Source organism: Magnolia sinica, chromosome 4 (genome assembly GCF_029962835.1).
Source record: "Magnolia sinica isolate HGM2019 chromosome 4, MsV1, whole genome shotgun sequence".
Lineage (NCBI taxonomy): Eukaryota > Viridiplantae > Streptophyta > Magnoliopsida > Magnoliales > Magnoliaceae > Magnolia > Magnolia sinica.
This window is the reverse complement of record NC_080576.1, coordinates 27,389,013-27,461,101: the sequence shown is the minus strand read 5'-3', so window position 1 is coordinate 27,461,101 and position 72,089 is coordinate 27,389,013. Positions and strand designations below refer to the sequence as shown.

The 72,089-nt window shown below is 38.5% G+C and overlaps 2 protein-coding genes across 7 annotated transcripts; one reads left to right on the top strand and one right to left on the bottom strand.

Annotated features, from left to right (window-relative positions):
- Nucleotides 1–16,496: 16,496 nt before the first annotated feature.
- Nucleotides 16,497–26,744, top strand: LOC131242875 (uncharacterized). Of its 5 annotated transcripts, none has more exons than XM_058241817.1 (13): nucleotides 16,497–16,598; nucleotides 17,638–17,688; nucleotides 18,616–18,886; nucleotides 18,970–19,044; nucleotides 19,152–19,210; nucleotides 19,316–19,451; nucleotides 21,156–21,255; nucleotides 21,478–21,544; nucleotides 22,583–22,681; nucleotides 23,472–23,561; nucleotides 24,733–24,887; nucleotides 25,607–25,708; nucleotides 26,329–26,744. In XM_058241817.1, exons 3-13 carry the CDS (start codon nucleotides 18,634–18,636, stop codon nucleotides 26,474–26,476), a joined length of 1,284 nt encoding a protein of 427 aa, XP_058097800.1. In that variant the 5' UTR covers nucleotides 16,497–16,598; nucleotides 17,638–17,688; nucleotides 18,616–18,633; the 3' UTR covers nucleotides 26,477–26,744. The 5 variants fall into 5 exon arrangements, with proteins under 5 accessions (XP_058097800.1, XP_058097803.1, XP_058097802.1 ...); XM_058241816.1 differs by lacking the exon at nucleotides 16,497–16,598 and adding an exon at nucleotides 16,607–16,871; XM_058241818.1 differs by lacking the exon at nucleotides 16,497–16,598 and adding an exon at nucleotides 16,608–16,871 and having other exon boundaries at nucleotides 21,159–21,255.
- A 9,637-nt stretch (nucleotides 26,745–36,381) lies between these two features.
- LOC131242874 (uncharacterized) lies at nucleotides 36,382–54,222 on the bottom strand. Of its 2 annotated transcripts, none has more exons than XM_058241815.1 (5): nucleotides 54,031–54,222; nucleotides 47,526–47,689; nucleotides 38,802–38,934; nucleotides 38,586–38,715; nucleotides 36,382–36,723 (listed from the first exon to the last, which is right to left on the bottom strand). In XM_058241815.1, coding segments are annotated over exons 2-5 (423 nt in total). In that variant the 5' UTR covers nucleotides 47,684–47,689; nucleotides 54,031–54,222; the 3' UTR covers nucleotides 36,382–36,721. The 2 variants fall into 2 exon arrangements, with proteins under 2 accessions (XP_058097798.1, XP_058097797.1); XM_058241814.1 differs by having other exon boundaries at nucleotides 38,601–38,715; nucleotides 54,031–54,219.
- Between the last annotated feature and the right edge of the window lie 17,867 nt (nucleotides 54,223–72,089).

Sequence of the window (72,089 nt, the reverse complement as noted above, 5' to 3'; positions counted from 1 at the left end):
TTACATGACTCTATACTCTCTTTCCTTATATAAATTTAAGAGTAAGAGTTTGACCCAAACTCAAATAGATTCTTGTGTAGGACCTAGTCTTTTGTGTAGGGTCAAATACACTGGACACGGGTGCGTACGTGTCAGTTTCTGTGAGAACCTCTGGTGAGAGTAAACGTAGGTCCTTAAACTATGACCGATGTTGTTAGTTAGTCGATAGAAAATCAACTAAAGTCTCTTACGTGATACTTCGATGTAGTGTACGTTAAGTTCTTGTGTAAAACCTAGATCCTTGTGTATGTTGTAAAGGTTAGATATGAACTTGTTAAAAACCTCTGATTGTGAATACTGGTACACTCAAAGAGAGTATGTACGCAGAAGTGGAGTAAAAAAACTAAACCATTATATATGCTTGTATTTGAGATTGTCAATTGAGCACATTTTTAATTATGCATATGTGATTGTTTCGTTGAATTATATGTATAGATGATTAGATGAATGCTAGGATTGGAATAGTTAGCACATCCCAAACACACATATACACTATTGATTATATATTAATTGCTTATTAATTCATACTTTGTAGTTTATGTGATTGAACCCATTTTGACTTAGAAGCCTTAGTGTTAAATTATCTTACTTAATTTAAATTGATATATTAATTGAAGTAAGTAATTATGTGTTAATTGGCATAAATTTTAATTGGTTAAGTAATCTTGTATTAATTAGCATAAATTTTAATTAGTTTTATTCACCCCATTCTCCCTTTAAAATATAGCCATTCATTCTCTAACTTCACTAAGCTTTCGCACGTATAGCTTGAATGGCCTACTATTACCTTGCCTAATTTCAATTAGGACAAGAGACAAAAAATAAGGTAGATTCAAAACTCAGAGTGGGCTACACGACAATAAAAGATAAGTAAAGAAATATCTACAGATTAAATCTACCTAGGATCCATGGCAATGCTTATATGTACATGTACCATTCATACCATTTATAAGGCCATTTACTCTTGGATGAGTTGAAAACATAAATATTAGCCTGATTCAAAACTTTCTCATTATCTCCTACCATGCAGCCTAATTGAAGTTTAGATCAACCTCATTTTTTATCCCATATTTTTAATATGATTTGACAAAATGGAAGGACATATTGGATTTCTCACAAATGTCATGGTCTACTTGACGTAGGGGAGGACGTGGGGTCGAGCACCGTCTTCCTCAAGAGGATAACTATTCCGAATCCACGAAACTTCTCTGGACTCCTCACAGAGACTTCTCGAATCCACGAGGAAAGAAAGCAGGGAATAGAAATAAATTCTAATAAATTCGAATTTGATTAATGAATAATTAAAAAAGAGTTCACAACCCTTTAAATAGGGGTACCAAGCAATGGGAAAGAAATCAGAATCAAATTACAACTAAAACTCCTAGAATTCGCGACTTATTATAAATAGTAAACTTACTATTTATAGACGGCCGTGATGTCTACTAGTGCGCAAGGTTTTCGGCCAAAAATAGTAAGTGTCCTATTTGGCTTCACCAAACCATTCTCCTAATTATTCTAAGCTCTTTTCACGTTGGGCGCAACTCCTAAAGCCCGACGGATGAAGAGTTATAATCAAACTAAAACTTACTATTTATAGTAAAAACGAAATTAAAATAGGGAAATGGCCGTCGATCAAGGGGATTTTCACAATTCTGGGCTACGCAACCTGGCATAGCATAGTTGGTTGGCTAAAGTAGCTCATTCTACCCTAAAATCATATATTTTACGTCAGATAACTCATTCCGGATTGCAAGATATGCCCGATCTAAGGTCCGACGGTCCAGATCACTTCTGTCGTCAACCGGGCCTTTTCTGATCCATCTTGGCCATGAAACAGTCCGCAACCCGCTCTACATCACTACCCCACTTGGCTTCTTGTTGGAAGTTCATGTGAAATTCATGTCCAACAATTCTTTTTATTCTTTTTCTTTTTTGTTAGCTTGTTAGTACACCCACTGTAAGATCAGACTTCACTGTAAGCCACCCCCAAAGGGAATTGTTGAAGACCTCAGTGTTGAAGTGAGGTATCTTTCGCTCAGTCTACCACTTGAGCTATGGACATGGGTGTTTATGTCCAACAATCCTAATTAAGCTTTGATTCATGATAATCAACTAGCTAAATTTTTTGGTTCATGCTACATCTCGGCTTAGAGTCAATTTCTATATACATTCCAAGTGCTGCTATGGATATGGGTGTTTATGTCCAACAATCCTAATTAAGCTTTGATTCATGATAATCAACTAGCTAAATTTTTTGGTTCATGCTACATCTAGGCTTAGAGTCAATTTGTATATTCATTCCAAGTGCTGTTGTATCATTCATCACACTCTGTCAGAGTATCAAAGCTACGCTCGGAACCAAAATAGCATTAATTACCACATGAGAATATAATAATAAGTTCCCTTTTCCTACGTTTATCAGCTAATCTTGCTTAGCAATCCCTAGCCAATGTTCATTGAATGTAAGTAGTAGTTATCTAATCATCCAATCATCACATCTAAATCCATTAATTTCTTTAATTAAATAAAATGCTAGTTCACTTCAAACTTTGGGACCCGATGTGGCCGTTTCTCTTTTTGGATTAAACAATTAGAAGCTTCGGATCTGACCATTTGGAAGCAAGCCAGAAAGAACTTTGATACTCGGGCAGAGGGTGCTGATATGCAGGCACTTAGAAAATTGCGTGAATTCAAAATTTCAAATTTATATGTCCCATTTTGGAGGCAGCGTGAACAAAATAATACGCTCATTTGGTTATATGACGATTAGATTGGTGGATATCTATTGGACCGTTAAAAATAAAAATATCCAACGGTCATATTTTAATAAGAAGTGGCTGCAAATCAGAGGTCTGGATTGTTCAACCAATCTAATTTGGGACTGCGACTTTGTGACAGTGACTTATATATAACTTGGCTAGATTTGAGTTTACATCTGCCACGCGTACAATTCTGAGCGCCTGTTTCTTGAGCCTGCTGCTGAGGGGAGCGGATTAGGTGCGTCGCGGCCTCACCCAAGGGCCGGGGATTGGGTACCAACCCCACCAGAACCGATCTAGAGACGGAGCGTCCTGAAAAGGGCTCTGTGAAGCCCACCGTGTTGTGTGTGCTTAATCCAATCCGTCCATATATTTTTAAAGATCATTTTATAAGATTATTTTGAGAAGGACCACACGACAGGAAACAGTAGGGATTGAATGACTACAGCTGAAAACCTTTTGGGGCCACAAAAGTTTTGGATCAAGCTGATATTTATGTTTTCTCTTCATCCAGGTCCATCTGATGTTATGAACAGGCTAGATGAAAAATAAACATCGCGGTCGGCCCCAGGAAGATTTCAACAGTGGAATCATTGTCACCACTGCTTCCAGTGGTGTGGTTGAGTCTTCGATCTGTTTCCTTTTTAGCCTAATGCTCTAAAATGATCTTTCAAAATGGATAGATGGCTTGGATTAAATACAGGCGTCGTGGTGGGCCTCACAGAACCCCTAACAGGATCGTCGGTCTCTCCGATAGGTCGTGCTGGGGGTATTACCACCCGCCACCTCACCCAAGACGGTGGGGCCCACTTTGATGTATGTACTGTATATCCATGCTCTCCATTCGCATTGCCAAATCATATCAGAGATCAGCCAAAATAAAAAGAAAAAAGAAGCGGATACCGAATTCAGGTGGACTATACTACAGGAAACACCGCAATTAACTACTAAAAATCTATTACAAGCTATAAAAGATTTGGATCGAACTGATATTTGTTTTTTTTTTTCCTTCATCCATGTTTATATAACCCCAGGTTAGGATGGGAAACAAACATTAGGAAAACATTACAGTGGGCCCTAGAAAGTCTTTAACGTTGAGGCGTCCAATCACCATTGTTTCCTATAGTAGGTCCACCCGAGATTTGGATGCAATTCATTTTTTAAATCATGCCCTAAAATGATTTTGAAAATATGGAGGGCGTGGATATGGAATACATACATCAAGGTGGGCCCCCCGGTAAGGGCTGCACCGTCTTGACTTTTGGCCGAGTCGGGGGGCCGCCCCACCGAGCGTGCTGCCGTCGAAGTATCAGCTATCCTTGCTTTATTGCGTGCGCTAAGTGCACACCGAGAGTCAGTGCGCACCATTTAACATTTGCGGGTGAGAATCTCAACACACATTTTTGAGAATTTACACATTCTAAAATTGCTTGCACACATTAAAGATAATGCGTGCACCGTCTCGCACTTTTCGTAGTGGTACTCACACGTGTCAATGTGGCGCACATGTAAAAGATCCAAGTCGCTCTTAAGGTGGGCCTCTCCTTGTAGAATCTGTGGATAAAAGATTGGACTGGCCTGCAGAGCTGGTGGTCACACATTATGCATTTATGCTGAGTCTGGACCACTGGATTTCTTTTAACCACCTATTCTTTTTTGACACATGTAACGCACCCAATGAGCGGACCAGCTTCTTTCCTTGTTTAAACCCAAGCAATACATGGCGAGTCCCTCCTGATGAGTGGCTTGGATCTCACACAAGTTTGCACACGCTGGAACGTGTGAGTAGCATGATCAGATATGCTGACATTTTCCACCAACATGTCACTTGCGTAGAGTATGGAAAAGATGGACGGCACCGTGATTATCAACTAATATGAAAATCAGGCGAATCCACTCATTGGGTGTGCCCCACCATTGTAGTATAATGACTAGTGGCATTGGCTGTCCACTGTTTTTCTTCTGGTGTCCTGGTGGGGAAGCAGATTGGGTGGTGATCCCATCCGTGGGTCCCACATAATCTATGTGTTTTATATCCATGCTGTTCATCCGTTTTTTCAGCTCAATTTAAGGACGTGAGCCAAAACCAGATTCCAAGCTGAAGTAGACCATACTATAGGAAACGGCAGGGATGATGACACCCACCATTGAAACCTTCCTAGGACCACCATAATGTTTATTTGCTTTCCAACGTGCAGATAACGTTAGACGGACCTGGTGGATGAAGGGAAAACATTATATCAGCTTGATCCAAAACTTTCGTGCCGTAAGAAGTTTTTAACGGTGGGCATTCAATTAACCCTGTTTCCTTTGGTGGGGTTCACTTGAGATTTGTTACTTTAAAATAAGCTGAAAGACTGAATGGACGGGAAACGGATTGGCTACTCCCCCTGCCACCATGCCCGTGGCTGGTGGTTGGTGCTCTGTGGGCCCCACCATGATGTATGTGTTTCATCCATTTTTACATATCGTTTTAGGGCTTGATGCAAAATAAATGAGAGGGATATAAATCTCAGGTGGACCACACCACAGGAAAACAATAGTAATTGAATATCCACCATTAAAATCCTTGTAAGGCTCACTGTACTGTTTATTTGACATCCAATCTGTTGATTAGGTCATGCATACCCAGATGAAGGCAAAAGACAAAGATCAGCTTGATCCAAAACTTTTATGGTCCCCAACAAGTTTTTAATGGTCTGCGTTTAATAAACGTTGTTCCCTGTAATGTAGTACACTTGAATTGGGGATATATCTCATTTTTGTCTCATAACATAAAATGATCTAGAAAAATCGATAGATGGCATGGATGAAACACATACATGATGGTGGGGCCCACAGAGCACCGACCACCAGCCATTGGCTGGTGGCAGGGGGAGTAGCCAATCCGTTTCCGAATGGACGGCGTGGATATTAAACACACACATCACAGTGGGCCTCGCAGCGCCCAACACCACCTAGCTGGGTGAATCTGGTTCACCGCCCAATCCTCTTCCGATGATCGCAACGTCTGATTTTCAGCAACCATAATCATGGTGCGGCCCATCTTTTCCTGGATTGGATGTTCTGATCATTTCTCATGATGTTAAAGACAAAGATCACAGCAAACATGAACTGAAAAAGGAAAAGAAAAGGAGGCAAAAAAAAAAAAAAAACAAAAGAGAGAGAGCTTTCTTGTGCGTGTGATTATCCCAATTCCCAAAGAATATCTGCAAGTGGCCAATAAAAGAGAGAATAGTGCGAATTGCGTAGGATGCCGTCCGCCCAAGGCGAGCAACGCTTTTCTCCTAAATCCGTGTGCATGCACACTGTTCTAACCGTCCAAATCCTGGGGCATCACCTCAAAATGGGGCTAGTTGGAAGATCCTGACACGAGAGTCATGGATGGTTATTGGTTGAATGTGGATCGTCCACCGTTTCTTTTGCAACCGTCGATCTTTTGTCCACCGAATTGGTCAGTTAGGATGATGTATACAGTTCGCTCAACTGTATACACGATTTTGTTCACGTGTACGGATTATTATACTCTGCAAGATACAATACCCTGCAAGCTAGCACGACCATCAACATGCATAAGGGGTTGCGTACTAGTAAACTTTGTCGGCCCCTCCGTGATGCGTGTGTCTTACCCACGCCGTCCATCTTTTTTTATGGCTAATTTTATGGCATGATTCGATAAATGAAGAGAAATTTATGACTGTAGACCCCACCTTTTATCCATTGGGTATTCTTGAAGCAATACAAACTTAACTTCCGAACTTAGACCTCCTTGTACGGCTAGCTAATTTGAGGACAAAAATACCCCTCCTCTCCTTTGCGTTGTTTTCAGTGCCGTTTCTTTTACCCCTTTCCACTGCATTGCTTTCACTGTTGCCGTTTTCACACCATTTCTTCACTCCGTTCCAATAAGGGCCTGTTTGGCTTGGTGAATCCCATGGGATTAGGAGGAATGGGATGTATTTTAAGGTAATGATGGTGGTGTTAGTGGATTGGAAAAAGATCTATGGGATTGCTATATCCCGGGACAAGTTCACTGGGTCTGTTTGGCATGCCCAGCATATCTTGGGATTTTACCTTCCAATCCGTCCAACTGAGGGATGAGATCAATTTTAAGCTAATGATGGTGATGTTAGTGGATTGTTTTAAGATCCATGGGATTGTTGATACCTGTCCTTTTAAACGTAAACCTATGGCTACGGATTATAACCGTAGCCATATGTACCGCTAATCCGTACTCATAGGTATCATGGTCCAGGGACCCAATCGACTGGGTTAGCTAGTTAGGACTCGGACCCGGACCCTGTCGACCGGGTCAATTGTCTTGCCCACTTGTTTTTTAAATTTATCTCATTTTTTGTCTTATATCATAATGAGAGTAGCCAATTCATTTTTTTAGATTTGTCTCATTTTTTGTCTTATATCATAACGAGGGCAGTCAAAATGAATTAACGTGAGACCTACATAGCTTTCAATAGTAAGGAGTTCCTACCCTAAGTTGTTGTGGGCAATCTGCATCCCTTTGGATTATAGGGAATTCATATAACCCTAGGTTACTGGCAAGTTGCATAAATTTTAGACAATTTAGTTTGCAAATGACTCAATTGAGTTTCAAAATTTCCTATTTGAGTAACTTAGTTAGAGTCGAACAGTCCTACTAGGGCCTTTTATAAAGCCCGCTAATATGTGTGTTTTATTTAAGTTGTTCATTCATTTTGAAAATCATTTTAGAACACAAGCTTAAAAAGAAAGTAGATAAAAAATACAAGTAAATCACACCCACATCAAAAGAATCAGTAATGATGATGATATTGTTGTTGAAACCTTCTTAGAGGCCATCGTGATATATATTTGTCATTAAACCTATTCATAAAATAATGTAAACCCAGTTAAAAGGAAAATATAAAAATATCAGCTTGATCCAAAACTCCTTGAGCCCCTAAAAGAGGTTTTTAGCAAGTTGTGTTCAAGCCCCAGCATGTGGCATGATCTACTTTAGAACTAAAGCTTCTTCATTTGTTTTATCATCAAAACTTTCCTAGCAATTCAGCGAGGGAACTTAGGAATTGAGTGAGGGAACCTAGGAATCGAGCGAGGCAACCTGGGAATTGAGCGAGGGAACTTAGAAATTGAGCGAGGGAACCTTGAAATTTAGCGAGGCAACTTAGAACTTGCATGAGGCAACGTAGAAATTGAGCTTGGGTTTGGGATTACAAGAGAATATTCGTCACCTTCTCAAACCATCATTTCAGTGTATACCTAGAGCTTGGGTTTAAGATTATAACAGAATATTAGTCACCTACAAAGATGAATTGAAAAACATATCAAACATAAAATTCACAAGATAATCATAGTATACAAAATCAGAAATAATTGAAAACAATGTAGCATTTCATGAATTTGAACAAGCTTCATATGAAATCGAGATAGAAATTGAGCGAGAAAATACCGAAAATTGAGCGAGACAAACTATAAAAATAAGCGAGGCAAACTATAATTTGAGCGGGGCAAATTGAACATTAAGCGGGGCAAACCGGATATTGAGCGGGGCAAACATGAAATTAAGCGGGGCAAACTAGAAATTGAGCGGGGCAAATATGAAATTGAGTGGGGCAAACATAAAATTCAGCGGGGTAAACTGAAAATTGAGTGGGGGAAACTAGAAAATCAGTGGGGCAAACTGAAAATTGAGCGAGGTAAACATGAAATTGAGCGAGGCAAACTGAAAATTGAGCAGGGCAAATATGAAATTCAACAAGTCAAACTGAAAATTGAGCAGGACAAACTTGAAATTGAGCGGGGCAAACTAGAAATTGAGCGGGGCAAACATGAAATTTAGTGAGGGAAAAGATGCCTAATTTAGTTTGAATGCCATGGATTAAGATAGCTGGTGTGTATATAGAATATCTCGTACACCTGATGCAATGGATAAAATAGTGTCGATACAGGAGAGTTTGGATTATAACTTGATATAAGCTATCTATGCGTTAAGTAGCTTATCTTGGTTCCTACTTCTCAAACTGAAGTGATTAACTTTAAGTAAAAAAAGTTACTTATACTTGATCTTAAACCGATCCTACATTCAGCAGAACACTTTCTCTAGTTACAGTAGATAGAGCTTCAAGAAACGTGAAATTATCTGCAGTCAATTTGTACACCTCTTTCATATCCATCACAACTCCCAACAATTTAAACACAGTAGTCTAGCAACCAAACTTGTTTCCGTAAAATGTTTCATCGATGACAGGAAGGTTTGTTATTTGTAAAAGAGCTCCTGTAATGGATGGAAGGAAAACCGACCCAAATGGGGTTACATACTCTTTAGAGCTCTTCATCCATTCCCCCTTTTTCAAAGTTCTCAAAAAATCATCATCGAATTTCCCCCTCTTCTTTAAGTACCTAATAAACTGTAGTAGTAAAATTCCATGTTTGCTACTAATTCTTGATGAATGAAGAGATGTAACATGATTAATTATTAGTCTACATACGTGCACTGACCCAAACCACACCCCAATGAATTTCAGCTTATCCATAATTGATTATTAGTCTACATATATGATTGTTAGTAATTCTTGTGCCTCTATTTTACTAGTAGGACGGATTGGAATGGATTGGAAGATAAAATCCTGGAATATGACGGGCATCCAAACAAACTCAGTGAATCTGTCCCGAGATATAGCAATCCCATGGAGGTCCTGACCTTTGATCCAGGCATTGAGGAGGTCCCAAACTTTCCTCAAATCAATCTGCATCCCTGATATGGCCCAAATATTCAGTCCAAACAACTAGATAGTCCAAATCTTCAACACAGATGGTTGGAACTTAAGGCAGGATCCTCGTGCTCTTCAATCTACCAGCATGGAACTCTCTTCTTAAAAGCATAGAAGTAGAGAGTTATAATCACATTTACAATTTGGAATGATTGAAATAATAATTGAATTTCAGTCTTTGGCTGATTAGCTCATATGGTGGTATCCAAACTCTAGGCACAATAACAGTAACAAACATAGATTGAAATCACACTAATAATAACTCATGTCATGTATTGAAACTATAAAACTCTAGGCACAATAACAGTAAGAAACATAGATTGAAATCACACTAATAATAACTCATGTCATGTATTGAAACTATAAAACTCTAGGCACAATAGCAGTGAGAAGCATCATATATAAAGTACCTTAAGCCCCATCATACTTGCAGCAGCAGCACCACGGTTGTCATGGTTATGATGTGCCTCAAACAGCTCAGGAACTAAAGAGTTTCAGCAATTCAAGCATACATGAAATTAAGCGGGGCAAACATGAAATTGAACGGGGCAAACATGAAATTCAACGAGAGAAGCATGAAATTCAGTGGGGCAAACATGAAATTAAGCGGGGCAAACTAGAAAATCAGCGGGGCAAATATGAAATTGAGTAGGGCAAACTAGAAAATCAGCGGGACAAACTAGAAATTGAGCGGGGTAAACATGAAATTGAGTAGGGCAAGCTAGAAATCCAGCGAGGGAAACATGGAACTCCGTGGGGGAAACATAAAATTCAGCGGGGGAAACATGAAATTAAGCGGGGCAAACATGAATTTCAGCGGGGCAAACGTAAAATTAAGCGGGGCAAAGTAGAAAATCAGCAGGGTAAACATGAAATTGAGCAAGGCAAACTAGAAAATTAGCGGCAAATATGAAATTGAGCGGGGCAAACTAGAAATTGAGCAGGGCAAACATGAAATTGAGCGGGGCAAACATGAAATTCAGCGGGGGAAGCATGAAATTGAGTGGGGCAAACTAAAAATTTAGTGGGGCAAACATGAAATTAAGTGGGGCAAGCTAGAAATTCAGCAGGGGAAACATGAAATTCCGTGGGGGAAACATGAAATTCAGCGGGGAAAATATGAAATTCAGCGGGGAAAAGTAGAAAATCAGCGGAGTAAACATGAAATTGAGCGGGACAAACTAGAAAATCAACGGGGCAAACTAGAAAATCAGCGGGGCAAACATAACAGATAATTTCATGATGGACAACACCACATGATAATTTAAATATATTTAATGTTCAAATGGACAACACCACATGATAATTTTGAATTGAACTTCTACTGTTGATCATTTCTTAGTGGCCACAGAAGTTTTGAATTAAGCTTATAATTGTGTTTTCTATTAATCCATGTCTGTATGATCTTATGAATAGGTTTGATAACAAACAAACATCACTGGATAAAAGGTGGGGTCCACAGTCGTAAATTTCTCCTATGTAAATCATCGTGCTGAGAGAACTTTGATACTCTGGTAGAGATTGATGGTTCATAAGTCTGCACTCAAAATTGTGCATGTGAAATACATGTGGCTCAAAACAAACCGTCAAAATCATGGATCTACTTTAGACGTTTCATAAGAAACATGTTTTTTTATTGGCCAGTTGTTAAGACACCTAACGAACTTGAAAATTAGCTTAATTGTCCGGATTCAACAAATAATGTTTGTTAATCACCGTTGATCGGTCAACCAATCTAATATGTTAATCACTTATCCATAGTGAATCTCACGATTTGGATGGTTTCTTTGAATTAAGCGCATTCTATACGTGTAATTCCAGTTTGCCCCGCTAAATTTCTAGTTTGCCCCTCTCAATTTCTAGTTTGCCCTGCTCAATTTTCAGTTTCCCCCGCTTAATTTCATGTTTGCCCCAGTAAATTTCATGTTTGTCCCACTCAATTTCATGTTTGCCCTGCTCAATTTCATGTTTACCCCGTTGAATTTCATGTCTGCCCCACTCAATTTCATGTTTGCCTTGCTCAATTTCATGTTTACCCCACTCAATTTCCAGTTTGGCCTGCTCAATTCATGTTTGCCCCCCTCAATTTCATGTTTTTCCCGTTGAATTTCATGTTTGCCTCGCTCAATTTCATGTTTGCCCGCTTAATTTCATGTTTGCCCCGCTGAATTTCATGCTTGCCCCACTCAATTTTCAGTTTTCCCCACTGAATTTCATGCTTGCCCCGTTCAAGTAACCAAGCTGCCCTCCTAGACTGCCTCTGGCGATGGAATTCGATAAATTGTACGAGGTTACCTTTCCAGCTTATTCTAATGTCAGATCGCCTTTCATTACTTTTGGCAATCGAGCATATATCGATAATATCGAAGTTCAAAACTCCAAGGAATTTTAATCCTTGATTTCAGGACAATCATTCCTTCATTTTTTAACCTATTCCAAGGAATTCAGTAGTCTTAACTCTTTTCAAAGAATTTTTAATTTTAGCATGCTAAAGCTATTTAGGACCAGACTGATTTAATGAGTCTATAACTAGAGCCTGATCTTATGATTCACTTAAAAGAAACTTCAGTGCTACATTCCTGACAAAGGTTTTTCCAAGTTTGAACTAGTGGATTTCTATGTCACCAATATACTGTCCAACACTGAACTGCAAAAAAGATGAAAAACAAGAAAATTACTGATTGCCTAACAAGTCCCAAAATAGTGGGATGAGTTTTTCTACTTTATCAGTGGGATGAGTATAACCTACCTCTATATCTTGTCCAAATACTTGTTCCTGCACAACAATGAAAGATGACTTCCCTTCAAATGAACTTAAGACACAACTAACAAGAAGTTTCGTCACTTTAGAACCTCCTGCATGATGTCTTGTTACCACTCAGTTCAACAATTTAAGCTAATTCATTTTTAGTTTACTGACTTGTATTTTGCACTTTAATGTTAACACGCAAGCCTGCATATTTGTCAATGCTCCATGAACACAGTCCACAATCAATGTTATAAAGAGGGAGATAAATAGATTGCGATGTTCATTTTGGGATATTTCCCTTCATGTATTATTCGGATATTCCGATCTTTGCCCCGCTCAATTTCATGTTTGCCTCGCTTAATTTCATGTTTACCCCACTTAAATTCTAGTTTGCCCTGCTCAAATTCCAGTTTGCCCTGCTGAATTTCTAGGTTGCCCCGCTCAGTTTCTAGTTTGCCCCGCTCAAATTTCAGTTTGCCCCGCTGAATTTCTAGTTTACCCCACTCAATTTCTAGTTTGCCCTACTCAATTCCAATTTGCCCCACTGAATTTCATATTTGCCCCACTGAATTTCATGTCTGCCCTGTTTACTTTTTAGTTTGCCCCACTCAAATTTCAGTTTGCCCCGCTGAATTTATAGTTTGTCCCGCCCAATTACTAGTTTGCCTCGCTCAATTTCTAGTTTTCCCTGTTGAATTTCATGTTTGCCCCGCTCAATTTCATGTTCGCCCAGCTGAATTTCATGCTTGCTCTGCTCAAATTTCAATTTGCCCCGCTGAATTTCATGTTTGCCTTGTTGAATTTCATGCTTGCCCCGCTCAATTTTATGATTTCCATGTTCAATGTCATGCTTGCCCCACTCAAATTTCAATTTGCCCAGCTGAATTTCATGTTTGCCCCGCTCAATTTAACTAGTGTGAGATTTCAAGAAACTTGCTTGAATTTTTGTTTTAGTTAACTCAACTCGACAGGGTTTGAGTCGAATTTATATTTTAAAAGTATGATCTCAATATACTTTTATTGTGAAATAGAAAATTGAAGAACTCAAGATTTTCTACCAAAGTGGTTAAATTCTCTTTTGATTTTTGCAGAAACTCCATTTTCGATATCATTTAGCACATGGGTTTTGTCTATGATAATCCAATAGGAATGATGACTCGAGAATGTACCAATAAACAATAAACAATGGCCTACATATAATGTTTATATTTGAAAATTGAAGAATTTTTGCTCGAAATTGTTTGGTAAGAAATGAAAAGATTCTTATCTCACCGCCAACCAATAAGCAATTCTTCGGTTAGGTAAATAGAGTGGTTAGTCAGTTCATATATGCTCCTCAAATTACAATAAGATATTCATGATATCACAACGACTTTCAAAACATACAGTTAAACTGAGTTTTCTTGAGTAAATTAGTCTTGATCGTTAAGGTTGCAAGACGGGCCATTAACCAATCTGACATGTTTGATAAAGATATAACTATTTGCATCAATATCTCATGTATAGAGAAAGGACAAAACAACACATTGAGATGGATCGTCAACTTGCATCCAAATCTTAGTTGTAGAACAAGGACAAAACACATCGAGATAGACCATCATTTTATCAGGGTAAAAGGTTCTAGTACAAATGCATTCAATACAAAATGTTGCAATCATCCACCTTAATCACCAACTATATGTCAACATTGCTTATGTACTCATGGGTTATCAGGGATGTAGATTTTTCAGTATAACCACTCCAAAATGAGACCACCATCATAGGAATTTGATAGCTACATAATGCATGCATAATTGCTGATGAAGCATAACCCAAATGTCACATTGAGATGGTGATATTAATAGTAGGATTTTGGACCACTGGCTATTTTACTATAACCCTCCATTTGATGTCCATCAATTGGATGGTTATTACTATATGATCAATCTGAATTTAGAGACATGGAACCAAACTAGTTTTCTCATTCAAAAATCGAAGAAAATGGTTAATTTAAAAATAATTTTTTTTTAAAACAAAAAACAAACATGAGTGGTGCATGGATAGTTGATTATGGAGAATAATTCAAAAATTACATTGAGAAGATGATGCTAACCATCTGATTTTACCTTGAAAAGCCACATCCCACTGACCCGGTCGACCTTGAGTCACTGTTCCACTGACCCGGTCGACCCCAATTCAATGCCTTGTCCCACTGTTGGGCCCGCTGCCAGATCAACTATGGTACCTGTAGCTACGGTTGTAATTCATAGCTATAGATGGCAACAAATCCGTAATCATAGACCGGCTTACTTAAAAAACAGGAGTATTTTCACCCTCAAATTCGCTGGCCGTACAAGGAGGTCTAAGTTCGGAAGTTAAGTTTGTATTGCTTCAAGAATATCCAATGGATAAAAGGTGGGGTCCACACTTGAAAATTTCTCATAAATGAGCCATATCTTAACAATGGAAAGTGAAAGCTCACCGTTGAAAACATCCTGTGGGCCACAGAAGTTTTAGATAAAGTGGGTACGTGTGTTTTCCCTTCATCTGTGTGACTTTATGAATAGGTTGGATGACAAATAAACATCACTACGGGCCTTAGGAAGGCTTCAACGGTGGATGTTATTATTCTCATTATTTCCTGACGTGTAGCCCATTTAAGGTTTGGATATGTTTAAATTTTCAGCTCATGCCCTAAATTGGTCTGGAAAAAAGGATGGACGGCCTGGACAAGACACATACATCCACGGTGGGCCCAACAGAGTTTACTCAATACGCAATCCGCTTCCTCAACACACATGCAAACGTGTAACTCAACATGTGTCGTACATAAATATCGTCCAAACCGTCAAAATATTAGGCCAGTGAATCATAGACGCAATTTTCAGATTTATTGTACACTGCCTACCTTCAGTTCTTTTACCTTTCTTTTCTTGATCTTACGGCATGGACGATTGGATGAAGGTACATGTACGACACGTGTGCCCAAGAAATGGACAGCAGAAAAGATAGATGGTACCTACCATTGAAATGAAATGGTCCCCACTTGGACGGTGAGGATGGTCTGATAGTTACGAATTTCAGACGGTGGTCCCAATTGAATTATTAGAGTCAGTCCGCGCTAATGCATGGCCCAGATCGTTCGTCATTTGTCTACGTGTTAAAATGGTCCGATGCACGAAATAAGGAAATCGGTGCACTGCACTTGGAATGGTCCAGTTAACAAACATCACGAGATGTGCGAAGGCACCACGTGGCAGCACGGCAGCTGCACATGTAAGTACGAGCAGCACCTGTCTCCTAGCTTCACGTAACTTTTCTAACATGCATGGTTGTGATTAGTGAATCGAAACCGTCCCTCTATGGGCCGGCTCCGCAGCGACGAAGAATTAGATACTCTGACAGAGTGTGATGGCTGATACGCAAGCACTGAGAAAATCTACCCATGGCATTTACGTAATCAGAATTGAATTGAATAAATTAACGGGTTCCAGTGGAGATGTGTTATAAAGTAAAAAGTACACATTTGATTTTCTATCTATTGAATTGGTAGACATTTATTGAACGGCGAGATGAAAAATAGCCAGGAATCAAAAGTTAATTCAACCAATCGCATTTTTTGGTTGTTATTAAACTTACAGTGGGTTCCACCTTTTAGCCTGCGTATCAATCACCATTAGCGGCCAGAGTATCGAATAACACAACCTTGTATACGTGGCAGCGGATAATGAATCGTGACTGTCCATCTAATCTTGACTGCTATGGATGGTAGAGATGGTCTAAAATCAGACAATCATAGCCATCAGAATGCCGGTCTTCAAATTAATGGTCAAAATTGGTTAAAAAGATGGATTGTCCGATCACCCTGAATTTTGAAAATATCCATGCGCCACCGGAGCTACATCCCTGTCTCTTCCACGTGTACGGTGGAAGGTAGGTGACACCTGGCACAATATCCGCATGGGAGCCGTATGGACTACTGCACCTATGTGGGCAGGTTGGGTGAGCTGTGTCCACGGCCAATGAAATATAGCCATCTGGTCAGTGAAGGTGGCCCACGAAGTTGGCATTTTACAGGACCACCTACGGGTTTTAATCGTACAGGTGGCATCCATCTGCACATGAACAGTTGTAACGTTCAGGCAGCATAGGTGATATAAAACAGGAGCGGTTCCGATTCATCATTCATGTATTCATTCTCCACGAGACCTTTTCGTTTTGCTGTATAGAAGACGCTTCGTTGCATCTCAGACATCAGATCGAAACGCCTTTCGCCAGCATCCAAAGATAGCCCTTAAAAAAAACGTCTCTCTCTCTCTCTCTCTCTTTCTCTTCGAACGCCATTTGGACGCTAGTAGTGAAAATGCTACTCAAACGCAACGACTCTCTCTCTCTTGTAACTGTCTAATTTCTGTATAAAACCCTCCATTTCTGGGGTTTTTTATATTATCTCCGCAACGGAATTATCCATTTCTAGGTTTTATTTCTCTCAGTAGGAGTCTCTGTTTGACTCCGCAACGGAATTGTTGTAAGAAGGGAGATTTCTATAGAACTGTCGAATACAGGGTTCTGGACGAGGTAAATTTCGTCTTGAGCTCGGAATTCAGAGCTATTAGATTGATTTTCTATGAAACATGCAAGTAACAAGAGCAGATCGGAGCTTCTTTTTTTTTTCTTTTTTTTTTTAAATATCTCGGATCTTGTTTTTTCGATTTTTTCTTGCTCGATTTTACTCAGTTTCGCGCAATCCATTGTCGTTTCTTGAAGGATTTCGATTCTTCATCTGAAATCGCAGTGTTGAATCTCTAAATCCTCGTTTCAGCTTAATCGTACAAGACCTGCTTCTTAAATTTCCTCTAATTGTAGTGAAGTTTGCGATTTTTCTATTTTCTTGCTTAATGCATACTCCTTTGATGATCTTCAAACATTCACAGTTGGAATTTTCATCGAACTGAACGGTAATCAATGTTTTCGAACGCCTACTCGCATTTACATTTACTCTTCTTCTGTCTTTTGCTTGTTTCGATTCGCTTGGAAAACTTTCACTGCCATTTTTCAAAGGCTTTAAGCATTTCTTATGGATCTGCGATTTCTTTTAAGAAGACGCATCAGATCTGCTTGTTGGCCGTACGGACTATATTTCATCAATTTAAGCTTCTTTAAGTTTCTCCCCCTTTTTCTCGAAATTTCTTTACTTTTACCTTTTGCTTGCCACAAGTCAAAGGAACCCGACTTTGAGCTTAAAAATTTATTGAAAACTGTCCTTTCATCGTGGCTTTCGCGTGATTTGGTTCTTTTTCTTCCCTTCCTTTCTCGTGTCCTGACTTGTGAAGTATTTCTACAGAGATCTAAAGAAGCTTTGACGGATCGGTTGAGCTCCTGATACGCAGAAAAGGTGAGGAGAACTGCTGTGCTTCCGATCTCTGTCTTGTTTCATTAAAAGGAGAAATTTGGTATGTAAAGAAGAAGAAAAGGAAAGTAGGAAGAGAGAAATTTTGATTAGGGTGCATGAATTTTGATTAGTTTTCTGCGTCTTTTAGATAAATTCTAGTTTGCCTGCTCCTCTGTTTGTTATTCAACTCATTTCCATTAATATTTGCTTGTGGTGAATATACCAATCTTATGTTTTATCTCTTCGTTATGTCTTGCTTCTCTAGAAGGGGAATTTCGGTTTTTGAAGAAAAAAGGAAATAGTAAAAGAGGAAAAAACTCATATGAATATAGGTTTATTAAATCTGACTTTTGTAAAAATCTTTTGGATACTTTTAATGGCTTAAATGAGTCTTGTGCATCCCCTGCTGCTCTTCAGGTTTAATTTTATTATTTTTCTCTCTGATTGTCAATGGCAACATTTTCTTGACATGGACTACCTCTGGTTGATATCTTTTTTTCTTTTTCTTTGGGGTTATTTTGGTTTTACAAAAAGAAGAAAGAAAGGTTAAAAAGTTTTTTTTTTTTTTAAAAAAAAAAAAAAAAAAAAGCTTATACAGACTTTGGAATTTTGACTCCTTTTTCTTATACATGTTATAACAGCATGTGAAACAAACCTCCTTAACAGTTGTTGATTGTAAAGATTTATAGACATGTTTTCTCTGCTTCTGTAAGATTCTCCAGTTTCTTGAATTTTCTTGAACTCTGAGGATTTTGAATCACAACATCTTCTGACCTTCTTATCTTTCCTGTCATTTGATTTTCCAATTACCTGCAGATAAGTTAGTGATGCTTGAATTTTGCTCATTGGTCAGCAAATTTAGTTTATCTTGGTATACTTGGAAAGACTGCTTTTCTTATGATATTCTGTTCTGTTTTACTTCTGTTTCAGCAAGAACAATCCGAAGATATGGGATGCCTAGTATCAACACCAAATGATGGTGACGGGAATAGAAGGCGGCCTGGCAATGTGGGGGAAGTGGCCGTTTTTGTACCTGGATTACGCATCCCTAAGCCCATTGATTTTTCTCAGCCATTAGGTGATCGGTTGTCTAAAAGTTTAGTCGAACGTCTCTCTGCTCTTAGAACTAGAATAGTTGTCATGGCTGGACAAGAAGCTCCAGTAGCTAGAAAGCCACGGAGGAAAACAGCGACACGCCATGGTTAGTTGAACCTCGAAGAACCTCAGTCAGTTAGGTAGATTAAGCATGATACTGATAGAACTGGATGAAACTGATGTCTGCAGGAGGCTCAACATTGGCTGATCTTCAACAGGCTCTTGAAGATTACTTGCCAGTTCTACTGGGATTAGTAAAATATGGTAAGTCAAGCTCTACATCTCGAAAACAAACAACTTTGTTATGTTTTACCAAGTATATATAGCCAATTCAGTTTAGTCATTGTCAGTTGCATGTCTTTATTGTGCAGGAAGTAACCCAAAGCACATGGTACATTTTTTGTGGATTAATCAGGAGGATGATGCAGAGGTGTGAATCAGTATAGCTTTTTTTTTTTTTTGGTCAATACCCATTCATTTTTCGAAATCTTTTGAGCTAGATGTCACCTGCCTAATACTGCTCACATCCTTGCAGGAAACAGCCATGCCAAATGCTTGGTATGAGGTATTATCAGTTCTTCACTTGATGGCCACGCTATCCTTATCACAGGCCAATTTATTGCTTCTTCCTAAAACTTCTACAGATGGTTATCAGCCAAAAGTGTCAGAAGGTGCGTCTATAGAGAGTGACCATTTGTTCTAGTCATTACGGCCCTTAAAAAAAAAAAAAAAAACACTTCTCTGTTTCTCCTAGCATATACATTTAATGCAAAACAGTTTAAAATCAATGTTCTATGAATCAGTTAAACTGAACATAGAATGCTGCTTCTTTCTCAGTGTTACAGCTATAGATATCAGTAGGTTAGGCCTCATATGCAAGGCCAAGTGCGAGCCTGAGCCCAATCTGAAATGGGCAAAATATTTTAGGCATGGGCCTGACCGTATTAAAATTTTGTCAAGCGCAGGCCTGACCTGTTAAACAATTTCTACATGTATATTAATGATATCTAACCCATGAGTGGACAGGCATGCACAGAAATGCACACACGACTAATATACCTTATTATTGTCATGGCCCAAGCCCGGCCTGGCATAACCCTTCTGGACAGACCCATGAGCTAGATCCAACCTGGCCCAATTAGTAATTGTATGTGAACATGTTGGCCTGTGAATAGACACTATATTGTGTAAAGCTTTTGTACTTTATTAAGATTAGAGCAACTGTATCTATGCACAGTATACGAAACTAGATGATACGAATATACCTAGGTATTCAGTAATGGCAATGGTGGTAGTAACAGCCAACCTTGTCGCTGTTACAATACAGGCTATAACAGTAAAAAACAAAAAAGAAGAAACTGTGAAGGCCCTCTATTGGTCCGTTATGGGCCCACGTAGGCCTGTTATGCTCCCATATTGGGCCCATTACAGGCATTGTTCTTCACAATGGGCGTTACAACCCTGTAACAAGTAACAGATCCCACTGTTAACACTACGCAATGGTTGTTACCATTTTTTAATAGCATGATATGTAACAGTTGTATACACAGCTGGACCCATATCTACAGGATACTAATCTAAGATTATACTAATTAGTTTGGATGAGGCTGCTAGATGATGATATTAATCTACTAAGATTATGGCAATCAACTCTAACATGGCCCAAGTTTGATCCTTGACTTGCCAGGCCTGAAAACCCAATGAACCTGAAGCTAATTGAGCTGCAACTTTCATGAAATCCAGAGATTTAAATAATTTACCATTTATATTTACACACACATCTTTGTGTACACATGCTTCATTACTGTCACCCTTGGCAAGGATTAGTTTTTCTTATTTTGTTGGGATTTTCTAAGCATTGCCAACATTGGAAAACACTATGCAATGGCTGTTAGTGTTCCTGCAATTTGGGTATGTGATGTCATTCGAGCCAGTTTCACAGCATAACTGATAGCTTTTAACATTTTAAGAAAACTCTGTCAAATGATAACGTGACTTTATATTTAAAAAAACCACATTGTTTGCAATTTAGACTGGTGCAGACTCCTGGAAACTGTCAAATGTCTGTTTTGGAAGTCATGTCTGTTCAAAAAGTATGATGTGAACAAAATGTGTTGAACTTTAGTTCTCGTTATCACTTCTCTTGCATATGTAACTACCTCGTTATCTTTATCATAGTTTGGCATTATGGCTTCTCTCCTGTGGATGTAATGTTCATGTTACTGACTCTTCTATTCTAACTATGGTGTTTTTTATCTACCTTTTTGCTGCCTAATACCAATTTCTGTTTCGCACCCTAGTGCACATTCTTTACTCTTACCTTGATTGCTATTGCTGCATGTTATCATTTTTTTTTTCTTCTGTGCTCTTTGTAGCAGAGAGCAGACGAAATTCTGTTGATATTTTCTTGAAGGCAGCAGGATATTTGGATTGTGCGATCAGACATGTTCTCCCTCAGATACCTCCCGACCTCAGGTTTATTGATGATTTTTTTTATTTTCTTCATTGTTAACTTTACTTAGGAGTTTGTTCTCATCTTAATCAATTTATAGTCTCTGAACATAACACGACACTGGGTGTTGGCTCTGAATGATGTTTAGACTTTAGAGTTATAGGATAATCATGGTTGCCATGTTGATTCATCATGGTTAAGTTTTGCAAATATAGTGATCATTGTGGCAATCGTTGTTACTGCAGGACAAATCTTCCAGTAGACCTGTCAGAAGGAGTGTTACAAGCTCTTTGTCAGCAAGCATTAGGCCAGGTACTCACTAATATGTCCATTTGATACTTCCTTTGCAGTGCATGGCATTTTTGGTACCTCTATCCATGGCCATGGTTTGTATTCATGATAAAGGATGAGGTATAAACTATTTTTGTTTATGTTCTCGGAAGCTGAAGCCAAATTATTTGGAAAGTTGGGGGCATGGAATCTCAATTTTGAGAAGCATATAATAGTTATAAATTCACCATATATTAAACCATTGACCAAGGAATGGCAACCGTTTTTTTTTTTTTTTTAAATTATGTTGCATAAAAGTTTTGGAGCATTTGTCAGTTGTATCTTTTTGCCCATATGATTCTTGGACTGCAAGTTGAAGACAATTTATCGATTTGGTTTGATGTTGAATAGTAAATTAGAAACTGATTCTCATTCTCACTAGTGTAACTTTTCTCAATGAAGAGATGTCATTTGGTTCAGCTATCTTTCCTCACTGGTTTGTGTAAAATTCCTTCCCACACCCAAAACAAAAATGACCATTCTATCTTTCTGTTCTGTTTTTATTTCTGCAATTCGGTTAATTAAGTTATTCTGAGCATTTAACTGTAGGTATGCACGTGGTGCTTGGTTTCTAAAAAACCTCTATCCCCAATTAACAATAAAGCTTTGCTTCAATTTGTTTTCTTACTACTTTAAAAAAAGAAAAAAGAAAAAAGGAAATGCTCATAATGTTTAAAGAGTTTTCATTTAGTGGTGCCATGTTACCTGAGGATTTACGATGCGACCACTCTATCGAGCTCTGCACTGTGTTTTCTTTAGATTAATATGTTTTGTGATTTGAGTAATCAAAATGATTATATGTGGGTCATGATTTACTTTGCCTTTGGAAGCAGTTCGTCCTAATTTATAGGATACTAGCAATTCTTGAAATCTATTTTCACTGAATTGCGTTGCATGCATGCATGTTTCTTGTTTCTACGGAAACAGGACAACTTGTTGGATTCTGTCCTGTGAATAGACCATTACCTACTATGGCACTTATGCTTTACCTCTTGTTTTTTTCCCACATGGCTGATATAGGGCGTTGATATTCAACTTGGACTAGCAATTGATAGTGCTAAGGCTACTCTGGCGGTAAAACGGAGACTTGCATGCGAGATGGTGAAGTACTGGAATATGGTATTAATACATTCTCTATTAAGTATTGTTGACAACATCATACCAATCATATGGTGCTTTTGTACGCTTGCATTGATTTTCCTTTTCCACCAAATCCTTTGTGGTTAAGTCTCCAGAGATTTCGTTAGTTGCATCTTGCATCCACATTTGAGTATGATAAAGGTTCCTAAAAACCATGTCAGCCTAACAGCTTGTAGTGTTTGCAAAACTCACATGGCTTAGCTCCACATGCTATATAGTTTTTACTTGATATATTTGAGATTTAAAATTTTCTAGCTAGATGATTTGATAACAGAAAATTCAAGTGTGAGATTTGTGATCATGATTACCGGAATCCCCCTGCTATTCCCAATAACTTATGTTTTATGCTTCCAGGACAGTTCTAGTTTGTGTTTCCAGCACGACTATGTGATCCCCTCTAATGTAGAATTATTTCATAAAACCTGTATGATTGGTTGTCATGGATTTAAAAACATCTTATATAACTCATATCACCAATACACATCGGTTTTTTAACGTAGCATTATGTTCCATCTTTTGCATGTATTGCTGATATCGGCACCAGATCAGTCAACAACTGTACCAATACAATGATACCAAGTGGTCATTGTCCAATATGGATGGTGCATATTGGTGTTAGACCCATGGATACATGCTCTGATACCTCTACTCAAATCATTTGTGTTGCTTCTGTATTACTCATATTATAACTTTTGAAAAAAAATCATATCATAAGTTTGGAGCTTCTCATGAATCATTCATGTTTTGAATGTTAATTTATTTTATGTAGGCTCAAGAGAATATAGTGCACCTTCCATTAACAAATGGTTGGGGAGAAAAGCATCAGCTCTATGTGAAGTGGAAACATGCTGAAGCAAAGGTACCTTCCATTATTCCTTTTTTATTTACAAATGGTTGGCGGGGAAGCATCAGCTCCTTGTGTCTCTTTTGTTCTTCCTATCATATACAGCTAGATACATAAATATATTTATACCAACTGTTACAATTTTAGAATATCTTGGTTTCTCTTAGCATGGTTTGAAGATCTTTTGCTGCTCTATCAAATTGTGGTGCCTTTGGTCACTATGATGTTGTGGAAGCTCCTTCACTCCCTAGATTATGCTACACCTATGGTAATGCACATGGCCTGGAATATGAGGAAAGATAAGGGTTATGCTTATGACATCACTCATGGGTCAAGATATCATCCCAAACTGTAAACAACCCAGCATGTATTGTTAACGACACCTTGATGACAGAATATAAAGCTTTTGTCTGCTTGAATGACGATTCAAGCAGGGGGTACCCCGTGAATCCTCTCGTTGGACTTGACTCGTGTTTAAGAATCTTGAACTTCTAACTGTAGTTGTAGATTTCATTTATCTTGTCCACGAAATGCATGTACAAGACCATGCTTCCATCATTGCAGGGCCATAAAGTAAACAGTCACATGTGTAGTTTGCATGACAAAGTCGTATTGCATAACTTACAGGCTTAAAGTTTGACATTAAAAGTCAACAGGCTACCTAAACACCTGACACTGAACAGGACAGACCACTTGAAAACAAGCCGACCCCTTGATTTCTTCTATTCCATAATCTTTTTTATTTTTAATTTTCCCTTCTTTTGACAATAGATCATACGCCACATACTAACACATTGGCATTTGAACATGTAAGCAAGAGAAATATCCACCTGTTGGTCACTGCAAAATCAAATTTTAGCTGTTACTGACTGACCCACAAGCTCCTCTCCAGAGAACATTGATGCCTTTCAAATTACCAATAGATGACCGAACCACGATATGGACCTCCTCTCCTGATGGACCTGGCTTTCTTTTGTTTTTTTAATGGTATTTGGGCTCAGTACCCAGGGCATGGAGAAACCAAAGTCAATTCCTGAGTTTCAAGTTGGTCCATGAACTCATGACCACCTGCTCTAGGTGTTTATCACCATCACTAGATCAACACCAAAACCGGTGTTTCCCGTTCTTTGTTGTATTTGCTTCTCTGAATTGTAACTTACAATGCATTTACATAATTATTTATCAGGCTGCAGCATATTATTATCATGGGTTAATCCTTGACGAGGGGAACACGGAGAAATCTCATGGGATGGCAGTAGCATCTCTCCAAGCAGCAGAGGATTTCTTCAAAGAAAGTAAGAAGGCCTGTGAAGCATTCAACATGGCTCCTCCTACATCACGGTTGGTAACACCCTCCCAGATTTGCATCTTTCTTGAATCATGTGTTGCTCTTTCTTGTCTGGGATGGAATCGATTCTCACTCCTTTAGAATCTTGTGATTCTACACCATTCGAGTACTAAACTAGTTTCTTCTTTACCCCTCTGTAGCCTCTGCTTTCTATGACTTTTGGAAACCAAGGTCTCGGACCATGCACTCATTTCCCTTTGGTTTGGAGTATATAGAATCCAAAATTTTGGGACGATCGCTGAAGCTTTGAAACATGAAAGCATGCATTGCAATGCTTTGGATTATGCTAACATGGATATAGCCATTCGAATTGGCATGGTTGAAAACTTGAAATCGTATTTGGCTTGCAATGATTGTTTTGCAGGTCTGAGCAGAAAGCCAAGAAACTAAACTTGATCATGTGTGTTGATAAACTCACCAAATCGAGTCTCAACCCGATATTAACTAAGTTTTTTTTTTTTTTCCTGAAACCTTTAGAGAAACTCATTTAAGCATTTGAGAAATGAAAGAAATCAAATGTTCTCAGAAGGAAAAATTGCCCGAGTCTTTTGAGCTTCTAGATCAGCATGTGTTACCATTTTGGTCCTTCAGTTGAATGCTCTGTTTCCTCTTTTTTAACTCTTTTAGCTAATGATGCCCCATTTTGCTCCTTCAGTTGGATTCTCTGTTTCCTCTTCTTTAACTCTTTTTAGCTACTGATGCCTGCCTGCAGGAACGCACCTCTTTGGGGAACTATGAAATATCTCTCAGAGAAGATCCCAAAAGACACCAACAGCAAGGTGCGCATCAACCGGGATCTGTACAGTCAGGAAAAGTAAGTACAAATTCGGATTTCACTCTCTAAATGCTAGTGTCATGTTTCCCCCTGCTTGAATTTGTAATCTGTGTAAAATTATAGTAAAAGATAAAAATAGAAGGTATGAGCAGCCACTCTGATCGAAACTGCCTCCAATAATCTTCAAGCAACCATTATCTTTATAATTAATTTCATAGTATTTTCCTTTATTGTTATTTTTGTTGTTATCATTTTGTACCTCAACAACAATTTTCAAAAGATGAAGTTTCACTAATGGCATGTTATTTACATACATATACAATAAATGTACATGTTGATACATAAGTGTGTCCATACATATATCCATTCAGACTACAAAGACATGAGTTGGGTGCCTTCAGCCTCCATCATGCCTTTGAAGCTCACGAGGGATGCCCAATGAATATCAGGCCTCACATTGAATGCAGCCTGGATTTTAGTGGCACGTTTAGCTCCGTTGCAGTCATACATGTTAAGCACATGCATGCTTACATATCAGCAGACAGTACCACTTGTATTAACGACAGCTGACATGATAAGCATATGCATGCTTACATATCAGCAGACATTACCACTTGTATTACCAACAGCTGACATGGTTACTGCTGCGGGATTTCCAGGATTCTAGAGACGGCCCCTGCACTGCCAGATTTTGCTTTGGCACTGAAGCCGGATGAGTATCAGCTTCCTCAGGTGGACCCCTCATGGAACAATGAAGATGGGCAATTGCAGGGACGATCTGACCAGCTGACATCAGAACCCACTTGAGATCCCTTTCCAGATTACAGATGGGGAGAGTACAGTGACAAACTGGAGCAGCCATTGCCCAAGTGTGTATTCAGCAGTCAATTTTCCATCCCTGCCTTTGTATTATTCTCCTTCTCAGATAGAGATGTCGGTTGTGTGGATGTGGGAATGGGGATAGCTTTTGTGTAAGAGTTTCTGTTGTAGAATTTGTAGACTTAAAAGAAAGAATATTTCACATGTTCTTAATCAATTAAGGTATAAAATTCACTTCCTTTTTTTGTTCATGAAATTGGAATTATTTCTGTCCAGATCATTTTCCCATTTAAGAGGAACTCTCCAATGCAAAGCAGCCATGGATGAACATTCATTCTCATACAATCAAATCCTCTGATCATATAGATGATCACAGCTGGGGCGTCTACTCTTGTTTGGGCTTTTCAGTAGTTTTTTTGGCATTCTGACAAGCTATTGTGGCTTCTGTTTGCGTAACCATGGTAAATTGTCTCTGGTGTGTGGTGTCCGCAGCACGAGAAGTTTGCTATCCAACTCTCACATTCTGAGTAGCACCCAGTGGTGATGGGCAGTTGCTCAGGAGGTCCCACTACGCCATCATCTGCCAGAGTTTTGCTGAATCGTGGAATCATTTCTGCCTATGTTATCATCGTTACCCTCTTGATTATAAGAACCTTAATTAGATGGCACTGTGCATGGGCACATAGCTTTCCATCACCTCTCACTGCAAAACTATCAGCTGTCGCATGGCAACTCCAACACAGCCCACTCACAGCTGTTTCATAGGATTTTCTAGAAAAAGATTCCACTTGGGTTTTGTTTATACTATGGAAATGCCCTTGGGAGCCTGTTTGTCTTACCAATTACCAATTTAGATGGTAATATCAGTGTTTATTTAAACAACTATTACAACACATAATTAAAGGGTCAAATGCACATCTAATAAGAGATAGATAAAAGAATTTGTAATTATCTTAATTACATTGTAAAATTATCATATTTATAATTTGTTTTGGATAAAACAAACAACGTAAGCAATATCATTAGTGTTATCAAATGCAGCTGATGTCATCAGACAAATAAAGCAATTTATAATAATTGTCTATTTCCTTTACTAATGTAATCAGTAAATAAAAAAAAAAAAAAAAACACGAATGAGAATTTTCTCCTACTTACACATTCAGCTAGCAGAAACAAATGTTATTCTGCCAAGTATAATTGTATGTGTATACAATAACATGCTATAAATAATATATTTTAGGTTTTTACTATTATGATGGTAACATTGTGTTGACACTAGAAAAAAATTACTTTTTCAATTGTATAAAAGTCAAGAGTCGTATGCAGGTGTCGGCGTACTCTACCAAGAGCTGAAGTGGGAACGATGTTGCAGAGGGATATTCTAGATTGGTGACAGATGAAATGGTCTCTAAATAAAGTGGTTTACAATTCAGGGGCTTAATGTTGTAATTTCACGATGAAAGTAGGTACTCGAAGCTTTCGCAGCTTTGGTCGAGGACTCATCTTTCAATTTTTATTTTTATTTTTATTTTATTAGAGTTATGCCCCTAGATTTCGGTTGTCATATTGGATCTTGAAATAGGGCCAACCTTTATTAAATACAGTGATCAACACCGTTAATACCTTTTCTCACATCCAAAGTTTTTAATTTATTGATCATTAAAAGAAATCTCTCAGGTGTAGTCCACTTGATCATTATACATGTCTCATTTTTATAGAATTATCAGAATATACTCTACGCCACACCTCTTTAAAAACTGATGAATAAAAATTAAAAGGTTTTTGTAGCCCCAAAAGTTTTGGATCAAGCTGATATTCCTAATTTCCATTCATGCAGCCTTATTTGTACTTATCATCGGCTTAGATTTTCTTAAAGTGGTCCCTGGGAATTTCTCCATAACCACTGTCTGTGGTGCGAATTAGTTGAGACTCGAGCGCTGCTTGGCTGCGTCGAAATCTGATTACGCTTACCGATTGAGTAAACTGTGTGGGCCCAATGTGATGCATGTATCATATCCACTCCGTCAATCCGTATTTCTATATCATTTTAGGCCATGGTCCCAAAATTTAAACAATATCCAAAAGCTCAAGTGCACTGCAATAAAAGAAACAGTGTGAATTGAATGTATACTGTTGAAAAGCTCTTGGTTCAACGAAAATTTTGTATTAAGCTGAGATTTGTGTTTTCCTTTCATCCGTGTTTTTTAACCCTATGAACAAGTTTGATGACAAATAAAAATCAGCCTAGGTCATAGGAAGTTTTCAATGATGGACGTCATTATCCCCACTGTTTCCTTTAGTGTGGTCCACTTAAGCTCTGTCTATGCTTCAAAATTGGTTTGAACTCATAAAATGAGATGAAAATTTGGATGGACGGCCTGGATAATCCAAATACATTCACGGTGGGCCCAACAGTTCACTCAGTACCACAAAATCTTTCTGAGTTACTTAGTACGCAATCAGCTTCCAGTGTGGGTGAGACGGTGACCATGGGGCCCACCTTGATGTGTTAATCGTATATAATATTTATCTCATTGGAGTTTTGTTATGGTTTATGATGATGATTGCTTACGGCAAATGGTGTCTAGTGTACATCTTGTATTAGGCATCTTTCATGCATTTGTGTTTTGACTACTTGCGGATTCATATTGATATGCCGTTGCATATATTGCTTTGTATTGATCTAAGTTTGATATATTTGTTGATACTTGTCTATTATTATATATGTACTTTGTATGTATTAAACTATCGATGAATAAGATCGAGCCTCGACAATTGTTGAAGCAAGGGATGGATACCATAGTTGACAATTCCCGGCTTATGTGACTTACTAAGACAGAAATAGGAGTGATCGACAATAGTTAGAATTACATGGGATGTTTGCATCCAGTGTTGGTTTGTCCAAGGTTTCCCTTGGTCAATCAGATCGATATAATACCTGACTTGATTGCTTCTATGTTAGGTGATTGTATGATTACTACCAGAAAAACAGGGCAAAGGCTACGAATGAAAACCGTAGCTAAAAGATTCTAGCTACGGTTAAAATTTGTAGCACGCCCGTAGCCATTGAGGCTATAACCATAGGTCTGGAAGATATGGCTACGGATACAATTCGTAGCCATAGAAAAAATGCATACGAATTAAATCCGTAGCCATTGCTTCCGTAGTGCTAAAGTTTTACAGCTACGGATTATATTTATAGTTAAAAGTTCAGCAAAAACCGTAGCAATAGGACTAATACTAACAGCTACGGTTTTCCGATGCAAGGCTACGGTTAATAGCCGTAGCTAATGAAACTATAGGTACGGATTAAAGCCACGCCATATTGTCTATGGCTACCCGTTGCTTCTGTAGCACTAAAGTTTTACAACTACAGATTATATCTGTAGCTAAAAGTTAACCAAGAACCGTAGCAATAGGCCTAAATTAGCAACAGCTACGGTTTTCAGATATAAGGCTATGGTTAATAGCCGTAGCTAATGAAGCTATAGGTACGGATTAAAGTCATAGCAATATTGTTCGTAGCTAAAAATTATATACAGCTACGGATTTTACCTGTAGCTAAAAGTAAAATGAGAACCATAACAAAAGGATATAGCTACGATTTTCAACAAAGGGTTACGGCTGATAGCCGTAGCTAATGCCTATTGTTAATAAAAAATTTAATTAGTAATGGCAGCTCTTACCATCGTAGTACACCATGATAACTCATATAAGCTAATATAGATAAATACTTCATGGCTAAATCGTTCATTCATTCAATCAAACACAATCATTCATTTCTATTCACAAAAGTACAATGCTAACATAATAGTTATATGTCTATTTAAAGTTCTCATTAACAACATGATCCAATGCCTTCTTGCAGCCAAATAGTTTCTCAACAATCACAAGCGAAAACTCCATGGATGTGCATCTACTGGTTATCAATTTGCAATCAACTAACACCTTATTCTCAGCTTCGCTTTGATCTGAAAGCTTACTGCACATGGATGATCATATACCTGTTTGATCTGAAGGAGAATCAATGTTATATGCTGTCAGTCGTTCTTTCAACTCAAGCACCTCATCCTCTTCCTCTTCACTAGCAACGGCAGTCGGCATTTTCTGCTGAAAGACCCAAACCAAAAAGGCAATGAAAAGTCCACAAAAACAAGGAGATACTTGGAAAATAAGAAGTTTCATGATTTGCAAGCACACCTTTTTAGCAGGAGCCTTCTTCGGAGCTCCCCTGCCTTTGGGTTTTACCCCCCTCGAAAACATGTCCTACGGAGAAAAAAAAATAACATGCATTGAGATGAATGAAATCTTCAAGATATGAAAAAAAAAAAATGGTAACTAACAATCCACCCATTTCAGGTTTCAATTTCTATGCTGTCAATTGGCATGTACGTTTAAACACGCCAATCGGGTTTCAATTTCTCTGCTGCCGATTGACATATACGTCCAAACACTGGCTTACTAACAAAGATGATTTTTTATTCATCAGAAAAGAATGATGCCTACTAGTTTCAGCTGTAGTACTAACTGATGCTACAGATTCAACAACAGTATCTACTTCATTGGCTTTCTTGGTGTTGTTCTTTCTTGGGTTCTTTCCAACTTGTCTAAAGGCCTTAGCGAGAGGCTTTGTGGGGTCCATATTGATGTAATCGATATATCCACTCCGTCCATTAATTTTGTAATTTTTTTTATAGGAAATGAACCCAACATCTAGGCAAATCGAAGGTCTAATTGAACCACACCATCGATCAATGGATTAATCTCCACTCTTTCTTACCGTGTGATCCACTTGAGCTTTCGATCTACTTCATTTTTTGAGTTCACACCTAAAATATTCTTAAAAAATAGATAGACATATTAGATGGAGCACACACATTTTAATGGGCCTCGTAGAGTCCCTTATGACGTATCCAAGGTTGTACGTACATCTGGCGCAATTATCTTTTTGCTACGGTTTGGACAGTTTTAGCTACGGTTTTAATCCGTAGCAAATGAGCTACGGTTTATAGCCGTAACCAAAAACCAAAAACCAAAATAGTCCATAGCCTTTGGTTGTTTTTTTGGTAGTCAACATAATACATAATATGGGATACCTTGTTACTAGCGAATGATGTCCATTTATAACTATTAGCACGTTATAATTCGGCAAGACTTGGGGGACCAGGCATGGTGGTATGGGACACTGTATTTGAGCTATCGATCCATGCTGGGGTAACGTGTCTGCCACATTGGCAAAATATTAGGTGACAAGCCCGCCTTGTTGGTAGAATATTGGAAGATAAACCTCCCTGTAATGACTATCGAGCACCAATGAATGCCGCGAACCTACCATACTGTTAATGGTTGGGTGGCATGCCTTCTTCACATTTGGAGCCTGAGTGACAACATTAGCTCTATTTGTAATTGTCCTTGGGCAACGAGCCCTACTATTAATCTGATTAAGTTATATCAACTATTGACACCCTGATTCATAGCTCAAGTGGTAAACTGAGTGAAAGATACCTCGTTTCAACACTGCAGTCTTGGTATTGATCCCTAGTGGGGGTGGTTAACAGTGAAGTGTGAACTGATAGCAAGGTGTACTAACAAGCTAACAAAAAAAAAAAAAAAAGTTATATCGACTATTGGGTGATAAACTCAAATTGGGATCAAGGAACACTGGTGAGGAGCCGCCTAGTACCGTAACGATCAATGTGATCCAGGTAGAGACCCGCGATACGACGGCGGTATCCTAGCTTCGATAACTTGCTCTTTGAAATAGAATAATAACTTGGCTAATCATCATAGCATTATAACAATATTATTGTGTTGTGTTGCGAGCTAACCATTGCACATAATATTGCATCATGCATTAAATAACTAACTTAATAATTATTTGTTTTGTAATGTTATCATTGCTTATGCCCGATTATGTTGATAACACGTTTATTTAAGAAATAGTAACACTGAGTTGATCACTCACTCACACCTGGGATAGTGTTTTAAAATATCAAATAGACGATATTATTAATGCAGGTATGACTGAGGTCTCAAATGTGCATGCATAGATCGAATTGCTTTATCATCGATGTTTGTGGGGTGTTGGGCATTGGGAGATAACAAAAAAATCTTATAGTTTATTCATTTGGGCATGTATTTATCGGAGTCTCCAGTTGGATGGACTCCGCGATTTAGTTTTGTTAAATTTATATTATGGTTTACGTATTCTCCATTTGAGTAGACACCACTTTTAAAATTATACAATTTGAATGTTAACCATAAAATTTTGAGTTTATTTATCCATGTTTAACTTTTGATGCCATTGATTTAAACCTACCCTGATTATTGATGATAGGCAAATGTTAACTGGATTATACGGGTACATGAAAATTCATCCACATGCATTTTTACTAAGTTCATGCTTGATAACTCAGAACTGAAGTCCCCGTACTTGGTTGCCGAATTTCAGAGACGTGATAGCCACCCTCATTTTTTCATGAGAGAGGACACTTTGTAGTCCTTATACAGTGCCTTTGAATGTCATTTTGTAGAGGTATTTTCTTACGTGCTAATCACGCTCTATAGTCCCCATCGTGAAGTATGTGTTTTATCCACGATCATCCATCAACTTTTCAGCTCATTTTAATAGTTGAGCCCAAAATTTAAGCATATCCAAAGCTCAAGTGGATCACACCACGGGAAATAGTGGGAATAATGTATTTCACCGTTGAAAGCTTTATATGACCCACAATGATATTTATTTGTCATCCAACCTGTTCATAGGATGATGCAGAGGAAGGAAAAACACATACATCAGCATTAAACATTAAACAGTGGTAATTAAACACTCACCATTGAATACTTCCCAGCGTCCACCATAATGTTTATTGAACGGCCAACCTGTTGATGTGACGCCCCGTCACTGTTGCACATGTGGGCAGATACACGTTGGCGGACGCTGATGTGGGCGGGGCCTAAGGGCCTGGGTGAGTTACCAGTGGTTCGTAGGTTACTGTGCAGGCAGGCTATTGTGTACGCAGTGGGGGTTGAACTTGTCCCACATCAAAAGAGTCGTAAGAAGTTGTGGTGGTTATATGTGGGGTTCGCACCTTAAGGATACAACGCGTTTTGGGGGCAACCTCGAAAACAAAGCCGTGAGCCCTCTGGGCAAAGCGGACAATATTGTGTCCTTGAGTGAGGCGTTTCAGTTGATATGCTCAAACCCGGATGAAATGGAAAAAAATAAAATATGAGCTTGATATAAAACTGGTTTGGCTCATAAAAGGTTTATAATGGGCAATAACTATTGTTTCATGTGGTGTGGCCTACAAGGGCTCGTGGCTCGTTTTTTTGGCCCAATTAGGCTGCCCTTTTGGACATCTCACTCAATCGATGGCGAGTAGATGGTGGGTCCCACAGACCCTAGATATGCTAGAAAATGAAAATTACATGGGCCCAGCCCATATACTTGAAACCATTGAGAATTGGATATGCTTTTGTGGGGGTTGGCCCACCAAGGTCCATTTTTATTTTCAGGCCCACATTGGACGAACCACCTGGGTGTAATACGTACGCGGTGGTGGGAACCATCAGTGGATCCCACAGATCCTAGTTGGCCTGGAAAATCAACTTCACAGTGGGCCCAAGTAGGTTTCAATGTGAGCCGTTGTTCCCACTGTTTCTTTTATTGTGGCCCATCTGAGAATCAGATCTGCTTCATTTTTTGGCCCATGAGCTAAAATAATATGGTAAAGATGATGGTTGGCGTGGATGAACACATGCATCATGGAGGGTCCCATAGCGTGGTCCGCTTTGTTGCCCCTCGAAAGTCTTGGATCTAAGCTGAGCCATGGTATTGCCGGTGTACTCCACTTCATATTAGTAGTCAATATTAAAGGCATTTGAAGAGATAATAAACCTTTAAATTAGATATTGTTAAGTAAATATATAAAAGGGAATTTTTTTTTTAAAAAAAACCAACGTAATTAAAATGCCGGTTGGGTGGGTGTGTGTGAAAATGGGTCGGCTGCTCCGGTGGGCCCCACTGATGTTTATGTAAAATTCACCCCACAACCACACGTGTCTACTCCTCTCAGGCTAAGGACCCAAAAATTCCCCCAATATGTGATTCTAGCGATACATGATTGGAAAAAATGTAGTAGAAATGATTGCCCTCCAAACCATTTCCCTTGGCATAGCCCATCTAAACCATTGATGGGCTGATTTTAAGTGCCAGCTTAAATTTTGGTGTGTCATCTAATACTTGGAATGGATTTCATATCATCATCACAGTAAGCTCTACAAAAATTAAGGGGGGACGTATCTTTCCCAATTATTTTCTTTGGTGTGGCATACCTGAATTACAAGTCAGCCTTAATTTTTGGCCCTGGGCCTAATATAGGATTGGGCATCTAACGGTTTGAGTGGATTTCACATACCCATAATGGTGAATACCCATGAGGGTGAATTCTGACGAAAATCAAATCCTGTGTCACTCTCCACCCGAATAGAATACAGAGATTATTCAGAAAAAAAAGAATTGCCCAGGATGCCCCCGTTGATTTTTTACTGAGCCGAGTGTGGGCCCATTTGGATACCACCCAATAAGTTACTTTTTCTACTTATAGCTAACTTATTTCAGATAAGTTTGTTTGGTTAATAATTAGTTATAAGTAACTTTTTTACTGAAAAGTAAATAATCATTTCAGTTCATTTTCTAAGCTTTTCTACTTTCATTAATTGCGGAATAGAGGCATATGAGAGAAGAAAGAGAGAAGTTGAGAAGTATGTTGTTTACCAAACATACTTATTTTCTTAATAAGTAGAAATCAAGATAAGCTACTTGTGGCATAACTTATTGTAAGCAACTTAAGATCTAAATGAGTCCTTACGTCTCTATTTTTTGTTTCCTCTTTTTAACTATATATTTAGTTTCATATTAGGCTCAGAGAACAGAGAGAGGAAGAATAAGTAAGCTGACCTATAATTTTGGTGGGCCACACCAAAGGAAATAGTTTGGAGAGGCATCCACCCATCAATTTTTACAGGGCCCACCAGATAATGATAGGAAATCCACTCCATCCACTACATTCCACACAAAAATTTAGACCTGTGGCCCAAAAATCATAGCCATCTGTGATTCATGTAGGCCACACTAATGGAAACAGTTAAGAGGGCGAGCATTGCCCTGTACACATTTTTCAATTATGTGGTCCACCTAAATCATAGATGGAGATATTTTTTGGGACCTTGGCCTAAAATAGAGTGACACCCGTTGATCAGAGTGGATTCCACATAAGCATCATCATGGAGCCCACTCGAGCCACAACCCATTTGCCCTCAAGCCGCCCGTGGAATGAAAATGATATCCATCAATGAGGTAGCTTTTTGAAAAAGGTACTGAAATGTAAATTCCACACTACTTAGGTAGCTCTTTTTGTAAAATTTCCTACATAAAACAAATAGTTTATGCATGTATTTATCATGTTTTTCTCAAATTGTGAGTTTTGAATCTCACTGGAAAGTCTGCAAGGCCCTCTTAACCTCTTTATGAAGAAGGAAAAAAGAATTCTGGGCTAGCCATTCCAGCCGAGTATGAGAGTTACATACATTGACCATGTCAGCAATGATCCAAGTCAGTAAGAATTATCGTGTCAGGACAGGATCAGGGTCATATCTTAGAGGCAGACTGCATGCAACAAGGCGTTGCACGCACTGTCCAGCTGAGCCCAGCTTATACTCATCCAAAATTCCAAGTGGCCAAACCAGGCCATGCAAGCTCATCATGAAAAACACGCCTGGGTTTACTTGCAGTCCGGGCTGCGGCATGCCTCAGCCAGGCCTGCACTGTAACATCTTTCAGTTTCCTATTTCTCGATGTGTATAAACACATAAAACTGGGGAAGCGGATGCAAAGGAAAGCACCATCTCTTTCTCCTTTTCTCCTAATTATTCATCAGATTACATTTGAAGATTTTGAACATCCAAATTCTGACCTGGTTTTAGTGTCACATTGAGTATCGGTCTCTTTCATGCATGCATTTACATTCCTATTCACCTCTAGAGATTGGTGTTTTCCAATTTGAAGCGGTCTCCCTTGATCACCCCAATACATGCTTTTGGAAATCCTCTCAATTGATTCTGCCACTGAAACCTTGGTGAAAACCAAGCTGCTCTGTAATTTCCACTCTAATCGGCACTGATGATTTCACCATTTTCTTCAGCTACGGTTTGGTTTTGCCTTTCTTGCTCTTCTGCATTACGCATCGATTGTCACATACAAATTAATATAATTGCAACAAAACCACACATAATAAAATAAAAATAAAAATAAAAAAGAGGTGGAGATAATATAATTCCAAGGTTTTTCCTTTTTAAAAAATAAATAAATAAATTTAAAGGTGGAGATAATGTCCTTCAAGGTTACTGTATTGCATGGATATCAGTTTGCGTGAGCAGGGCCCATGTTCCAGTGAACTGAACCATTGATTTTATGCTCCCACTGATGATGGCTAATCCACCGGGACAATCTTCTGGAAGGAAGAATAATGCAGGGACATTTTCACACCGGGGTCGAGTGTGGTGGCCTGTGGGATGCAAAGGCACACTCGGGGTAGGTAGCCCATGTGAAGCGGGTGGCTCGTGTGAGGCAGGTTGCTCGTGTGAGGCGAAACCCATGTGAAGTGGGGCCCATGGGGAGGATTCGGCCAAGGTCCTAAACCTTGCGATGTGTGGCTTGAGCCATAAGATAAAGGGATTAATTTGCCATGGTCTATCAGTTCGAGCTTTTAGAGCAAGTGGTTAATTGCCCTACATCAAAGAATCTTAACCTTCCAATTGGTGGCCAATAGATTGTTAAAGGAAAGAAACATAACAACGGCCCAGATTCAGCCAAAGAAGGCCGAATATTTTATTGCTAAGATTTCCAATTAAAGGATTGTTGTTGCATGGGACATCCACAGTGACGTTCATCTTATCAACAGCTTGAATAACCGAAACAAGGGCCCCAGTTGTTAAAATTAAAATGTTGCTGTGTTTCTGTTTTTCGAGTGGATACTTGCAGGCCACAAATGGGAAGATTTGGAGCATCCTAATGAGGAGATTTTTAAGTGCATAGTTCAGATACAGTGGAGCCCAGCAGACCAATGGCCTGGATCAAGGAACCATGACCCACTTTCCAGAAAAAAGACCCAAGTATACCATGGATGAAGATCCTACAATTCCTTGGCTAACGGGTATGATCTTTCTTTCTAATTTGAAAGTGAAAAGCTTCTTGACAGTGGGATTGATAACACAGACTCAAATGTTGTAGTAACTCGCATTCTGCATGACCACAGATTTTTCTGTGGGAGTTTTGGACAGAGATCGAAGGCATATGATTCAATTAACACTGTATAAATGTGGAATCTTTCAGTGATTTTCTTCTGATCTATTCAGATAGGGTGGTGGATTTTGCAGTTCAAAAGGCAATAAAATGAAATCTTAGCAATGAGGGCACTGGCGAAGACAGAAGAATGTCAAGGTTTTAGCCTGAACAATGAAATTGATGCCAGATAGGGTCTTAGACAAGAAAAATGAGAGAGGGTGAGGCAGGAAGGAGGCAGTGGGTAAAAAACAAAATACGAAAACGTCACACCCACTAACCGAAACATGGACAGCATGGAGTAACAAGCAATTGGTTGCATGAATTCAGACTTCAGAGACAGAGAACCAGATCTTCAAGAAATGCCAATTGCATGACTAATTGCAGAATTTTATTCTACATGAATCTCCACTGGGACAGATTGTAGACATGTAGAAGACCTGCACCATCCATCAGGTGCACCCTGCCATATATGGGCCACGTTCCCAAATCAGGTTATTGGACAATCCTAACCACTCAATCAAACAGGGCCTGAAAATGCAAGGTGGTCAAGTTCATCCTCAAATCAAGCTGATTAAGATCGTCTGATCAGCCAGAATTTTAGTCCACAGCACATAAAAGCTGGACCCAACTGATGAGTGGTCTGAATCTTGTGTGGGTCTTCCGCATGTCCCTATGAGAACTAATGTGCAACAAAGCATTCCTCCATTAACCAAATTATAAAAAAATAAAAAATAAAAAGCATTTTCCAACAACACGAGTGCTTACCCATAAGTTGAAAGAGTGCCTTCTGAGTTCGTCTTTCAAGCTTATCGAGCTTCTTTTGCACATCCCTCCGGAGGTCCCAGTTTGGTTTCTTCGGAGCAATGTTTACAAATGGATCCTGCATTTTTCACTGCAGTTAGGACAAAATGGCAAAAAAAGATAAGGACTTCCTGCCAATCCAATACCAGCTTAGTAGATTCATACCTCAACTTTTTCAGGCTGTGGAGGAGCGCTGGCAACTGGATCTTCAAACTTTGGTAATACTGGTGGAGCTACCTTACCCTCCTGAAGATGCGTATCATGAGGCAGATAGTTCCTAAACTTCATGTTCAGTTTACTGCAGGAGATCGAATGTGCTGTTGTTAAGAGAAAATCCATATACTAATAAACCAGAGAAGACGCGCATATAAAAAGGATACCATTTATTTTTTTTGAAAGGTCACAAAACATATTAAGATTTTCAAAGTACAGAGAGAGAACTGCACTGCCGAGATAGCGGGGCAGCTACACTCCTAAAAAGAGCAAATTACATCCCTTTCGTTTATCTACATTAGCCGCCCACTCGACTACTAACCGCCTAGCTCTAGTTGCTATGGAATCCGGCGAGTTGGCAATCCTGCTGAAGCATCTTCCATTTCTTTCTTCCCAGACAGTCCACCAGACAGCGAGAAGGGACATTCTCCATAACTTGGTAAAAAAGGACACCATTTATTAAAAGCAAGTTTCTTAAAATGTGTGTGAAATCTGTCATGCAGCTAGCCACTGGTTCTGCCAGGCGTGAGGCGCCAGCAGCACAAGAACTGCAACCTAGTGGCACTTGATTATACCAAACCAAGAGCAAGCATTTCTTTAAACCTAGTTACTGAGAGGTCCATCAGAAAGTGAACGATCAGGTACATAGTATGAAAACTCCATATAGGCACTTTTGTAGGGATCTACATGATTTGTAATGAGGCAGATCCAGATCTCAAGTAGACCACTAATGGGCCTATATCCATGTTGTCAATCTATTTCACCAGCTCATTTTAAGGCATGGTCCAAAAATTCAGGTAGATCTAAATCTCAAGTGGACCACTGGTGAGTATCACCTTAAATGTGGGGCCCACCTTGATGCATTGGTTATATATCCATGTAGTCCATCCTTTTTGCCAACTCATTTTAGGGCATGGTCCAAAAAATGAGGCAGATCCAAATCACAGGTGGACCACACAGTAGGGATTGAATTCCAACCATTAAAAATTTCTTAGGACCAATTTTTTTTTTTTTTTTTTTTTATCAAGCTGTTATTTGTGTTCTCCCTTCATCCAGATCCATGTGACCTTATCATCAGGTTCGATGGAAAATAAACATTAAGAGTGGGCCCTAGGAAGATTTTAACAGCAGGCATTCAATACCGAGTGGTCCAATTGAGATTTGGATCCCCTTCATTTCAGGGCCATGCCCTAAAATGAACCAGAAAAACTGATGGACGGCATGGATATACTACACAGAAATCAATGTGGGCCCACACAATGAAATAGTGCAAGTGCATTGCGCTGCGTACGCTGCAGAGCATTTAAAAAAAAAAAAAAATTAAGTGCGTGGCTGTGAACCCACGCAGTCCATTCGTTTTTTTCTAAGAGAGGGAAACTGAAAAGAAAAGAGGGAAAGAGAGGGAACTGAAAAGAGGGAGAGAGAGTGAGAGGACTGCACCACAGGAAGAAAGAAGAAGAGGAAGAGCAGCAGCGCTGCAACCGCAGCAGCAACTTTGAAGCCGTGGCAGCTGCAATAACCCAAGAAGAAGAAAAAGAAGAGGAAGAAGAAGAAAAGAAAAGAAAAGAAAATTGTTTTTTTTTCTCATTTTTTCCCCTTTTTCTTTTTCTTTTCTTGTGTGTAACAGCCATTATGGCCCGTAATGGTTGTTATAGACTGTAATGGCCATTACGGCCCCGTAACGGCTGTTACAAAGCCATTACCACCTGGGCACAGTCAACTTGTCAAGACCAAGACAACTCAGGAAATAGTTACTACAGGTTAAAACATTAAAAGCTACAAATGAGGTTTGAGGGTTTTTGGATAAACTAGTTCAGTGTGGATAAACTAGTTCAGTGAAAAAAAAAAAAAAAAGTTAAGACGATAACTTTACACTAATAAATAGAAACATGTAGTGAGTTTTCAAACTCATGTGATGAAGGGCACTGGTCATACCCTGTTCTAGTAAATTCATTGGATAATTCAGCAAGAACAGGCTGATAGGTTTCAACAACTGATGGTTCCGATCTTAGTCATTCTTCCGAGGTATTCCGTTATGGTAATGGTGGCCGTAACGGCCACCACCCCTTTACGTATGCAACGGTTGTTACGCCCCCCTGTAATGGCCATTACGGTCTCTCTTTAAAAAATAATAATAATAATAAAATCCAAAAAAAAAAAAAACTGTATCGGCCCTGTAATGGACCGTTACAGGGCCGTTACAGCCTTTACAGGTGGCGTAATGAGCCATTACAGAGCTGTTACAGCTTTTACAGGGGTGTAATGGGACATTATGGGGGTTGTACCAGACATTATTGGTCATTCTTTCCATAATGGCTATTACGGCCCAATAACGTGTAACGGCCATTATGGCACATCATTCTTCTTTTAGGGTTGTGCTGTGTAGGAATTGGACATTCTTGTGTATCCTATCAAGATCATTTTATAGTAACTTATTTAGCCATTTACATTTATATCTTGTGTAAATGACCACTTTCGCTTGTGTAAATGACCACTTTCGATATCTTGGGTCGATTGTTCGTGAGAGTGGAGAGATTGAGAAGGATGTTGCTCATAGAATTTAAGTCAGGTGGAAGAAATGGGCATGTACCTCTGGAGTTTTATGTGATCGTCATGTACCACTCAAACCTAAAGGGAAATTTTATAGTGTAGCTATAACTCCAGCCATGCTTTATGTGATAGAATGTCGGGCACGTAAGGAACAACATCTTCATAACAAGTGTAGCTGGAATGAAGATGTTGAGATGGATGGCTGGTAAAACAGGGAAGGATAGAATTAGAAATGAATGCATTCAAGATTACTTGGGAGTAGCAACAATAGATAATACGATGAGGGAAACACCCAGGTCTAGTCTTCAGAGTCCTTTGTCGCGAATACTTCTTCATCAACCTTGAAAGGAGTGCCTTCATGAGTACACTCGTGATTTTATTAGGGTACATTGTTTCAATCACAAGGCGTAGAAGTGGACCCCACCAAGGTGAAAGTCATTGTTGATTGGCTTATACCTACCATTGTCTCCAAAGTTCATAATTCTTGTGGCCTCACCACATTTTACAGATGCTTTGTGCGCAACTTCAGCAAAATTACGGCTGATCACCGCTTGCATGAAACAAAGATAGTTTCGATGGTCAAGTGCAGCAATAAGAGCGTTTGAGAGGATCAAACGTAAAATGATGAAAGCTCTAACTTCTGGGCATTTTGTAGTCTGGGGTGTTTGAGGTGAGCTACGAGGCTTCCAGCATCGGCAGTGGTAGGGTTCTCAGTCAAGAGGATCATTCGATAGCATTCTTTGGCAAGAAGCTCTCTGATGCAAAGCAATGGTACTTCACTTATGACTAAAATTTTATGTCGTTGTCCAGACTATGCAACACTAGCATCACTATTAGGTTACTAAGGAGTTTGTCTCATACTCGGATCATAAAGCACACAAGTATCTAAACTCCCAGTAGAAGATGTGATGCAGAGCTAATGTGATAATGAGATCAATTTCCATAATAATACAACTGAATCAAGCGTTAAAATAACGTACTATACCACAAATAATAATAATTATAAAAAAAAAAATCAGATTTGATTAGGAAGGTTCTAACCAAAGTGTTATCATCCCACCAAGCATAATCAACATAAAACTATGAAAGAATTGTTCCTACCAGATGTGGGAATCCCGTTCTAGCATAGGATAATCCCAACACTCAACTAGATTGATGATTTCAAGTCTTGGATACAATTTGGGGCTAAGGGTTCAAAATAGAAAACCTAGGGTCAGGGTTTAGGCCTAGGGGAATAGTAGGGTTAGGGTTTCAAAGGGGATGAAATAAGGTATTAGGTTTAGGACTTTTTATGAGAGAAACAAAGAGAAAGGAAGGGGAAAGTGGTTGTATGCCCATATATGTGTGTGTGGGCGCAGGCGTATGGCCACAGGAAAGGGTGCACGGCTTAGGGTTTTGGATGGGTTGAGTGTTTGGATGATTGAGGAGAAGAAATGATGAAGAAATAGAGAAAAATGATGCAGTTTAGGGTTTGAATAAGAAAAAAGAAAGATTGGGACTTACCCTTGAAGAAGAAGAAGAAGAAGAAGAAAAAGAAGAAACAGGAATAGATGAAGACTACTCTCGAGGTTTCGCACCTTTTCTCCAATCTCTGGATAGTCTATATCTTCACCTACAAGTCTCATGCAAGGAGGAAAATAGAAAAAAAAAAAAAAAGGTTTTTTCTTCAAATTTTGGCTTCATCTAAAATCAAATATCTAAAAGATCTATCATGCAGTGTTCTCCAACTCACTGAGGGTCAAAAGAAAAGTAGTAGATCATATCAACAACTAATCTGACATGCTATTGTTCAGTAGGAAGATCTCAATATAGACTTTGTTCTAGGTTTGCCAAAGAGTGCCCAGAAAGTTGAAATAATATTTGTGGTGTTTGACCGATTTTTAAAGATGGCTCATTTCATATCATGTTCGACTACAATAAACACCCTCTAGATTTTGCTAAATTGTTTTTTGAGAGGCAATTCATCTTCATGGGCTTCCAAAGACAATTATGTTGATTGTGATGCCAAATTCATGAGCTATTTTTGGAAGACTCTTTTTCTAACAAAAAAGACCAAGCTTCAGTTCTATAGTGCCTATCATCCTCGGACCATTGTCAAACGGAAGTAGTCAACCATAGTTTAAGCAAGTTATTACAGTGTCTTATCCATGATCATCTAATAATACCCGCGGTTGAATCTGCCCACAATAATTCGGTCAACAGGTCCACGGGAATGTCACCTTTTGAAGTAGTGACCAGTATACATCCGCATCTCCTAGTCGATTTGGTTCCTCTATTGATGGAGTCAAGATCAAGTGCAAAAGCTAATGATTTCATTTGCCATATGCAGCAAGTGCATGACGAAGTTCGATGTAATATCACCACAAGTAATGAGAGTTATAAGTAGCTTATAGATGCAAGACGTCATTTTGTCGAATTTATGAAAAGCGACATGGTTATGGTTCGTATTTGTCTCGAACAGTTACCCTCCGGGTCCTCGAAGAAGCTCCATCATTGCAATATAGAACCGTTCAAAATAAAAAAGAAGATTAGTACCAATGCTTATGTTTTAGATCACCCACCATATTTACCTATCAATCCTACTTTCAATGTGAAAGATCTTTTCATCCATCATGGGCACCATGCTAATGATAGTACCGAGGAGCAAGCTATCCCACTCCCGACCATCTTGCACCTACAGACACAATCATTGATGTTCTTGACAACCAAATCGTCTCCACATGCCAAGGTGGGTACCAGAAGTTTCTTGTTCATTGGCAATGACGAACTCTCTCCGATGCTACATGTATTATAGCTACAGACTTCCATCACCTGAATCCCGACTTTTATGAGCAATATTAGGCTGTTGACTCTCCCAGAGTCGAGTCATTTTCAAGTCGGGGAGAATTGATGCAAGCCGAGCCACATCAACTAGGCCCAAGATCCATGGGCCAGGCCCAAACCTAGGCCCCACAGTTAGCCCATCAGGCATAACCATGGACAGTAAGAGGCCCAAGTCTCCAAATTAGGCAACAAAATCCAATCAGTCAACCATGGAATACTTGTGGGCCCCTTTAGAATCCCATTAGATCATTTTATTTATTAGCATCTTTCTTTGATTAGTCTTCTATTTTTGTAGTAAATCCTTAGTTGTCAATGACACAAAAAAAAGGAAAGAGATCCCATGCCAATAAAAGGAGACTTTCTTTGTACTCCCAAGAGGTCAATTTACAGGCCTCAAATGAGTATTCTCAAGACACTTCTGAATTCATTAAAAAAAAAATTGGATTTTATTCTCTACTTCAGTTGTAATTCTTGTGCTAAGCTTAGCTTGGAGGTGCCTACATTCAGCATATCCTTCCCATCAATCAACTACTTCATTTTGCATGGCTTGGGTCTAGAAAGACATGATAAAAGGAATGGTCGTAGTAGAATATTCGGGAAAAAATGAAAAAAAGGAAAAGGAATTGAAAAGAAAATTCCCTGTCTATCCATATTACAGTTTATGTTCTTCCCTTTTCTTTCCATTGTTTTCTTTTTTCTTGATTCTAACAGAATGCTTTATCACTAAGAAAATAGAAATAACAAAGAAGCATCATCTGTTAGGCCATAATGTGATGCGCTGGCCTGTTGGGTTTCAGGTCTGGGCCCGATATAGGTAGGATTGTAACATAGGCCCATGGATCAAGCCCCCAGTATGATTCTTAGGCCCCTCGGACAAGCGTGTTCGGTACGCCTAGGCCTGAATGGTAAATTTGATTGCTGGGCCTAGATTGTACAAAAAAAAAATAAAATCTATCAAGGCCCCACCCAGGACTGGGAACAGGCCTGTTTATGACTTCATGAAGGCAATGGATGGAGCCCAAGCTAGATGTTTAGTCAGGCCAGACAAAACCTAGCCCAGCCCACTGCCACCCATAATCATTGGATGGTACAAGTAGCTCCATTCCATAACTACGACCTGGACACTTGCTCCTAGGCTATCCCCAACTCTATCACTAGGGACCTTTTGAAGATGCCTGCATTACTACATTTTGAGAATTCCCCCGCATTGTTAAAGATCCCTCAAAAAGAAGGGTTGGTCATTGTCCACTGCAAATGGATTTGCCTATTGACAATGCAAAGAAGAAGACCTGTCCTTCTGGCCAGCAAGACTTCAAAACTTGACAACTAGTGGCAGCATCAGCCAGCAACAAGTGAGAGCAGAAGCTGCCAGCTAGTGTTAGGGATGATAGGTTAGGGCTAATGAAACAGGTTAGCGTATATATTATTAGTTACATTGGTAAAATACAATACACACTTGCCGACCTGACATGATTTTTAAATGGGTCTGAAACAGCAGACCCGAGCCTGAAACAGGTCTAAAAATAGACCCATAGCTGTTTAAACCTGGTCCCAGTACCCATTGACAGACGTAGTAAAACCATTTAGCTCTTTCCCTCGTTTATCAACACTCCCCCGAAACAGAATGTAATGTCCCATTTATTCCTTTATCATATATCTTTGATTGTAAAACAGAACAATCTTCACTTTTCCAGTTGATAAGCTCTGTAAGATATACTTCTTTCCACACTCCCTATCCCTCCCAATTCTAAGATAGAATCTTGATTTGGATAACAGTGATAGAATTGTGAAGCAGTGCTCTACTGCCAATAAATACTTTAAAATATTATTCTCAACCTTAGTCTTAACTATAGAAGTTAAGAAAGCCCATCATCGTTTAGTTTGCACAGCTAATTGAGTAAAGAGTATGCCATCCCACTTGATTGCATCTTATCTTCCTAGGGTCATCCACATCTACTCAAACTTCGATGGGGGTTCAATTGCCAAAAGTGATTCTACATTTCTATTGATGTTATTAAGTGGGTCCATGGAGAGTTTCTTTCATCATTACTTAAATCCAGGTCTTGCGGTTGAATTTGACGATATGTCTCCCAATCATGGTGTACCGTAAAGGCCGTCACGTAAAGGTAACAGTGGCAACCGTTACACGTTACGGCGTCATAACGGCCATAACAGCCATTATGGAAAAAAAGTGACCCATAACTGCCGTTAACGGCACGTTATTCCCCTATAAAGGCCATAATAGCCCCGTAATGGTCTATTATGGGACAAATACAAGTTTTTCATAATTTTGAATCAACATTACGGGGCAGATACATGTCTTTCGGGCGTTTTTTCAATAAATAAAAAAATAAAAAAAGAGAGACCATAATGGACATTACGGGGCCGTAACAGCCGTTATGCCCCATATTGTAAAGGTAACAGTGTTGGCCGTTACAGCCTCCGTTGCCGTTACCGTTACCGAACACCTTGCTCCCAATGTATTAAGGAAAATGGGCAATTAATACTGTTGCTGAATTGAGGAAGGACAGGAGGGCCCAGGGGCTGAGCTTTTAGGCCCTACAACTAATTGGGCTGAGCCTGAGTTTGCCAATACGCCCATTAGTCGCACCTAACTAATTACGACTTTCACCAAAGTAATTGCCTAGCAGGTCCATCCTGACCTGCCCATATTCCTTGGACCCAAGTCTGTCCTTCAAAATCAGAAATGAATAGTCCGGCCCTATGTTACCTGACTATGGGGACAGATATCAAGTACAGAAATAACAGAGCCTCTACGTCCAAATTCTTACGATATGTGTACAACAAGCATGCGTGACTACCACTCCTGGACACGGCTTACATGAAAAACTAATTGTGTTAATCATCAGCATAATCACCGTCATTTCTTTTTGGCATTTTTTTACCTACAAATAACAGACTTTTAGGTCTATTAATAATATTATTGATGTTTGGGATTTTACAAATAAACAATTGTAATATATATATATATATATATATATATATATATATTGGAATATAGTATTTTAATGTTCTAAAAAATTTGTACAGGCCCATCCAGGAACCTGACTTTCAAAGCCCACTGTGTCCAATATGCTGCACTTGTGTCGTTGTACAGAAAACTATGTAATTGCGTTCACAATAGAAGAAACTTCAATATGCTTAGTGTTTGCAATGTGATGCTTAATTATTTACTATTTTAAAAAATAAAAAATAAAAAATAAATAAAACAAGAAGAAGAAGAAGAGAAGAGACATCCATGTTACAAATGAACAAGGGGAGCATAAAGTATAAACAACTCACTTCTCTTCTTCAGCATCATCAAATTCCTCTGCTTTATTCTCACTTGGAACTGAATCTTCATCTGGAGTGCTTAGAAGCTCTTTGGCTGCTCTAAGTGCTTTCAGCCTCTCACGGCGAGCAGCAGCAGCTTGTTCAATTGAATCCTCTTCAGATGCCATATTGTCCTAACAAAAGCATCAAAAGAAATGCAATCTAAGAAAAGGATGCACGATCCAATATCATTTTCCAACTGACAATCACGCTAGATACCACTTTATTTTCTCTCATGGTAATTGGGGCACCCTCTTTTATTTCTCCATAACATACTTTGAAACTGCATCTCTAATACACACACCCTACTACTACTAACAAAAGAATGATAAACCTTGTATTCTAGCTTATTTCTTAACACGACAAAGGAGAGAAAGGCAGACTGACAAAGCCATAACAGATCCAAATTGGAGAACATGCGATAACATCGTATAAATCTTCTAAATTTTTGTGTGGTTTTTGAGTGTCTTTGAAAACTTCAATTCAATAATACAATGACGTCTTGCATCAAATCCACTTTCTCATATGCAAATAAAGTGTGCAGCAGTTCTCAACAAAATTTCCAAAAGTAAGAAGATTCAGAAAGGGAATTTAATCATAACCATACTTAAACCAAGACCGGCTCTCATGTAATGATTGACATCAATCGACATCAATGCAGAGTGTGTTTCGTTGCTGAAATATGGTGGGGATTGGGGACAATCTAACCGTACATGTGATTCACGCCGATTGGATCGCTACCATCATCCAATCATATATGTGTGTGTGTGTGTGTGTGTGGGAAAAGGTTCTATGCAGTCGAGCTCATGGGAACTTCCCATGAGGTTGAGCTGTGTGGGCCCCACCATGATGCATGTTGAACATCTACCCCATCAGTCAGATGCACCATTCCATGGTGGGCCTAGGGATTAAAAATCAAGTCAATCCGTGACTTGTGTGAGCCACACCACATACAAAAGTTGATAGGGGTTACCCTCCATTAAAACATTCATAATTATCAGTTGGGCCCACCGAGATGTGGTTCACAAATCCAGCCCATCCATTATGTGCGTCCCACTTGGATGAGGGGTCGAACCAAGTTTCAGATGCTTCCAAATTTCAGTTGGGCCCTGCAAAAGTGCTTTTATATGTTTTAGGCATGTTTTCACATGATTTTAGATGGTATGGCCCAACTGAGTTCCGTATACGGCTGATTTTTGGGATATCCCATAATTTAAAGGGACTCAAATGCACGGTGTTGATGTTCGACACGCATCACAGTGGGGCCCACACAGCTCAACCTCATGGGAAGTTCCCATGAGCTCGACCGTATAGAACCTTTTCCCTACACACACACACACACACACACACACACACACACACAGTCCAATGTGGTAAGCAAATTGGACAGATGGGATTGATGTCCAGCACATGCCATGTGCATCATGGACATGTGCATCCAGATGGTCCACCAAAATCTGCAATAGTATTGTGTAATTCCCCTTTCAAGAATATAAGTTTTGGTAGCAATCCATAGACCATTACAAGACTCCTTTTACAACTTCAACAATTTTAAGGATTATACGATGTTCAGTGAAAGGAAACAGTTTTATTTCCTTTTTCTTTTTCAAATGAGCAGTGGAACAGGTAGGACAGCAGGACCACCTTCTAGTAATCTAAGCTGTTAAACTGTTTTAGATATGTTTTTCCTTCTTTCTTTCTTTCTTTCTTTCTTTTTTTTTTTTTTTTTCTTTTTCTTTTTTTGAAGAGCAAGTTTAGATAAGTTTTACAGCTAACATTCAGTAGTAATACTTTTCCTTTAAATGGATGAGCTTAGGGAGAGAGGAGTGACATGAAAATTCCTTCTCCCCTTCTTCACATTTCTCTCTTCTATTCATTTTTCTTCTATCATTCATTATGGTATCAGAGCATTACTGATATTGATCCAAAACTCTCTTTCTTTTCATTTGTTTTCTTCCTTATTCTCCTAAAGTATTTGGGGAATCTCTACGAGAATCTTGTTGAGTGTCCATCAATTTGTAATCATTTCTCCAATCTGTTAAATGGTGAATGAAGGATAATTTATCTCCATCACCATCCTACAGATGCACTTATGATGCATCAATTAAAACATCCAGAAGTGATTTCACCAATGGCTACCATCTCTGGAAGAAGGAAGCTCACTAGAGAAGATTCTGACATACCGGAATCCAGATCTAGCAGGTTTCTTTATCTGGAAACCCCCCAACGCCGGATTTGAACTGGAACTCATCCAGAAAACATCCAGAGCTATCAGGCCTACTCCAGAAAGCTTCCAGTTTATCAGGTCTGCTGCCAGTTGCCAACAAATATCATTTATTTTTTGTCAGAATCCACATCTGGGCCTCTGCATCTGCCGGACCTGAAGAAAAAGACTTCCGATTTCATTTCTCGTGCTCGAGCAGTTATCAAAACACATAACTGGACTTCTACATCTAACAGATCTAGAGAAAAAGGTTTCAGATTTGCTTCTCTGTGCTCAGTCAGGTGTTGTCTCTCATCTGGACAGCCCTTTTTTGCAGTCTTTTTTTTACTGGATCTGGAAGTATACTCACAAAGAAATGATTTCCAGTTAATCTTTTCTTTTTAATGGTACATTTCTTTACTCTCTATTCTCAAAATGGGAGACAATATGAGCACGTAAAAATCATCTGGACATATGGGCAATCCTAGTGTCACCACCACTACAGTGAAAGTAGTTGGCACAAATTATTTAGAATGGTTCCAAGCAGCTTGGATGTATATCGGAGCTGGAAAAATACTAGGATATATAACTGGAGCCAAGAAACAACCTAGCACTGATGATCCGCCTTATGAGGAATGGGAAAGCAAAAACTGGCTTGTAATGGCTTGGCTACTTAATTCCATGTAACCTAATAGCAGTCGTGGTCTCTATCTTTTAAAAACTGCAAAAGATGTATTGGATAAAGTTGCTACTATGTATTCCCATCAGGAAGATCTAGCACATCTCTATCAACTTCACAAGGACATTTTTATCTTTCTAATACCTTGTCCATCTCACTTATCATTAATAAGCTCTCTAACCAAGCAATTGAACTGTTGTGTCATTTTTTTATTCATCCTACTATTTTATCCAGGATCTTGCAACGAAGAAGATGATTGGATGTAGTCGTGAAGAGAAAGGACTATATCTTTTGAATCAAGGAACTTCTAACTCTGCCTATGTTACTACTTCTCACATGGACAATAAGGATTGGGTGACATTCTGTCACTCCCATTTAGGACATCTATCTTTCAAATCTTTGCATCATTTGTTTTCTAAAATTTTTTATAATAGCAGCATGTTACAATGCGAAACTTGTCATTTATCTAAACATTGTAGGACAGCATTTAGAGATTGGGCCCCATAGTTCTCTTTTTTCTTTTTCCTTTTTCTGTATTTCCCCTGTTGCTCTTCTCTTTGCCTGGCCTCATTTCCAGGAGTTTTCTTCTTCTTCTTCTTCTTCTTTTTTTAATGTTTTCTCTCTTCTGTTCTCTTTGTAGTTTTTAGTTTCCTTTTCCTTGTTGCTTCTCTCCTTTCTCCTTCAATAAAAGTATCACCTTTCAAAAAAAAAAAAAAAAAAACCATTTCCCTTAATTAATACAAAGACATTACATCCATTCAAACTCGTTCATTTAGATGTTTGGAGAGCCACTCCTCTAATTTCTGTGTTTGGCCTCAAATGTTTCTTATCATATATTAATGGTTACCCTCGATAAATGTTTCTTATCATATATTAATGGTTACCCTCGATATATATGGATTTATCCTTTAAAAAGTCATGAAGAAGTTCCATCAATAATAAAAATGTTTCACAAAATGGTCTCTACTCAATACAACTCCAACATAAAAACATTTCAATCCAACAATGCCCAAGAACATCTACAAAAATATCTCCTTGATGATGGGATAGAATTTCAATCATCATGTTCTTAAACGCCATAGCTGAAGAAAAAAAAAAGGGCACTTATTAGCAGTTACCCGGTCTTTATTGTGAAGGATATCAGTACCAAAAACTTATTGGGATGAGGCCGTTCTTCTTGCTACATATATTATCAACCAAACTCCCACAGATGTTTTAAAAGGAAAATATCAATTACAAGTCCTACAGCCCCATAAGTCTTTGTTTACTTTATTACCAAAAGTGTTTGGGTGCACCCCCTTCGTCCACATTCTGGGACCATCTCACACCAAACTTAGACCACAATCAATAAAATTTGTGTTTTTAGGGTATTCAAACTCTCAAAAGGGATATAAATATTATTGCCCTGTGACTAGAAAAAAATAAGTTTCTAAGGATATCACTTTCTTTGAAAATGTACCTTATTTCAGTTCACAAAACAGTAAACATTATATACCCTTTCCTTTACCCGTTGTAGACGAGTCCTATATTGAAGAAGTTCCTCATTCTACCACTATAGAACTAATAGTCTACAATCAAAGGAGGAAGAATCCTACTCTCTTTGACTACCACCACTCTCCCTCGTTAGATCCAACATCAATGGAACTCCCCATTGCTCTTCGCAAAGGCACTAGATCATGCACACAACATCCTATTGGTAACTATATCTCCTATAAAAAATCTCTCCTTCATATTAGTCATACCCTGCCTCTATATCTTCTGTGTCCATCCCTACAAAGATTACAGATGCTTTGGGTGACCCTAAATGGAAAGAAGTCATGGAAGAAGAGATGTCTGCTCTTGAAAAACAACAAACTCGGTAATTGGTTAATCTTCCTCCAGGCAAGCATATGATCATATGCATATGGGTTTTTTTATTGCCAAATACAAAGTAATGGATTCATTGATAGATATAAAGCTCAACTTGTTGCTAAAGGCTTTACTAAAAAATACGGAGAGGATTATGCCAAAACTTTTGCCTCTATTGCAAAATTAAATTCTATTGGCATTCCCTTATCCATTATTGTCATCTGCAACTGGTCTTTATATCAATTAGATGTCGAAAATGCCTTTCTACATGGTGATCTTCATGAAGAGAGAGAGAGAGAGAGAGAGAGAGATATATATATATATATATATATATATATGGCTCTTCCTCCCGATTTTCAACCTAAAGGGGAAGTTAACAAGGTTTGACGTCTCCAGAAAGCTTTATATAATCTCAAACAATCACCTTGAGCCTGATTTATAAAACTTGGAAATACGATTTCAAATATCGACTTTCAAAGAGGCACCTTTGATCACTCTGAGTTTGTAAAAAGGGAGAATGGTCACACAATAATACTTATTATATATGTTGATGACATCATTCTCACCAATACAAATAGCACTAAGATTGACAATATTAAGAAGTTCTTGACTCCATCGTTCGAGATGAAAGATTTAGGGGTACTAAAGTACTTTCTTGGTATTGAAGTAGCTCGCTCCAAGCATGGTATTTTCTTATCACAAAGAAAGTACATTCCAGATTTCCTTTCTGAGGCATCATAAGTTACATAGGAAACAATCGGGCCAAATTGCAAATCCGAGTATGTATCGCTGGCTTGTGGATTGCTTAATTTATCTCAGTTTTACACGACCAAATATCTCCTATGCAGTTAGTATTGTAAGTCAATTTATGCACCAACTTTGTCGTCATCATCTAGACGCAATGTATCGAATCTTGTAGTATCTAAAGGCTGCTCCTAGACATGGTCTTCTCTACTCCAGCCAGGGACATTTACGAATCGGTGAGTTTTGTGATGCTGATTAGGCTGGTTCTTCCTCTAATCATCGCTCCACTTTAGGATATTGTACCTTTGTAGGAGGGAACTTAGTTACTTCGAAAAGCATAAAAGCAATCAATTGTTGCTCATTCCTCTGCCAAAGCTGAATATCAAGCAATGGCTCATACAGCCTGTGAATTATTCTGGATAAAAGGCCTACTTCAGGATATGGGCTTCTCAATGTCTTTGTCGGTTCCCTTATATTGTGATAATCGGGCAGCTATACCTATAGCCTCCAATTCAGTGTTCCACGAACGTACAAAGCATACTGAAGTAGATTGCCACTTCATTCGAGAAAAAGTTGCTACCAAGATTCTTCACACACCATTTGTTTGTTCACAAGATCAATTGGTTGATGTCTTCACCAAAGCCACATTAACTGCGCATCTCAATTCATTTACCTCCAATTCCATTTCCCATTTACCTCCATTTACAAGCTCCCACAAAAGCCCGTAAATCATTTACAGCTTACAGCCAAACGGGACACGCTGTAAATGTTTTACACCCGTAAATCATTTACCATTTAAACCAATGGCATCCAAACGACCACTTACAGCTAACATATCTTCAGTAGCAACTAGTTTAGATAAGTTCTACAGCTAACATTTAGTTGTAATATATTTCCCTGAGGTGTCGTTTGGATGACTGCCAGGTAACTTCATGGGGCTGGGGTGAGAAGTCATTTCAACGTTCTAATTTTTCAAAAAAAGGGAAAGGGGGGAAACGCACCTTTGTGCTTTCTTGAACTGTAACCGATCGAGGGTACGGCCCACCAGATGGACGATGCAGAGACAGACGTACGTGAGTTTGGAGAACGAGAATCCGGCGATTTAAAGAGAAGGAGAAGGGTTTCTTGCAGGAAGGAGCTAGGGTTCTGAAATATGAAGCCTACTTTTTTTTAACCTCTTTCCCTGTCTTTGTTTCTTTGAGGAGGTTATGAAAAGAGGGGATTGCCGGCGAAGGAAGCTACGTGGGGTCCACCGTGATGTTTTGTGAGAAGTCCTCCCTACCATCCGTTTTGCTATATCATAATACCCCACGAGCCCAACTCAGTATGCTTATATAGTACTGAGGCCTACCGTGAATGTATGCGGTTTATCCACACTGTCCATCCGTTTTTCCAGATCATTTTAGGAGTTGATCCCAAAATTGAAGCATATCCAATGCTTAAGTGGACCACACACTCAGGAAACAGTGGGATTAATGATTTCCACTGTTGAAACCTTGCTAGGGCCCACAGTAATGTTTATTTTTCATCCAACCTGTTCATTTGATCGCACTGACATAGACTAAGGGAAAACACAAATATTAGCTTGATCCAATACTGCCCCCACACAGAATTTTTCAACAGTAGACATTCCATTTGCCGTGTGGTCCACTTAAGCTTTGGATATGCTTTATTTTTGGGCTCAAGCTCTAAATTTATCAACATCTTGTAAAATGGATGAACGGGCGATAAAATACATAAATCAAGGACACTGCAAAGTTTGCTTAGCAAGCCAATCTGCTTCCCTAAAAATGAAGCATGAACGGTACGAATGGCATATACATAGATCTAGTGAGGTTTCAAGCTTAGGAATTGCCTTACAAAGGGTATGAATGGCATCTAAACATGATGTGGACTTCGGAGGTTTCAAGCCTAGGCATTTTCTTACCCATTTTGTCCTTCGTATAGCCCACTCGAGCTTGGGATCCGCCTTATATATGTGCCTAGAGCTGTACACGAGTCGAGTCGAGTATTGCCCTACTCGTACTCGGCTCTTAACTCCCGGATCCTGCTCGTACTCAGCTCTACTCGGCCAACGAGCATGGACTCCCTGCTTATACTCTACTCGCCCGAGTATGAGCCGAGTACAAGTAGAAAACGAGTCGAGTTGAGTCCGAGTTTTCGAGGCGAGTTCGAGTACGAGCACACGAGTCAAGTACCGAGTGGGAGTTTTTGAGGCGAGTTCGAGTCCGAGTCTGAATTTGAGCCCAATTCGAGTAGGGTTTTCGAGTAACGAGTTTGAGCTTTGAGCCAAGTTCGAGTTATAAATTAAGATTAATTTGAATTTCAATTCGATTGTTAATTAAAATTCGAAGTTAAATGAAACAATAAAATATATAAAATAAAATGCACATATTTATGATTAAAAAACTTTGATAATTACATTAATATATTTACATAATTATATTACATTGTTCAAAATGACAATTTATAACTAATAACCTCTATAAATTGCCTTCCTGTATTATCATCTGATCCATCGGAACTGTTATCTATTTTTTCATATACAAGTTGGTTTACTTCCTCTGAGTCAGAAGGCGAAGAGATATTTCCTTCGTGCTCTTTTATACTTTGAACCAGATTCTTCAAATTTGTTTCTTGTGAAGAATTGTATGTAGTACCCAATGCCTTATAAAATTCACCGAAACGAGTCAGGAATTTAAATTTGTTACTCTTTTTCTTCTTCTTGTTTGTCGTACTCGAGTAACTCAACCCTGCTTCAATATCATGTTGTCTTTGACTCGAATATCGCCGAAGTTTAGAAACATCTTCAATACTGCGTTGTAAGGTGAGTTGGAATTGTTCTTCCTCCAAAGCTTTTAATCTGTCTTCCTCCTCTACATCTTTTATGGATGTCATTCGTGTACTAGATCCAGAAGCAGTAGAAGTTTTAGATGGAGTGGAAGGTTTTCTATTCGAATCTAATAGGGCTTGAAAAAGAATTTGGACATCCTTAGGGGCATTGGGGTATGGTTTTGCATCACCACCTCGACATGATAAGTGTAAGCGAAAGCGATTAGTCTTATTCACAAACTTTGCGACACACAAACTACACTTAATCTTTGTTTTTCCAGACCTTGGTGGTGATTCAACTAGGGAAGCATAGTCCCAAATATTTGTCGATGGGTCCGATGACGACATATCTACACTCAATTTTTAATTAAAAAAAATCAAAATATTGGTAAATAATTTGAACTTGATATAGGAACAAAAGAAAGCAATATAAATGTATCAAAATTCAAAAATAAAAGCAAATGAACAGGCATATCACATATGTAAATAAATATCAAAGATTCAAAGTCTTCCAAACCACATTCCAAAAGGACCAACACTACTTTCATGTTTACAGACTGCAGTTGCAGTGAAATAATATTACAGATCATTCAACATTCAACCAAAAATAATCGAAAACCCGAAAATAATTACTGATATGTAGGAGAGACTCGTCACGAATCTCAATCTCCTCTTCTTCATCATCATCATTCATATCTCCTCCCCATATCGGGCGCAACCAATCTTGCGTACAAATCAACGCTTCAACTGTGTTTGGCGAAAGTGAGTTTCGATACTCACTCACAACCCTGCTCCCTGTGCTGAATGCGGATTCTGATGCCACTGTTGAAATTAGTATTGATAATATGTCCCGTGCCATCACAGATAATGTAGGGTATTTTGATTCACTAACCCTTATCTTCGACCATTCCAACACATCAAATTCAGATCGCACTACGATTGACTCCGTAAGGTACATTTCTAACTCTGATTCCTTAGTATCAACTCTCATTCGTGCTTGTGCTAAGTATGATATGTATTCATTTAGCACATCCAGATTACCAGGTACAGAAATATCGGCATCTCTACTTTCTTCAACATCCGCTCCCGGTAAAGTATTAACATACGATTTGTACAAATCTTCAAGGGCTTGACGAACCTTAGACGTCTCTGCTGCCGCTCTTTCAGTAGGATAAAGCTTCATGAAAATAAAGCTAACCAATCCCATATTACAACGGGGATCAAGAACAACTGCCAAGGACATCAACAGATGACATTCGTCCCAGTATTTATCGAACTTCATCTTCATACCAACTGTCATCTGGCATATGAAATCTGGACCTGCACTAGCATTTTTCTTTATAGCATCCTTAATCTTTCAAAGAAACGGAAGAAACAGATTCGCGGTTGGATACTGATTTTCAGAAAAAATCTTCGTGCAATCGTAGAAAACTTTGAGAAATGTGTGAACTTGTTATGCTTTGGCCCAATCATCTGTGCTCGGCAACCAAGAATACGTTCTGTCACGCGCTGCGTATTCAGGAAATGCAAGCTGAATTCCATTAACGCATCTAACATTTCATAGGTCGAGTTCCAACGTGTACAGACATCCAACTTCAACTTTTTTTAGATGGCACATTCAAACATTAGATGATGTCATTCTATACACTCAGTCTCAATGGCGACCCTCTTATATATTTTACACTTTCTCTTATGTTTTCTATAGTGTCGTCGAATGCTTTCGGCCTTTCTTGTACAATCAAATTTATAATATAGGCACAACATCTGACCTGAAATATTTTTCCTTCAAAAAATAAATTTCCTATAGCCCTGAACTGGTTATGTAAGCATGAAATGACACTGTCATTTGCTGAAGCATTGTCTAAAGTTATTGTTGAAATTCTCTTCTCAATGCCCCAGCCTTCTAGACAATTATAGATGCAATCTAAAATAAGTAAACCAGTATATGGAGAAGGAAGGTTGCGAAAGTTCAAAATTCTCTTGCATAGTTTCCAATCCTTATCAACATAATGAGCAGTTAATAAAATGTATCCTTTTCTTTGATTGGACGCCGTCCATAAATCAAAAGTCAAAGTTATTCTGGTCACTGAAGCCAAAACTTCTTTCAGTTTCATCTTCTCTTTTGCATATATCTTCGTGCACTCTCTCTGCACTGTGACGCGGGAGACATTCTCGGTCCGAGGGTTAAGGAATTAACAGAAAGCCCTAAACCCTTTATTTTCTATCATTCTGAAAGGTTTTTCTTCCAGAATCACTAATTTAGCATACCACTCATTCAACTTCTCTTTGTTAAACTTATGAGTGGACACTACGCCTTGGGAGTCGTCTCCTTCTAACTTCGTAAATGACAGCATCTGTTGGCTGAGAGGAGGGAGTCTTGCTTTCTTAGGACACGTCTTCAAATATCTAATTAGATATGTCGTAGATCCTCCTGGAATCTTGCTGAATAACCCTTTGCGGTGATTACACTTTATCTTCTGTACATCGTTAACTGTCACATCTTCGAAATCATCCCACACTGCTGATCTCTTCTTCTTCCCTTTGCATGCGGTTGACGTGTCTGTGTCTCCTTCTACTATTAAAGGAGATGTGGCCGATGCACCCATTCCAGGGGTATTTGGGCTTTCGTCTTGACTAGTCATCTATAAAATAAAGTTCTCGATATGTTATACGGTTATACCTAGGGTCCTAGATGGCTAGACAGCTAGACGGACATAATTACTTAAATGTCTAAATCAGTTACCCATTCAAAGTTTGATAGATTGTAATGCTTCATTTTCCAATTTAAATGTTACGCCGAAATTCCGACAGCATCTCCCCTTATCTCTTCAGAATATATTAATCTTATATTTGATTCTCATGTCAATCATCAACATAAAGTGTAGACATTTGACGACAGAAATAAATACATGAAATATATCCAAAGAGAAAAAGAAGAGACGAAACCAGAACAGGCATATGCATTTAAATTAGAATAAATGAAGACATTCTAATCTATCTAACCCTGAACTATCCAAAAAGGGACAATCTGAGAATTTCTATGCATCCAAGAACACACTAAATCTATGTTTGACAATATAGAAATCCTCAAATGGGCAACTGATTATCCTATACTACAAGTCTATAACTAGAACAATACAAATAATTCATATCTATGCAAACAAAGAAGAATGCTGAAATTGACATTTATCATCTAGCTAACTAATAATAAAATGTCAAATGAAAAACCAAAGGCATCTTAAAGTAGTAGCATTCAACACTAACAAAGTAACAAGTAAACTGTCATTTATAAAGTAAATTAAGAAACATGGAAAACATAACTATTTTAGGGCCCGGTATCAAGGGAAAACACAAATAGTAGTTGCCCTCTTATTCCTTAAAAAACCTAAGACCCAACTTAATAGATGGCTAAAAATGAATCCATCTCATTTTATTTAATAGTAATCACGCATTAGAAATATGAATATTTAATACATAATTAGTTTAATAACCCATGATGGGAAACACTTTGTGAAAAACTCAGCCCTATCCACTTATTAAGTGGATCACATATATATTTTGTTATTTATTAATAACTACAAACTGTTTTCTATGGTGTGGTCACTTGATCAGTGGATATGGCTAATTTTTGCATCAGATGATCCTCGTGGTGGACCTAACCTAATGGAAGGATTGATGTAAGAAGCACTTAATAAGTTGGAGGTTATCCATTAGGTGGACCTTAAACTGTAGTCCAATCAATTGGATTTAAAGATCTTTATAAACAAAAGCCACTCTGACTTTGATAGGCCCGCCATGATATTAATTGAAGACCCACGATAAGCTTAGAAACAAACAAACAAACAAAATGATGACTTGTAATTCAGGTGGGCCACACTAAAGTAAACAATTGAGAGTGAGATGTTCACCCTTGATTTTTACGGGCACTATTAAGGTGATCATATGACATCTACTTCAATTCTTATATGTCACACCATAATTTATCCTTGGAGCCCAAAGATTAGGCTCATCTATATGATTTGTCCATGAAGGGTTATCAATTTTGGGTAAGCACCAACTCAAATGGAGCATTCACCATCAACAATATTGTCCCAAGAATATATGCTAGCTGTTCATAGTTGGGTTCCTAGTTTTATCGGAGATTACCTTGACAAAGTGCTTGTTACCATCTCCCTAGGTGTGTTCGTGTGAGTTTCATCTATCACATGCATGCAATTAGAGACAAACCAATGATCATTTCTGTTGTTATCATTTATACACCATAACCCTTATAGATATTCATTCTATTTTCCTACTCTCTTTCATTTACATTAACACTAACAAAATCTCTAGAATTGCTCTCTCTACTAAAGGCACAGATTTAACTGATTCCTACCCTTCACATGCCATCACATGTGCCATCAAGGCACACATGTACAAATTCAAGTTGCCCATCAATGGGAACTCTTCAAATGATCTATTTCTCCACAATGGAAACATTTTCCTTTGAACTATTTTCAACTACTTAATTTCATTCTTTTGAATATTTGATTTAGTAGAAATATAGGTACATGTATTGACATTAGCATAAGCTTATGAACTGCCTTCACCGTTCTTCATTTTTCTCTCATTCTTTTGGACTTCTCTTTAAGGAAGATTTTGGAAAGGGCCATAGACTGATCGCTTTTGTCATGTAACACTAAGTAAGCCAGTAGAAGATCTAGAATCAACTAGTCAATTGTTCAACACAGATTATCCATCATGTGATTTAGAGACAAACCAATGCTCGTTTCTATCACAGGCATGCAATTAGAGACAAACCAAACCCGTTAACTGTTAGTTTTTTACCCCTCATTTTAAGGCACGGTATCAAGAGAAAACACAAATATCAGGTTAATCCCAAAACTATATTAAACAATGTCTATCTTAACATATATTAAACAATTTCTATATTAACAATTTCTAACATATATTAGAAATAAAAAAATAAAAAATCAACCCCACACCTTACCGGGCGAGCTGGGCAGGAACGACCGGCAACTGCTTGCAGGACAGGGCGATGAAGGACGAGTGACAGCCTGGCAGGGACGAGTGGCAGGTATGAGCTCCGTTATCGAACAGGAGCACCGGACAGGCCACAGGGATGAGCGGCAAGCTCTAGCACCGCCGGACAAGGGACAGGGGCAAGTGAGAGAGAGAGAGGGAAGAAGAGGGACGGCCGGATGGGCGCTGGGAGAGAGAGAGAGAGAGAGAGAGAGAGAGAGAGAGGGTTTTTTTTCAAACGCTCGTTGGGAGGGAAGAATGAAGGGTTTGGGCGCTGCTTGAAAATGACGGGTGGGGTAGGGTTTTGTTTTTTAGGCGGGCTTATATATACAGGTATGAGTCAAGTATGAGTCGAGTACCGAGTCGAGCACACGAGTCGAGTGCCGAGTCGAGTACCGAGTCGAGCACACGAGTCGAGTGCCGAGTCGAGTACCTCTAAACTCGTACTCTACTCGTAATCTAAACGAGTCCTGGAAACATGCTCGTACTCGGCTCTAACTCAAACGAGTCGAGTATTCCGAGTCGAGTCAATCGAGTACCCGAGCTTAGCCTGCTCATGTACAACTCTATCTGTGCCCATGTATAATTTGAGTTGAAAAGATGGATGGAATGAATTTCTCATAAACATTGATGAGCCCCACCTAGCTTCATCTCATGGAAACGACAAGCTCTCTAGACAGTCATGGTTGGCATCCTCTACCACACCTCTTGTACAAAGCACATGTAAAATATGTTAGAAATTTACAGCATAATATTTTTTCTGTAAAATATTGAATCCGAAAAATACAAATTAATCTGAAATATGGACAAGCTGAAGCACGTTTGAAACACTGTCCTTAAAACGTTATTTGCCCCTACTCAAGTGAATTGAGTATGCTGATAAGTTACAGGTAAACCATTTCTAGGATACGACGAGCCTGGTGTGGGTCTGCGTTCAGCAAACACGAAGGCCCACCTATTAGAACTCTGTTACACTCAGTCTGGCAAAGATACAATAAAAGAAAAAATCTCAGAAGAAAGAAAGAGAAGAAAAATGTGTGATTTAGACCGCTGCACTGGTCAAATCTTCAGCCACTGGTTCAGTCGAACCGTTCTAGACCACACATTTGGTCTGTTTTTCAAGCAAAGGTTTGAACCCTTGCTGCCTTGTTAGAGTATAGGAGAGGAGTAAAGGGCTGTTTCAGTTCGTATGGGTTTGATGGAGTGATTTGAGAGATAGATTAGAAACCCATCCAGGCCCTCCTTTTATAGGCTATGGTGGCTGGGGGTTATGGTCCAGGGACATAAATCCCATGACCGTTTTCTAGCTGTTGGAGAAAACTAGTCATTTTCTGACTGTTGTGCATGAGCCATTAAGCTGCTGCATGCTCACTATTGTGAGACAGCAGCTAGCCGTTTTCTAGCTGTTAGGCTAGCCATGCATCAATTACTGTTGGACCCTACACTAATGGCATGGCTATTACAAATCTGTTGCAACAGCTCTTTTTCAGCTCTCTATATATTCAAAGGGACTCTCATTCAACCCTCTAGATTTCGTCCAGCCAACCATCTACCTCTGCGACTTAGTCGCACCGTGACTCGCACACGTCTCGCTTCGGTTCGCTCAAGGTCGCGAAGGAGCGATACGATGCGGATGTGCGAAGTGCAAAGTGTGCCACTAACGCCTGTACAACCACACTGCCTCATATGCCCACGCCCTCGCACAGAGCCCGTGCCCGAGTGCGAGCGCACGCCCGTGGGTGTGTTCCATTCTCCTTTCGACCAAGTGTGTGAGTATAATAATACTCCACATCCTTCATATAAATCACAAGATTTTCTCTTCCCTTTCCTATGTGGGATTATTCTTAAAAACCCCCTTCAAAAACTTTTTAATATATTCTATTATCTTTTATTTTAAAATATATTTTATAAAATTAATATTTTGCAACAATCCTCCACTTGATTTTTAAAAAAAATATATTTTCTTGGTTAAATATTTCTGCCAGAATAATCAGCTTATATGCATAAAGAAAGATATCTTTCGATTTTAATATTTTCTTAGTGTAAGTATCTCAAAACTCTATCAAAATGACTGGTAGCCATAGCGTTGAACCAGTTATTCCTAGATAATAGAGTTGGAGAAACCACACACATATTCACTATGTGTTTATTAGAGTTCCCACAATCTTACTCAACACAATTAATGACCATGTGCTTATCCTAATTCATGAACAATTCCAAGAGAAAAAACTCCTAACTCTTATGAGAGACGGTACCATCTCTACGTTCATATAAGTGAAATCTTTCTAGTGTTTCCATTACTATAAGATACTTGTCATATAGACTGGATTTCATTAAGAGTTCTAAGACTCAACTCTCTTTCGTAACACTCATCACTTATCTATTATGGATGAGGTTTTATAATTTAGTGCTGAAAACTTTTCACATATCAGTGACTTGTTCTTACCCATTAAACCCAAAATTAGAGATTTTTTTACTTTAGGTTGGATTACCATCACTGGTGGAACTTTGGTTGAAAAGTTTCAACCCCATCCATGTAGATGTAGCATTTACTACTTATCTCGGTAGAGGTTTAGTGAAAGGATCTATTAGGTTATTGTTTGATTTCACATAGGAAATAGTAATGATTCCATCTCGAATCAGTTATCTGACATAATCATGTCGAAAACTAATATGTCTAGACTTACCATTATATGTGCCGCTATAGGCTCTAGCTAATGTGGCTTCACTATCACAATGTAGTGACACAGCCAATATAGGCTTTACATAGAAAGAAGTTTCTAATAGAAGATCCCTTAGTCACTCAATCTCTTTGTTTGTTGCAACCAGGGCTATGAATTCAGACTCCATAGTCGAGTGCGTTATGCATGTCTGTTTCTTGGATCCCTAAAATACAGCTGCACCTCCTAGGGTGAATACCCACCCTTTAGTAGACTTATTGTCCTTTGTACTCGATATCCAGCTCACATCGGTATATCCTTCCAATACGGCAGGAAACTCTGAATAAAATAGTCATAAGTCTTTGGTTGCTTTTAAGTAACCAAAGACTCTACTGATTGCATTCCAGTGTTCAGTACTGGGGTTACTAATAAACCTGCTAAGTTTACTCATAGCATATGCGATATCAGGTCTAGTGCATTGCATAGCATACATAAGACTCCCTATAGCACTCGCATATTCTAATTGTGCAACTGTTCTTCTGTTATTCTCTTTTAGCTTGATACTTAGATCAAATGGGATTCTTGTTTCTTCTATATTTAGATAGTTAAACTTGTGTAGTATTTTCTCAATATAATGACATTGACACAAAGCATAACCCCCACAACGTTTTCTAACTTTGATACCTAGAATGATATCAACTTGTCTAAGATCCTTCATGTTGAATACGGAAGATAGAAACCTCTTTGTTTCAGTTACACCTTCCATTTTATTACTTATTATTAACATGTTATTAACATACAAACAAATAATAATGATATAACTACCATCTACTTTAGAATATATGCATTTGTTAGCTACATTATGCATGAAATCATGAGATAGTATTTTGGAATCAAACTTCACATGCCATTATTTTGGTGCTTGTTTTAATCCATACAAAGATTTGACTAATCTACATACTTTGTTTTCATTTCCTGGTAGAACAAAACTTTAGATTGTTCCATGTATACCTCCTCATTGAGGTCACCATTCAGGAATGCAATCTTTACATCCATTTGATGGATGTAAAGATGATGTATGGAAGCTAGCGCAAATAATATCTTAATGGATGTTATCTTACCTACAGGTGAGTACGTGTCAAAGTAATCTATCCCTTTTTTTTATCTAAAACCCTTAGCTACTAGTCGAGCTTTAAAGGTTTGGATAGTCCCCATCAGTGTGATATTTCTTCCTAAATACCCACTTACAACCTATGGGTCTAGAACCTGGAGGTAAGTTTCTAGTTCTTGTGTTTGATTTAACAGTATGGATTCCATTTTATCATTTATAGCTTCTTTCCAGAAAGTTGAGTCTCTGGAGGATATAGCCTCCTTATATGTTTTAGGATCATCTTCTATAGTCATTACTATAGGTATTTTTCTTATAATATTTTCTTTATCTCCTTCTACAAGATGAAAAATGATACGTTGTGAGTCTATATAGTCATCTCTTAGACTCTTCTCTATTATTGTTGTTCGACTCCTACGAGTTTCAATAGGAGCTTCCATTATCTGTGGAGCTGTACTATCTGGTTCTCTATTAGGAGTTTGGATTTCATTATCCTTTGACTCCAAGAATACTGAGTTTTTAAAGAACTCAACGTCTCTTAATTCTATTATTGTATTAGACTTTATGTCTAGTAGTTTATAAGCTTTACTATTTTGTGCATACCTTACGAAGGCGCACTTAATAACTCTTGGTCCTAACTTAGTTCTTTTTGGATCAGGGGTTCTGCAATATGCAAGACATCCCCACACTTTTAAATATCCTAGGTTAGGTTTTCTACCTCTCCATGTTTCATTTGGAGATATTTTACATTTTTAAGACGAAAATCTGTTTAGTATATGGCACACTGCAAGCAGTGCCTCATCCCATAGACTTAGTGGCAACTTTGCTCTTATCAGCATTGAGTTGACCATCTCTATTAACATTTTATTCTTTCTTTCAGCTATTCCGTTTTTTTAAAGGTGTATATGGCACTGTACATTGATGTATCAATCCATGTTCTTCACAGAAGTTATCGAATTCATTGGAGAAGTATTCTCCTCCTCTATCGCTACGGAGAATTTTTATCTTCTTATTTAGTCGATTCTCTACTTCTGCTTTATATATTTTAAACATGTTCAATGCTTCATCTTTGCTCTTTAATAGGTATATATACACATATCCAGAGCAATCATCTATAAAGGTTATGAAGTACCGTTTACCTCCATGGGTAAGAATGTTGTTTAACTCACAGATATCACCGTGCACAAGATCCAATACTTGAGAAGATCTTTTAACACTTAGAAAAGGTTTCTTCATCATTTTGGATCGTATGCACACTTCACATTTATCAGTTTCATTATCTGTGTATGAGATTAAACCATTCTTAGCCATAAACTTCAAGGTACTATACCCTATATGGGCTAGTCTTTCATGCCACAGTCCAACGGATTTAACCATATACGTAGAAGTGCTACTTTCATTTAGAGAAAACTTGACCATTCCGTTACAAGCATATCCCTTTCCGACAAAATTTTTATTCTTTGACAGAATCATTTTACCTGACTCGTACACTACCCTTATATCTGGTTTACCCAGAAGATCCCCAGAAACTAAGTTTCTCCTCATGTCTGGGACGTGCAGTACATTAGTCAGAATCACTTTCTTCCCAGAGGTGAATATCAGTTTGATAGTTCCTCTGCCGACGACCTTCGATTGGACTTCATTAACCATTTGGATTTCTTGACCATCGGTCAATTCCTCATAGGTTTTAAAGGCTAATTTGTCGTAGCACACATGTACTGTAGCAGCAGTATCATACCACCAACCTGGAACTTTGCCTTAGATGGTATTTACCTCAGTGATCATAGCTACAATATCACATTCTTCTACTGCACTTGCCTCTTTTTTAGATTTGCGATATCGGCATACTCGAGCATAGTGTCCGATTTTTTCACAGATATGGCATAGGCCTTTGAACTTTCCGTTCTTCGTTTGGACATTTTTATTGAATTTCTTTTTATTGGGTTTCAGGAAATCATCCTTCTCGGGATTCTTGTTATTAGTGTATAGTGTTCTCTACTGCATGTACCTTGGACGGGGCATTCCCGTTATCATTTTTTCTATCGCGGTTACGGGATTCTTCCTCAATTCTGAGGTATTTCTGAATTTGTTCCAGAGTATAGTCCACAGTTTTATGCAGCAACTTCTTTTTATAGTCTTTCCACATCGGTGGCAATTTGACGATTACAACCCCGAGTTGGAATGATTCAGGAAGATCAATTTTGATGGCTTTGATTTTGTTTATTATTAGCTGCAGTTCTTGGATTTGGGGCAGCAGCGGTTTGTTATCTACCATGTTTTAGTCAAAATACCTGGTGATGAAAAACTTGTTGGTACCTTCTTCTTCAGCCTTGTATTTGAATTCCAAAGTAGCTTAGATCTCCTTTGTTGATGACGTCTGTTGGTACAGATCGTACAGGTGGTCGGAAAGTGCGTTTAAAATGTGTCCTCGACACAAGAGTTTGTCTTCGGCTCATTTGGTGCGGGCAGCCACCTGTTCAGGTGTATCTGTGTCAGATGCTTCAGGTAGTGCTTAAAGATTTGGATCTAATATGTAGTAGATCTTCAGCGCCGTAAGAAGAAATTTCAGCTTGTCTTTCCATCTCGTAAAATTGGTTCCATCGAACCGATTAAGACGTATCAAGTCCTGATTCATCAACTTGATGGATGAAACACTGTCGGCTTCCATCAAATAACGTTTTAAGATTGTTGGAAATTTACAGAATAATATTTTTTCTGTAAAATATGGAATCCAAAAAATACAAATTAATCTGAAATATGGACAGGCTGAAGCACGTCTGAAACGCTGTCCTTAAAACGTCATTTGCCCTTACTCAAGTGAATTGAGTATGCTGATAGGTTATAGGCAAACCGTTTATAGTATATGACGAGCCTGGTGTGGGTCTGCGTTCAATAAACACGAAGGCCCACTTATTGAAACTTTGTTACACTCAATTTGGCAGAAATACAATAAAAGAAAAAATCCCAGAAAAAAGAAAGAGAAGAAAATTATGTGATTTAGACCACTGCACTGGTCAAATGTTCAGCCACTGGTTCAGTCGAACCGTTCTAGACCACACATTTGGTCTATTCTTCAAGCAAAGGGTTGAACCCTTATTGTCTTGCTGGAGTATAGGAGAGGAGTAGAGGGCTGTTTCAGTTCGTATGGGTTTGATTGAGTGAGTTGAGAGATGGATTGGAAACCCATCCATGCCCTCCTTTTATAGGCAATGGTGACTGGGGGTTATAGTCCAGGGACATAAATCCCATGACCGTTTTCTAGCTGTTGGAGAAAACTAGCCGTTTTATGGCCATTTTCTGACTGTTGTGCATGGGCCATTAAGCTGCTGCATGCTGACTGTTGTAAGATAGCAGCTAGCCGTTTTCTAGCTGTTGGGCTAGCCATGCAGTAGTTACTGTTGGACCCTGCACTAATGGTACAACTATAACAGATTTGCTGCAACAACTCTTTTTTCAGCTCTCTATTATTCAGAGGGACTCTCATTCAGTCCTCTAGATTTCGTCCAGCCAACCATCTGCCTCTGCCACTTAGTCGCACCGCGACCCGCACACGTCTCAATCTGGTTCGCTCAAAATTTTCTCTTCCCTTTCCCATGTGAGACTATTCTTAAAAACCTCCAAAAAGCCTTTTTCAAAAACTTTTTAATATATTCTATTATTTTTTATTTTAAAATATATTTTATAAAATCAATATTTTGCAACAAAATACGATGCCTAAGTTGGAATGTATAATTATTGTAGACATCTATTCCATTCATCCGTTGAGAAATTAATGTCTTTTATGCAATAATCATGCTGATCGAAAGCTAAGGTTGGCCACAAAACAATTAATGGCGGAATATAAATGCCTATCATAGGAATCTATTTAGAGCCCATCAATCATTTTTATATGCCATCTAACCCATTCATCAGGTTATAACATATAGGATGAACATAAACCTAAAAAATAATTATCATCCAAAACTTAGACTGGGTACACTCTTTGAATTTAGAGATTTTAGCCATGATATGGTACATTGAAGTTTTATTATTAACGGTTAAAATGGGATGTCTAAACTAATGGAAAGATTAGATTTTATATCAGCACTATGATTCGTCATGCAAGGTTCAGGCATCACACGTGCTTCCAACAACAGATGTTGTAAAGGACAAGGAATCTGTCCCAGCTAGGGTTAGGATTTGGGGTGGAGCTATTTAGCTAGGGTTACCTCTAAAGCATATGGGTGTCCTTTGAGGATTTCATAGGCCTTGCTGGTCGCTGGAGCAATCTGACCCTCATCATTGTTGTGTGTGTGAGAGAGAGAGAGAGAGTCTACCGGGCCAGACAATGCTTTAGGATTTCAGATATCTATGTTCAAGCCCAACTTAAATTTGTAACAGGCTTGATTTTAAGCCCAAGCCCAGGCCTTGGGCTCGATCTTCAGTCCAAGCCCGGCCGAGACAAGCTAAACCAACTCATTAGTATCCTATTTGGAAAGATGGGATCTTTGGTTTTATAAATGAGCAACCATATTGGTATTCCTAGAGGAGTTATTTGATACTATGACAGTGTGATGGTTTATACGTGAGTGCTTTAAAATTCTATAAATAACATATTCTAACTCGAACTCGACCTTCAAAATGTTGAAAGCAACATCAGACAGATCATCCTACAAGATTTAATGAATTTTAGTATTTGTCAAACTAGGACCGTTGAGACCCTTTTTATTTCGACCGGCCATCAAATGTCCACCAATTTACTAATTAGAAGAAAAAAAATGATGAAAGTTTTCAATTAGAAGCAATTAAAAGTTAGGTCCATGAGATGGACTGTTAAATTTTAGTTTCTTATCTTCTACTCATAGAATTTTTTGATTGCTAAGTGTCAACTATCATATTGACACAAGGATGAACGTGATGACGTTGATCACCGTCTTCCTCGAGTGGATAACTACTCTGAATTCACTGAGCTTCTCTAGACTCCATACAGAGATGCCTTGAATCTACGAGGGAAAATAAGAAAATAAAAATAAATTCTAAATATTTGAAAATTAATTGATTGATAATAAAAATGAATTTACAACCCTTTAAATAGTAAAATTTTAACTCTAATAAAAAAAATAATTCTAGTAAAACTCTTTTACAGGTTCTAAAAATAAAATTTCAAATAAACTTTTGCTAGAAGAGTCCTAGCATGATTACAAATTGTTTCTTAAAAAGAACAAAAAATAAAAGTCTATGCCATTAAGTTGCAGGGGTAAGTTTGGAGGGAAAATCCCCACTCAAGTGGAGAAAATAACGCCACCCTATGCCATATGTGAGGATAATAACATGTCATGGAATTATGATAGGCACATAAGTGACAACAATGTTTCCAGCGAAGATCATGTTAACAAGCCCGAATGGTGAATAGGGCCCCTAAAGTCTCTGAAACTGAAAATGAAAAACTGTGTACAGGTGACAATGCCATTACCGCCCAAATTTTTACAAACTTAAACAAATCTTAGGATTTCTCCTAAGATTTTTCCGAATAATGGTAAAGGAAAACTAGCAAACAAGTCTCTTATAATCTTTTAGCCTTCTTCTATTCAATTTCAACTTAAAAGTCAAGACTGTATTTTCAATCTATCATTTTTCCAGTATGTACATTTCAACCCCCTGCTTTAAATACATGAGGTTGTCGGCTCTACTCTGACATCACGTAAAGTATGCTCTACAGTTGCCTCTATTGAGTATCTTTCGTATCAGAAAAAGTGACATAAAAGAGTAATTGAAAACTCTATGTTCATTTTCTTTTCTATACTTTTATTAAAAAATCATTTTCTACCACTTTTATTTTATTTTCAATTTATCTTTTATAGTTTAGACATCTATCTAAATCTTAGTATTTTACTGGATGTTCCTTGAATTCCCTTTGAAAGTGTACAGCCTAGCAAAGTAAAGACCGTGTTTAACACAGACGGTAAAAGGGTGCCTAACCTTGTCCTTCTTCGTAACTGAGGCCCTTACCTAGAATCCACACCGTATATCTATCAAAGAGTCACTTCAGTTAGGAATTCTTTGGTTTTCTCGATCTTTAGTGATTCCACAGATTTTAACCAACCATGGATTTTGGAGCCTTCATTTTGGCTAATGGCCACTCTAATTGATATACAGACACGAGAAGGTTGCATGAGGCATCATGAACAGTATATGTATAATCATTGACTTCTCTTCTCAACCCCACTGTGAAGTTCATGGTATGAAAGTCTTAACTATGGGTTTTGCCAGATCTAGATAGACTTCGAATCCGGGCCTTCATATGTTATTGTTTATATCAACCAAACACCTATAAAAAAAATTAATATATTCTTTTCTCAGCCCCTCCGTAAGGTTCAAATATGGAGGTCTTAGCTATGGGTTTTACCAGATTTGGATAGACTTTGGATTCGGGACTTCATATGCCATCGCCTGTGTCAACCAACCATTTGAAAAATCTTACCATCTTATCAACCCCTTAAGGTTCATGTATGGAGGTGTCAGCTATGGGTTTCACTGGAACTAGATAGAATTCATATATATATATATATATATATATATATATATATATATATATATATATATATATATATATATATATATATATATATATATATATCCGAATCCTGTCACATTAGAAATCTGAGTAAACTCTAGTGCTATATTTATCACAACACGCACACATATCCACCATTCAACTCATATAATTAACCATCAGATGGTTAGATTTCGGACACCTATTGGGGCAGCCTGAGGGAAAATCACTTGTCAGCATCCACAACGTCCATCCATTTTGCCAACTCATTTTACGCCATCAGCCTAAAAACCGAGTTAGATTTGAATCGCATGAGGTGGTGATCGAAAACATCCTGGGGACCATTAAAAGTTTTGGATCAAGTTGATATTAATGGTTTCCCTTCATCTAGGCCTATGTGACCTTATGACTAGGTTGGATGACAAATAAACATCACTGTCGGCCTTGAGAAGGTTTTAATAGCGCATGTTTAATGACTATTGTTATGTGTGGTGTGGTCCACCTGAGATATGGGTCCTAGTAAAACTAGTAAACGGCGTGGATACAACGCATACATCATGATGGGACCATAAATTTTTTAGCACTTACACTTGAGGGGTCAATAATTTCAGTGGTGCAGATTTCCTGGGTTGTTGCTTATGGACGCGGGTTTCCTACGACAGCCTTTCACATCATGCCCAGTGTTAGGATGTTAAGTGGGCCCACCATGATGTTTGTGAGAAATCTACCCTATCCATCCATTTTGCGAGCTCATTTTAAGACATGCAATAAAAATTGAGGCGGATCTAAAACTCAAGTGGACCACACAAGTTGAAAATTGGGAAAATAAATACCTACAGTTAAAACCTTCATGGGCTCCACCTTGATGTTTATATGCCATCCACACCGTTTATAAGGTCATTACCA

Coding starts and splice junctions, on each gene's coding strand:
- LOC131242875 (XM_058241817.1), top strand. CDS start 18,634: ATGGGATGCCTAGTATCAACACCAAATGATGGTGACGGGAATAGAAGG. Junction 18,887..18,969: donor GAAAACAGCGACACGCCATG/GTTAGTTGAACC, acceptor TGATGTCTGCAG/GAGGCTCAACATTGGCTGAT. Junction 21,256..21,477: donor CAGATACCTCCCGACCTCAG/GTTTATTGATGA, acceptor TTGTTACTGCAG/GACAAATCTTCCAGTAGACC.
- LOC131242874 (XM_058241814.1), bottom strand. CDS start 47,683: ATGGCATCTGAAGAGGATTCAATTGAACAAGCTGCTGCTGCTCGCCGT. Junction 38,935..47,525: donor GATGATGCTGAAGAAGAGAA/GTGAGTTGTTTA, acceptor GATCTCCTGCAG/TAAACTGAACATGAAGTTTA. Junction 38,716..38,801: donor CACAGCCTGAAAAAGTTGAG/GTATGAATCTAC, acceptor TGAAAAATGCAG/GATCCATTTGTAAACATTGC.